Raw genomic sequence first — 72,089 nt, 5'->3', positions numbered from 1 at the left:
GGGGTAGCTTCTTGGGCAGGATCTCGCAACTGCTGGTTCTCAACATCTTGTCATTCCTCTAGCTTTCGTACCCTTGCCTTTAGCTGCCGCAGTTTGCTCTGCTCCACTTTCCTCCTCCCCTCTTGGGTTTTGTAACCGCCTGCGTCGGGAAACCCAACCTTCCACGCAACAAAGCCTGGCATGCCTCGTGTTCGTCCAGGGTGCTAAGGATCCCGAGGGCCCTTGTGAGCTCGTCGTTCTCTCTGTTGGGAACGAACGTCCCTTCTTGCACTTCCTTGATTGCGTTCCAAAGCTTCATGACGGGTGTTGCAAATTGCTCGTCCGTCCAGCAGCACTTCCCTGTTTCAGGGTCCAAAGTTCCACCAACCCCGAAGAGCCAAGTCCTTGAACGGTCTGGCTAGTGCAATGTCTCTGGTTCGACCCCTTTAGCAATCAGGTCCTGCTTAGCCTTGTCCCACAACGGTCGGGCTTTGAGGTAGCCACCTGACCCCGTGCGATGGTGATGCTCCTTCTTTGCAGCATTTATCTTATTAATCGCTGACATCTTGTTACTCCTCTCCAATGTCTTGTTGGCCACAAATGCGGGCCAGTGATCTCTTATATTCTCAAATCGGCCAGTGAATTTTGGAGTCTTCCCTTTGTCGACATACGTTGCTTTCAACTCATTCTTCCACCTCCTGAATAGCTCTGCCATCTTCTTGAGAGCATGAGACTTGATCAATGGCTCTATAACTGGCTTCTCCGGATCCTCCTCTTCCGGTACGGTGAAATTTACCTTCAGCGCGGTCCAAAGATCAGCTTTCTGTCTATCTTCGACAAAAGAAACTTGAAGCTCTTCCTTCTTAGGCTGATTCCATTGCTCGATGCTGATCGGGATCATGTACCTAAAAAGAACCCCGCACTAAGGAGAAAATGCTTCCTTGGTTCGGAGGGGTTTAATCCGTTGGCCATCGCGCGCGATTTCTGTGATCGTGAACTTTTCATCCGGGCGCAACTTTTTCTTCGGGCCCCGTTTCGTTACCGAAGTTTTGCTTGATCCGGAGGGCTATAAAAGAAGAAGGAAGAGTTAATATATGTACATACCAAAACAATGAATGCATCAATTAGCTAGTCAGCACAGGCTTAATATATATATATATAAATATATATATATACCTCGCCGGACTTTGCAACAGCTGATCCTGACTCCGTTCGGTCACCGGAGCTATCATCACGGTCGCCGGAGCCACCATCACGATCATGACTTTCCTCCTCCATTGTTTGATCACCCCCTCCTTCCTCTCCTTCCAGACCTTCTTCGAGGTCGTTGAGAAACAACAAGACATCACCTCCGCCATGGATTATGTCCCCCAATATCTCTTCTTGTTCGAAGTCTCTTTGATGATCCATAGTTTCTGCAAATATTACAACATGGCAATTAATATACAAACATGAGAGATGGATATATTAATAGTGGCAAAGACCCTCGACCCCTCGGTGACCCGACACCCTCTACCCCAGTTTCCGACACCCTAGTTCCCGACACCCTCGTTCCCGATAAAAAATAAGAAGAGGAAGAAGAAGAAAAAATAGAGGAGAAGAAGAAGAAAAAATAGAATAAAAAAAAGAAGAAAAAAAAAGAGGAGAAGAAGAAGGAATAGAGGAGAAGAAGAAAAAAATAGAAATTGTTTTCTATTTCTTCTTCATTTCCTCTATTCCTTCTTCTTCTCCTCTTTTTTTTCTTCTTCTTCCTCTTCTTATTTTTTTCTCCTCTTCTTCCTTTCCTCTTCTTCTCCTTCTTCTTCTCCTCATGTCGAAGTTATCGGGGAGGGGGTATATCGACAACGACGACATATACATAGAAAAAAATGTTATCGGGGAAGGGGTATATTGACCCCCCTCATGTCGAAGTTATCGGGGAGGGGGTATATCGACAACGACGTATACATAGAAAAAAATGTTATCTGGGAGGGGGTATATCGACCCCCCCTCATGTCGAAGTTATCGGGGAGGGGGTATATCGACAAGAACGACATATACATAGAAAAAATGTTATCGGGGAGGGGGTATATCGACCCCCCCTCATGTCTAAGTTATCGGAGAGGGGGTATATCGACAATGACGACATATACATAGAAAAAATTGTTATCAGGGAGGGGGTATATCGACCCCCCTCATGTCAAAGTTATCGGGGAGGGGGTATATCGACCCCCCTCATGTCGAAGTTATCGGGGAGGGGGTATATATATCGACAAAATTACATCATCATATATCATCGAACAAAATTACATCATCATCATCATCATCATATATATATACATCTAAAAAGTTTTCATATATCACGGCGAGCAGCCTGGCGGCGACGACCCTCGACCCAACAACGACCCTCGACCCCTCGACGACCCTCGACTCTCGACGACCCTCGACCCTCGACACTCGACCCCTCAACGACCCTCGACCCTCGATGACCCACGACACTCGACCCCTCGACGACCCTTGACCCTCGACGACCCTCGACACTCGAACCCTCGACGACCCTCGACCCTCGACCCTCGACCCCTCGACGACCCTCAACCCTCTACTCTCGACGACCCTCGACCCTCGACCCTCGATGACCCTCGACCCCTCGATGACCCTCGACCCCTCGATGACCCTAGTTTCCGACACCCTAGTTCCCGACACCCTCGTTCCCGATAAAAGATAAGAAGAGGAAGAAAAAGAAAAAATAGAGGAGAAGAAGAAGACAAAAAAATAGAAGAAAAAAGAGGAGAAGAAGAAGGAATAGAGGAGAAGAAGAAAAATAGAAAATTTCTATTTTTCTTCTTCTCCTCTATTCCTTCTTCTTCTCCTCTTTTTTTCCTTCTTCTTCCTCTTCTTATTTTCTCTCTCCTCTTCTTCCTCTCTTCTTCTTCTTCTTCTTCTTCTTCTTCTTCTTCTTCTTCTTCTTCTTCTCTTCTTCTTCTCCTTCTTCCTCTTCTTATTTTCCTTTTTCCTCTCCTCTCCTTCTTTTTCTTCCTTCTTCCTATTTTCCATACATATAAAAAGTACATACATGCATACAAAAAATACATCTAAAAACCACATATATCTAAAAAAAATACATACATACATATGAAAATACATACATATATGAACATCTAAAAAAGCATATATAACAAAAAAAATCTGCAACGCGACGGCGGCGGGGGCAGGGGCGCGGTGCTCACAGAGGGAGGCGTCGGGGCAGGGGGCGTCGGCGGCAGGCAGGGGTGCGTCGGGGCGGGCTGGGCCGCATCGGGGCAGAGGGCGTCTGCGACGAGGACGGCGGGCGGCGTCGGGGCGGGCAGGGGCGCGTCAGGGCAGAGGGCGTCGGCGGCGGCGAGGGCGCGGCCGAGGGCGCGTCGGCGACGAGGACGGCGGGCTCGAGGTCGGCGACGAGGACGGTTCACGGCGAGGGCGAGGGCGCAGGCGAGGGCGTCGGCGACGGCGAGGGCACGGTCCGGCAGCCTGGCGGCGTCGTGGTGTTCGGCGCGACGTCGGGAGGCAATTGCGAGATGAACTGAAATTTTTCACAAGTCCTTCTTATATACCAAACCCTTTGGTCCCGGTTCGTGGCGCCAACCGGGACCAATGCCCCCCTTTAGTCCCGGTTGGTGCCACCAACCGGGACAAAAGGCGTCTTTTCAGCAGCCCAAAGGGCGGGAAGCAGAGGGCCTTTGGTCCCGGTTGGTGGCGCCAACCGGGACCAATGACCTTGCACAGCGGGGTGGTGGAGGGAGTTTAGTCCCACCTCGCTAGTTGAGAGCGCCCGCACCTGTTTATAAGCCCTGTTGCCTCTTCCCTCTCGAACTCGTCTGAACTGCAGGCCTATGGGCCTAAACTGACACTGTTATGCCTGTGGGCCTGCTGGGCCGTCTGCGGGCCTGAATCCTGGCCCAATTAGCTGGGTTTCTAGTCGTATTCAGGCCGTGGTGGCCCAGTAGGTGGCCTTTTTTTTCCAGTTTTTTGTTTTGTTCTTCGCATTATTTATTTTCTGTTGTTTTTTGCTTTATTTTTTTATTTCTTTTTGCTTTTAGGTAATAAAAATTATAAACTTTCTGTTAGTGCCATTTGTTTTCCAATTTGAATAGTTTAAATTTGAATTTTTTAAAATTTGTGTGAATCACTAGTTTTTGAATAACTTTACTATAAAGATAGATTTTTGAGTGATTCTTTTTCCTGCTATTTAATATCACTGTGGTTTATCATTATATTCAAAAACAGATTTTGTTATTTTAGTTTCTAAGAAAAAAATTCATTATGATAATTATTTTTGCAATTAAAGTTTCTAACAAAAAACTCTCTATGAAAATTCTTTTTGCTTTAATGTTTTGAACAGAAAATACTTTGATAATTTTGGTTGCATAAATTTTATATAATTTTAGCTTCAATAATACTAGAGGTTTATTAAAGTTTTTTGAGTTGATTCCTTTTGCTATTGGAGTTTTATAAAAGTTTTTTAGTTGATTCTTTTTGCTATTGAACGATATTATAGTTTTGTTTTAGTTGATCATAACAAAATATTTTAATTGATTATTTTTAGTTCATTCTTTTTGCTATTAGTTCATTCTTTCAGCTAAATGACCCTTAAATTGAAAAGCACTACAAATGAACTCTGAAAAGGTTGAAAGTTGGCATGGTATCATCATTTCACACACATAACATGTGCTAAAAAGTTGAGAGGGTTATGATAAAAACTTGATGCACTTCGTGTACAAAACAGACAATCTCTTTAGAAGTATCAGGGTTTCGGATGAAAACTCATCTGTTACAAAGGGATTTCATTTTTTCAAATGTAACTACAGTGATATTCTAGATCAAAGGCATCATCATAATAGTTGTTGATAGAAAGTCTTCACTTTTTCTTCGCTTGTGTCCTTTGCTTATTGCGCCGTAACCATGGATAATCTTCATCGTTTAACAGGGTGCTTGGGTCAGCCTTGACTTTGAAGGGAGGAATTTCATAAAACTTTTCATAATCTTCAGACACGTCTATTTTGCCCTCCAATCCCACGATGTCTCTTTTTCTTGAAAGAACTATGTGGCTCTTTGGCTCATCGTATGATGTATCCATTTCCTTATCTTTTATTTTTCTCGGTTTCGTAGACATGTCCTTCACATAGAAAATCTGCGCCACATCATTGGCTAGGACGAATGGCTCGTCTGTGTACCCCAGATTATTCAGATCCACTGTTGTCATTCCGTACTGTGGGTCTACCTGTACCCCGCCTCCTGACAGATTGACCCATTTGCACTTAAAAAAGGACCTTAATATCATATCCATAGTCAAGTTCCCATATGTCCACTATGTAACCATAATATGTGTCCTTTCCCCTCCTGGTTGCTGCATCAAAGCGGTCGCCACTGTTTTGGTTGGTGCTCTTTTGATCTTGGGTGATCGTGTAAAATGTATTCCCATTTATCTCGTACCCTTTGTAAGTCATCACAGTCGAAGATGGTTCCCTCACCAACGAGTACATGTCATCAGAAACAGTGTTGTCACACCTGAGATGTGTTTGGAACCAACTGCCGAAACTCCTGATGTGTTCACATGTAATCCAGTCGTCACACTGGTCCGGGTGTTTGGAGCGCAGAATGTTCTTGTGTTCATCGATATACGGGGTCACCAAGGTAGAATTCTGTAGAACCGTGTAGCGTGCTTGAGACCAAGAATGCCCGTCCCTACATATTAGTGAGTCCCCTCCTAGCGTGCCTTTTCCACCCAGTCTCCCCTCATACCGCGATTGAGGGAGACCTATCTTCCTAAGGTCAGGAATGAAGTCAACACAAAACCCAATGACATCCTCTGTTTGATGGCCCATGGAGATGCTTCCTTCTGGCCTAGCGCGGTTACAGACATATTTCTTTAGAACTCCCATGAACCTCTCAAAAGGGAACATATTGTGTAGAAACACAGGGCCCAGAACGACAATCTTGTCGACTAGATGAACTAGGACGTGCGTCATGATATTGAAGAAGGATGGTGGGAACACCAGCTCGAAACTGACAAGACATTGCGCCACATCACTCCTTAACCTTGGTAGGATTTCTGGATCGATCACCTTCTGAGAGATTGCATTGAGGAATGAACATAGCTTCACAATGGCTAATCGAACATTTTCCGGTAGAAGCCCCCTCAATGCAACCGGAAGCAGTTGCGTCAAAATCACATGGCAGTCATGAGACTTTAGGTTCGGGAACTTTTTCTCTGCCATATTTATTATTCCCTTTATATTCGACGAGTAGCCAGATGGGACCTTCATACTGAGCAGGCATTCAAAGAAGATTTCCTTCTCTTCTTTGGTAAGAGCATAGCTGGCAGGACCTTCATGCTGCTTTGGAGGCATGCCGTCATTTTCGTGCAAACGTTGCAGGTCCTCCCGTGCCTCCGATGTATCTTTTGTCTTCCCATACACGCCCAAGAAGCCTAGCAGGTTCACGCAAAGGTTCTTCGTCACGTGCATCACATCGATTGAAGAGCGGACCTCTAGGTATTTCCAGTAGGGTAGGTCCCAAAATATAGATTTCTTCTTCCACATGGGTGCGCGTCCCTCAGCGTCATTCGGAACAGATAGTCCGCCGGGACCCTTTCCAAAGATTACTTTTAAATCATTGACCATAGCAAGTACGTGATCACTGGTACGCATGGCGGGCTTCTTCCGGTGATCTGCCTCGCCTTTGAAATGCTTGCCTTGCTTTCGACATTGATGGTTGGTCGGAAGGAATCGACGATGCCCCACGTACACATTCTTCCTGCATTTGTCTAGGTATATACTTTCGGTGTCATCTAAATAGTGCATGCATGCGTGGCATCCCTTGTTTGTCTGTCCTGAAAGGTTACTGAGAGCAGGCCAATCATTGATGGTGAAAAACAGCAACGCATGCAGGTCAAATTCCTCCTGTTTGTGCTCATCTGACACACGTACACCGTTTCCAATACACAGTTGTAAAAGTTCTTCAACTAATGGCCTTAGGTACACATCAATGTCGTTGCTGGGTTGCTTAGGGCCTTGGATGAGAACTGACATCATAATGAACTTCCGCTTCATGCACAGCCAAGGAGGAAGGTTATAGATACATAGAGTCACGGGCCAGGTCCTGTGATTGCTGCTTTGCTCCCCAAAAGGATTAATGCCATCCGCGCTTAAACCAAACCATATGTTCCTTGCGTCACCTGCAAACTCCTCCCAATACGTTCTCTCGATTTTTCTCCACTGCGACCCGTCAGCGGGTGCTCTCAACTTCCCTTCTTTCTTACGGTCCTCTCTGTGCCATCGCATCAACTTGGCATGCTCTTTGTTTCTGAACATGCGTTTCAACCGTGGTATTATAGGAGCATACCACATCATCTTGGTAGGGACCCTCTTCCGGGGGCGCTCGCCGTCAACATCACCAGGGTCATCTCGTCTGATCTTATACCACAATGCACTGCATACCGGACATGCGTTCAAATCCTCATACGCACCACGGTACAGGATGCAGTCATTAGAGCATGCATGTATCTTCTGCACCTCCAATCCTAGAGGGCATACAACCTTCTTTGCTGCATACGTACTGTCGGGAAATTCGTTATCCTTTGGAAGCTTCTTCCTCAATATTTTCAGTAGCTTCTCAAATCCTTTGTCAGGCACACCATTCTCTGCCTTCCACTGCAGCAATTCCAGTACGGTACCGAGCTTTGTGTTTCCATCTTAGCAATTGGGGTACAAACCTTTTTTTGTGATCCTCTAACATGCGATTGAACTTGAGCTTCTCCTTTTGACTTTCGCATTGTCTCCTTGCATCAACAATGACCCGGCGGAGATCATCATCGGGCACATCGTCTGGTTCCTCTTGATCTTCAACAGCTTCCCCCGTTGCAGCATCACCGTATTCAGGGGGCACATAGTCATCGTCCTCTTCTTCTTCGCTGTCTTCCATCATAACCCCTATTTCTCCGTGCTTGGTCCAAACATTATAGTGTGGCATGAAACCCTTATAAAGCAGGTGGGTGTGAATGGTTTTCGAGTCAGAGTAAGACTTCGTATTCCCACATATAGGGCATGGACAACACATAAAACCATTCTGCTTGTTTGCCTCAGCCACTTCGAGAAAATTATGCACGCCCTTAATGTACTCGGAGGTGTGTCTGTCACCGTACATCCATTGCCGGTTCATCTGCGTGCATTATATATAATTAAGTGTGTCAAAAACCATTACAGAACATCATGAATAGATAATTAAGTGACCAAATTAATAGAAGTTTATCATCACATTAAAACCAAAGTACATACATAGTTCTCATCTAACAACATAGCTCTCCAGAGCATGTAATTAATTAAACCATACATTGAAACGATGTAAAACATTTCAATGCGAAAACAAATGTGATCATAATCGCAACCAAGGTAACAATTGATCCAACGGCATAATGATACCAAGCCTTGGTATGAATGTCATATTTTCTAATCTTTCTAATCTTCAAGCGCATTGCATCCATCTTGATCTTGTGATCATCGATGACATCTGCAACATGCAACTCCAATATCATCTTCTCCTCCTCATTTTTTTTCCTTCAAGAAATCGTTTTCTTCTTCAACTAAATTTAACCGCTTGACAATAGGGTTGGTTGGAATTTCCGGTTCACATACCTCCTAGATAAATAAAATCTATGTCACATTGGTCGGCATAATGGTCATAAACAATAAATGAACCAAATAATTATAAAGATAATATATACCACATCCGAATCATAGACAGGACGAGGGCCGACGGGGGCGGATACCAAAACCGTCGCACTATATAATAAGAAGCAATAATAAAAGTAAGAAAATTATACAAGTATCTATCTAAACATACAAGTAAGAATTTTTTCCTTTCAGAAAGAAGATAAGAACAAGAGGCTCACCACGGTGGTGCCGGCGACGAGATCGGCGCGGGTGATCGACGGCGGTGAAGACGGGGACGGGACGTGACGGACCACTAAACCTAGACAAATATTGAGGAAAATGAAGCTTGGAGGTCGAGCTTGGAGGGGAGAAAGCTGAAGTAGTGTGGCTCGGGAATTCCATCGAACACCTCATGTGCATAGGAGGTGAGCTAGAGCACCACAAAGCCCTCCCCTCGCCGGCCAGAAAAAACAGAGCAGTGTGCTCTGCTCGCCGGCGAGGGGGTATATATAGGCACATCATTGGTCCCGGTTCATGGCTTGAACCGGTACTAGAGACCACCCTTTGGTCCCGGTTCAAGCCACCAACCGGGACCAACGGTGGTGGGCAGGGAGCAAGGCCCATTGGTCCCGGTTCGTCCCACCAACCGGGACCAAAGGGGACAGACGAACCGGGACCAATGCCCCCACGAGGCTCGGCAGGCCCCCTAGGTCTCGGTTCGTGACTGAATCGGGACTAATGGGCTTATCTGGTGAAAGATCGTGGATGTTGCCTAGAGGGGGGGTGAATAGGCGCTTTAAAATAATTACGGTTTAGGCTTGAACAAATGCGGAATAAACCTAGCGGTTAATTTGACAAGCACAAAACCTACAACAACTAGGCTCACCTATGTGCACCAACAACTTATGCTAAGCAAGATAAACAACTAAGTGATAGCAAGATATACGACAAGAAACAATATGGCTATCACAAAGTAAAGTGCATAAGTAAAGGGCTCGGGTTAGAGATAACCGAGGCACGCGGAGACGACGATGTATCCCGAAGTTCACACCCTTGCGGATGCTAATCTCCGTTTGGAGCGGTGTGGAGGCACAATGCTCCCCAAGAAGCCACTAGGGCCACCGTAATCTCCTCACGCCCTCGCACAATGCAAGATGCCGTGATTCCACTAAGGGACCCTTGAGGGCGGTCACCGAACCCGTACAAATGGCAACCCTTGGGGGCGGTCACCGAACCCGTACACTTTGGCAACCCTTGGGGGCGGTCACCGGTACCCGTCAAATTGCTCGGGGCGATCTCCACAACCTAATTGGAGACCCCGACGCTTGCCCGGAGCTTTACACCACAATGATTGTGCTCCGAACACCACCAACCGTCTAGGGCGCCCAAGCACCCAAGAGGAACAAGCTCAAGGGCACCAAGCACCCAAGAGTAATAAGCTTCTCAACTTGTAACTTCCACGTATCACCGGGGAGAACTCAAACCGATGCACCAAATGCAATGGCAAGGGCACACGGAGTGCCCAAGTCCTTCTCTCTCAAATTCCACCGAAGCAACTAATGCTAGGGAGGAAAAAGAGAGGAAGAACAAGAAGGAGAACACCAAGAACTCCAAGATCTAGATCCAATGGGTTCCCCTCACATAGAGGAGAAAGTGATTGGTGGAAATGTGGATCTAGATCTCCTCTCTCTTTTCCCTCAAAAACTAGCAAGAATCCATGGAGGGATTGAGAGTTAGCAAGCTCGAAGAAGGTCAACAATGGGGGAAGAACACGAGCTCAAAAGATAAGGTTCATTGGGGAAGAAGACCCCCTTTTATAGAAGGGGAAAAGTCCAACCGTTATGTGCTCAGCCCGCACACGAGCGGTATTACCGCTCCACGAGCGGTACTACCGCTCTGGCGGAAGAAGCAGGGAAAAGGAGCAACCAAACATGAACCTTGGGGCGGTAGTACCGCTTATAAGCGGTACTACCGCGCACCCCAGCGGTACTACCGCTGGAGGAGCAGAACACGGGACCAAAAATGCAGTAGCGGTACTACCGCCCGACCGGAGCGGTACTACCGCCCATCGGGGCGGTACTACCGCTTATAGGCGGAACTGCCGTGCCTTACTGCCGTGCAACTACTGCTAAACCCGACACGAAAAATGCAAGACCCAAAATCGAGGTGGTACCAGCGCGGAACCGTAGCCGTACTACTGCTTATGGCCATAGGCGGTACTACCGCTGTGGACAGCGGTACTACCGCTTGGGGCGATAAGCGGTACTGCCGCTCTGGCCACGGTACTACCGCAGGGAGAAAACCAGAACTGCCATAACTTCTTCATATGAGCTCCGAATTGAGCAAACTCAAGCTTGTTGGATACAAGACGATGAGTAGCATCAAAACAGCGACTGTTCTTTCCCTGAAAACACAACCAGCACAACTATCCAAGTGGTCCTTGGAAGCATCGGTTTGTCCATTATAAAAGATATCAAGTATTTCATTTTTCTTGAGAGGATGATCAGGCAAAGCATTAAGTAATCGGAGAAGCCTCCCCCAAGCTTGTGGGAGACTCTCTTCTTCAATTTGCACAAAATTATATATTTCCAGCAAGGCAGCTTGTTTCTTATGAGCAGGGAAATATTTAGCAGAGAAGTAATAAATCATATCCTGGGGACTACGCACACAACCAGGATCAAGAGAATTAAACCAAGTTTTAGCATCACCCTTTAATGAGAGGCAGGGGAGGTATGCCAACAAATAGAGGAGTGAAACCTCCAACCGAGAAGAACCGGCATAACCTCCAACATCGAAAACATCATAGAAGATGCGAGTGAACTCCGTTTTTGATGAACTCGAGCTTGTCATCAAGATGACCATAAGCTCCAAAACTCACAAAGAGAAGAACCAAACAAGAACCAACAAAGATGATGCAAGGATGCAATGGTTTGAGCTCTCTATGAACGATACGATCAAGCTACTCATCGAGAGCCCCCCTTGATAGTACGGCAATCGATCCTATAACCCGGTCTCCCAACTACCATCATGAGACCGGTAAAATAGAAAACCTATCAAGAGCAAACCTTTGCCTTGCACATGGTCCACTTGAGCTAGATGATGACGATCTTGACTCCCTCAAGTTGGACCACCTTTCTTGGTTGTGTTGGCTCGATGAAGACTAGTTGATTGCTCCCCCATACTCCACTATGGGTGAGCCACTCTTCCGCACATCTTCACCAGTCCATTGTCACCACAATGGACGGCAAGCTTCAAGCATTTGATCTCGTCATGATGCTTCACTTGAACTTGCACGCCGCAACATCTTCACAAGTCCATTGTCGCCACAATGGACGGCAAGCTTCAAGCATTTGATCTCTTCATGATGCTTCACTTGAACTTGCACACCGCAACCTAACCCCACAAAGAACTCTCACGAAGATCATGGGTTAGTACACAAAGCGTAATTGACAATGCTTACCACACCATGGGATCGCTTGATCCCTCTCGGTACATCTTGTGCGCTTTGTGTGTTGATCAACTTGATTCACTCTTGACTTAGTCTTGATCAACCTTGACTCTTTCCAACTCTCTTCATTTCGATGATGTCTTGAAGGTAAACATGAATGATCACACAATCTTCTTCTTCAAGACATGCTTGCAATAAGCTCAACTCTCACATGACCAATCTTTGGATAATTCCTTAATAACACCTTGGTCACCACATAAACTCCTTGAAACCAATACATGAACTTCAAGAAATGCCTATGGACAAATCCTTCAAATATAACTTAAGGCAACCATTAGTCCATAGAGATTTTCATCAATTACCAAAACCAAACATGGGGGCACCGCATGTTCTTTCATCTGGCCCGAACGAAAGCCTTGTTTTCTACTAGTGAGTAGGGGCACAAAAGCTCACCAAGCAGGTCACCACTCATTCGCAAAATGAATCTTTTGATCAGTGTTATATTTAACTAGTGCATTATTTTAAAGTGTCAACATTCATCCTGGAAACAAACCGAGATGTTTTTTTTATATGAGCACGCCAAAAAAGTGAGCAAAAGGAGAGTGGGGCGTTTTCGTGACCCGGCTCCATGGAGCCTTTTATTTTTGAAAAATTCAAAACTCAAATTTTCCGGTTTCAAAAGAATATGAAAAAAATATGCAAGTATACAAGGATGAAATGCATAAGTGTACAAAAATCCAGGAGGAAATATCTTGAAGCGCGATCTGTCCAGGAAAAAAAAACAAATTCATAGACTTTGAGGATGAATAGTACTCTATGCTGAAAAGCCCCATATTTGTCTTTTTTGCACATTCCTCATATCAACGTATTACATCCTGAAAATGTACACATATACTATTGTGCCTCTCTGTATATCTGTATTTTTTAGAGTTTTTTACAGCATCTCCAGCAGGCGCCCAAAAACTACTTCGCGCGCTAAAATTCGGTTTTTTTTTGGCGCCGGACAACTCCAGCAGAAGCTGTAAAATAATAAGCGCCCAAAAAAGGTTGGACGCGTGCTGAAAAAGTTATTGCAAGCTGCAAATTTGAGACGCCGGATTGCACGCGCTTCACAATTTACACTGCGTGTTTTTTTGGGCGCGTGTTTTCGAGCATCCGGTAAATCAATGTTGGGTCCGGCGTGCTAAAAGTGCTACAGTGAATTTTGAATTTTACGGACGTGCTAAAACTAATTTAAGGTGCGAAACTTTTTTGCTCCTGTAAAAGATATGAATTTTGAATTTTACGAATGGAGGCCTTGTCTGGAGCTCGGCCTCCAAAGCACTTTTCGGAAGAAAGAACAGTAACTGAGAGTGGTGTGACGAGCATCTTATCATACTTCTTAGGTGCGAGTGGATGATACAATAATGTCAAGTGTTAGGTGTGAGTGGCCATGCCGGTGTTATATCACACTCGCACCTAGTCACACAGCATGACCATTCATGGTGGGAGGTCCCTCTCTCTCTCTCTCACTCCTATAAATATTGAGACACACAATCATTTGCAGGCATGCAGCAGATTAAGAATGGATCAGCATGAGATCCTCGTGCTCCTCGCGCTTCTTTTGTTCGGCCTCCTCGCCGTCTTCCGGCGCGGCCCTGCTCCTCCCCCTCCACCCTCACTCGCCATGCACAAGATCGCCCACCCAGCCATCGCCCACCGCGCGCTCGTCGACAACGCCGACGCCTTCTCGAACCGCCCGCCCGCGCGCCTGCACGTGGCCCTGGCCGCCCGGCGCGGCGGCCAGCGGAACGACAACCTCAACTCCGTGGCGCATGGCCCGCACTGGCGCGCCCTCCGGTGCAACCTCACCGCCGACACCCTCCACCCGTCGCGCCTCGGTGGCCTTGTGCCCCTGCAGCGGGAGGCCGTCCAGGGCCTCGTTGCCGCCTTGTCGTCCGCCCCACGGGGACGCGGGGAGGAGGTAACGGAGGTGCACCAGCACCTCTATGGCGCCGTGTTCTCGGTCGTCGCACGCGTGTGCTTCGGCGACGCCGTCGATGAGGCCCACGTGCACGCAATGCGCCACGTCATACAGCGCTTCCAGATCGCCATTGGGCTGGTCAAGCCATTCACGTCCATGGGCTCCGTGATGGAGAAGCTAGTGGAGTGGAGGCGGCTGCGCAGGCTCTTCGCCATCGATGTCCGGCTCAAGGAGCTGTTCCTCCCGCCCATTGAGTCACGGCGGCGGGGGGTTCAGTCTCCTCGACCACGTGATGACGACGGCCGTCATCCGTACGTTGACTCACTTGTCGACCTCCGCATCCCTGACGAGGACGGCGGCCGGCGCGCTCTTAGGGACGACGAGATGGTGCAGCTGATCTCGGAGTTCCTTGGTGCCGGCACGGGGACGGCGGTGGCAACCCTCGAATGGGCCCTCGCCCACCTTGTCGACAAGCCGGAGGTGCAGGAGAAGCTCCGCGGCGAGGTCGACGGCGGCGAGGTCTCCCGTGCAGGTGCAGGCATGCCTTACCTGCATGCCGTCGTGCTGGAGACCCTCCGCATGCACCCGCCGTTGCCGGTCATCCCACGCCATGTCCATGCCGATTCCGTCGGGGTGCTGGTCGGAGGAATGGCCGGGCCGCCGCCGGCCGGCGACTTTTACGTGAATTTCTCTGCAGGGGACATTGGTAGGGACAGCAAGATATGGAAGGATCCCGACGAGTTTCTTCCGGAGAGGTTCCTGACCGGCGGCGACGGGGAGGGCATCGGCCCGTTGCCGGGGCCCAAGCAGATAAGGATGATGCCATTTGGCGCCGGGCATAGGTTCTGCCCTGGCGTGGGCATGGCGATGGTGAACATGAAGTGCTTCTTGGCGGCGCTCGTGCGCGAGTTCGAGTGGGCGCCGCCGACTGGCACCGTCGCCATTGACCTCACGGAGCTGGATTCCTTCTTCAAGGTGATGAAGAAGCCGCTTTCTGCGTGTGTCACGCGACGCACCAAATCCATCTAAAGATCTCGTGAACCTACATGATATGTGTAGAATAAAATTGTTGTGTTTGTACCATTGTTGCAGCCGAGAGTAAGGGTGGATTAACAAGCTGCTCAGCTCGTTAAACTCGTACTCTTGAAGGCTTGACTTGTTAAACTCATTAAGCTTAACAAGCAGAAAACCCTCCTCGGCTTTGTTCATTTAAAACTCGTTAAGCTCGTGAGCGCTTGCTAACAGACTACAATGTGCTACGGCCTACAGGATAAGAATGTACGTGCTTTTAACGAAGAAGATGGTGACTACATAAGAAGGTGCACTAATTTGCTATCTTCTATGGACTAGGTTGGATCGATTAGATTGAATAGATCAACTTATATGCTACAAAAATGTTGTCATATAAGACAAAAATATGTATTGTGTTGTACTAATGACCTTAACGAGCTGCTCGTGAAACTCGTTATCTCGTTCGTTAAGCTTGTTAAACTTAATGAGCTAAAATTAGTGGTTGGCTCTGTTAATTATGAAGCGAGCTACAAGCTTAACTAGGTGAACTATCGAGCATTCATTAAGCTCGCGAGCTACCAGTTCTTGTCCAGCCCTAGCCGAGATCTATAGCTGCAGAAAGCTTCTCCATCCACTGTTTTCTGTCAGTTTCTCTCGTCTCCGGCAAGGAACCCCAGATCTATACACAGTGCACTCTAGTTTCCTTTAATGTTGGTGTCTTGTGTCATATTTCGAGGTTGGAGATGGTGCCTCAGGCTTCTACCCCCGTCCTGGTGTGATATGACATGGTTGAGACCGAGGAGTCTGTGGGGTTTTGGTCCCGCAAATCGTCGGCTTCCGGTCGGGTGTGGTGTCAAGTTTGGTGTGGTCGTTAGTTCTCAAGTTTCGTTCTTTGGTTCTCACGAACTTGTTCTACGATAGTGTGGCGAGGAGTCAACAGTTCAAAAATTTACCATGGAATGGGTCTGTCCTCAGCCACAATGCTTTTGAATAATATGTATTGAATTATTGGGGTGGACGACTCAAGCTGCTCCTTATAAATACAACTATGTGTGTATTGTTGTATACCGGTGTTGTTCCTTTTGCGCTAACAATGTAGGACTAAAGTCTTTACACATAGAGTGCAAGTATCTTTTTAGTGAACATCCGACTATGTTGATAAACTATTAAGAGTACATTAGCTCAAAAACTAAAACAGGAACGTGGATGACAAAGAGAGCAACAACGCCCGTTCACTCACGCGCCTCTCGCCATGTGTGTCTTTTGATCATGGTGAGCCGAGCTATACCAGGTATTGGTTCACTGGGGGTTGGAATCTTTGCCATTTATGATGATGAGAATTAATTAAGTAACGATCCACAAAGAAGAATTCATACAAAGAAGTTCGATCAGTCCATCTCCTAATGTCGGGTTTGATTTCCCTATCTCTCTCGTAGCCTCTCTCACACATTGCAAAATAATTTTTCTCTGTTTTCTGGTGGTACATTTTGTGTGTTGTTAGAAGGCTATCTCATCCTGACGGTTCTATGCACAACCATCTAGAAGATCATGTATCAAAAACTATGTCCCTTGAAGGCACACAATTTGTGAGTACTGCTAATCTATTTCAGAAGCGTCTTGGTGTGATTGCTTGTCTAACAGTTTGCTTTGATGTCTACCATTTCGTCGATCAACTCCTACGGTTGCAATCTATTCATGGATCGACTAATGCTGCTATGATGACTTATTTGGTCGGACTATTTTGTCTATGACCACTATTTTTAGAATGACGTCATTAGTTGCGTAGCTAGAAATTACCAATGGCCCGGGCCAAACTCAAGCTACAATATTAAACAGTAGCTGCAGCAGCAGCAATCAACAAAGGGAGTTGTTGCCATACCCCAGGCCATGGCATGTGTAGCTTGGGCTTGGCTACGCCCTGAACGTTACCACATTAGTACAAGTAACCAAGACTGTTTCTGCTATCTACACGTGTAGATGCATATCTACACGTATAGAAACATATGCTTGTAACATTAAAGCCACAACAAAATAAAACAATTGAAGGGAGAAATACGAATGTCGTCAGGGTTGTTAGTGTAGACCTTCTAGCGAGCTCCATGTCACCTGTGTGTAGTTCAGAATGGGTCGTGGTCTAGTGACTCCAACCTATATTGTTCGGTCCTCTCAAGGTCTTAAGTTGCATTTCATGCGTCGCCTCATGGAGATGATGTTGCAAAACATCAGAGAAGGATGAGGAAAGATAATTGTCATGTATATCAGGCAAGACAAACGAGGGGAAGATGAGGTGATGTGCGTGTGGAGGTGGGAAGGTGCAAGCGAGGAATAGGATATCAATTGCAAGTCTCTACTACCTAAATAGATGTAAGATTCAATCCTATGTCAAGTTTTCTCATGCCCATCCTTCGTCCGCACTCCATCCATATGTCACCCCCACCCTTTCATTGGTTCTTCATCCCTCCCGATTTTTCTTTGGTGATAGTTTTCATCTAGTCGGCCAAATCAAATCAATATTTAATCACACAATACATTCAAATTCGATAATTAATTTCTTTTTGGGTAATAAATATTGGCAACACAATAAATTCATAAAAAATCAATCATGACCGGTAGTTATTTGGTAACATAATAAATTCACAGGAAGGAATCAATCACAGTCGGGAAGGAATAAATTATCACAAAAGATGCATAGTTATATGTCCTCCTGCTCCCATGAGGGAAGACTGGCATGGAGTAGTGCTCAATGGCGCGCCCGAGCGAAAGGGCACGTGGGGGCGATTGTCTAGTTTTGGTGCTGATTACTCACCATATGATTTCCAGGTTTTGGTTATTAACTGTAGCATGCTAATTCCGCTAATTGTTATGGAGAACAGGTAGATGTGCATCCACTGATTGCAATTGCATTGTGCCGCTAGATCTATATGGTGCCCCTGAAAATGTGTTACTTTTTGTACCGTGTTTCGTATGTTGTACAACATACACAAACGCAAAATTAACATTTGGTTGTTTGTTTCGTGTGTTATTTTTGTATTATGACCATAATTTGATCATACCTCAACCCAATCTGTGCAATACACTCGACATCCAAGTTCGTTCCTTCCGACGAAGACAAGGAGAGAGAGAGAGAGAGAGAGAGAGAGAGAGAGAGAGAGAGAGAGAGAGAGAGAGAGAGAGAGAGCTCTACATGCAATAAAAAATTGCAGACATGCCAAGCCAAGAAAACGAACAATGTTGAAATATAACATAATTGCATGATTACATGTTTGAAAATCAAAGTGTGGATATACCAAGATGGGGTGGATGGCTTGTGAGCTCTGCGCCAGTGGGAGAGGATGGCGGGCTTGTATTTCTATGGCGGAGAGGCAGAGATAGTGGGTGGAGAAAGAAGAAGAAGAGTGAATTATAAAGCTAGAATCATACATTAGTCACAGTTGGCAAATCCACTAAAATATATACATCCATGTTGAACGCACATACACTAATCTAGTTAATCACTAAAAATGGAATGTGTGAGATTGCATTGAGCATATTTTAGTCATCGGAAATAGCGATAAAGGGGAAAAAACCAAAAGAAACGTTTCCTGGCCACATGGCAAAATAGCCAATCACAGATTAGAAAGAAACATATGGTATCATAATCCAACGTCATACCATGTTATGACTATCTCAAACCACGCGGTTGGTGTGGTCAGCTTTTTCAAGTTGATGAGTATGAACCATGCTACATATAGGACACTTCTGGTACGACTTTTGTACAACAGTTATGATCATATCATTCATGAATAAATGAAAGCGCAACATGACCATTAGATTGACTATTGTAAAGAAATCATAGCTAAATATCGTATGCGGAGTAGTTTTGTAATTATTGATGAACCGTGATACACATACAACACTTCTGGTATGATTTTTGTATGACAGTTTTGATCACATCATCCACGAAAGCAGTAGGACCATTGTATTGACGTCGTCCCATATTTTTTTTTTGACCATTTGACTGAATCATAGACGTTCTTCTTCCTTTTTTCGAAAAGAAGGATTGCCTCCGGACTCTGCATCAAGCGATGCATAATAGCCATTTCTTATAAAATGAATAAAGTATCAAAGTGCCAAGACCATCTCAAATAACCAAACAAAGATAAAAAAACAAATAGACACTGCGCGTTGCAGCATGTGCGCTTGCTTGCTTGTATATGATTTGCCAATTGGAGTCCATCGCACGATACAAAGTGAGAAGAAAAATCGAAGGACTCCACATTTCGAAGCAGCTAGCTTGAGCTGAGCTGAGCGCATTTCGACGCGCTCCAGGATGCCTCGGCCGCTCCTGGCAGTCCTCGTCGCCGCCCTCGTGCTCGTCCTCGAGCTCCCCGGTGCCCATGGCTTCCAGATCGAGGAGGCAACCGTGGCCAGCATCCAGATCGGCTTCAACAACGGGAGCCTCACCTCCGTGGAGCTCGTCCGGTTCTACCTGGACCGGATCAGCAACTTCAACCCGCTGCTGCACGCCGTCATTGAGGTCAACCCAGACGCGCTCCGGCAGGCGGCCCGCGCCGACGCCGAGCGCTGCTCCGGCCGCCGCCATCGAGCCATCGGCGCGCTGCACGGCGTGCCCGTCCTGCTCAAGGACAACATCGCCACCTGCGACGCGCTCAACACCACGGCCGGGTCGTTCGCGCTGCTTGGCTCCGTGGTGAGGCGTGACGCCGGCGTGGTGCGCCGGCTGCGGCGCGCCGGCGCCGTGGTGCTCGGCAAGGCGAACATGGACGAGTGGGCCAACTTCCGCAGCTTCTCCGGCGGCGGCTGGAGCGCCCGCGGCGGCAAGGGCAGGGTAACTAAACTAACCTCGTTTGACTCTATCCTTCTAATTAATGAAGAACCGAATGATCTTCTCTTGCTTTCGTTTAGAACCCCTACGTGCTGTCGGCGACGCCGTGTGGGTCGAGCACGGGGTCGGCGATCGCGGCGGCGGCGAGCATGGCGGCGGTGACGCTGGGGACAGAGACCGACGGCTCGATACTCTGCCCGGCGTCGCTGAACTCGGTGGTGGGGATCAAGCCCACGGTGGGGTTGACCAGCCGGGCTGGGGTTATTCCCATCACACCACGCCAAGACACTATCGGGTTAGTGTGATTAAAATATTGTTCAACAATCGTTGAGTTGAAATAGTCACGTGGCCTCTATTCAAACCTTGTGGATCGTATCAAAGCCTTGTGATCTTTTATTCCACCAGCTTCACATTGCCAATATAATATACAGTACTAGCTAGTTGCTCTTTTATTCGTGCAAATGATTGTCATGTCTCTTTATTTTGATTTCCCTGCATATTCACTTTATTATTCCTGATCATCTTAAAGCAATGTATATGTTGGTAGTATACATTCACAAGCAAACCTAAACACCGACATTTTGTTTTTTCATAAGGGTCATGTTGTTTTCTATTGACGTATTACCCTTAAATGCGCTTTAGATTTTTTATTCCTGTAGATACAACATTCTTTTGCTTTATTTTTACGATGCGCAGCTCAAACTCATGGCTGTTGTTTTATTTGCACTGATTTGCCAAAGAAATTTACACCATGTTAAACAAATGGAACTGACATTTTATGAACAACAGGCCGATTTGCCGCACGGTGGCTGATGCAGTCCACGTGCTGGACACCATCGTCGGCTATGATGCTCTCGACGCTATTGCCACGATGCAAGCTTCCAAGTACATCCCTCGTGGTGGATACATGCAGTTCTTGAAAAAAGATGGCCTTAGAGGGAAGAGGATAGGCGTTCCTAATGGTTTCTTCAACTTCCCAAATGGGACGGTGCAACAAATGGTCTACGAGCAACATCTCAGCACAATGAGGTACTTCTTCTGTCTGGGTTAAAAAGGATCATTCGATTTTTGTTGAGTCACGCCTTTTTTAAGTTTCTTTGATTTTATTGAGAAAAATATCAATATTTACAGTATGAAATCAATGTAAATCAATCATGAAATATATGTTCATATTGTATTTTTCCTTAAATCGTATATGCTTCTTTTTATAAATTCAGTCAAACTTAAACAAGTTTAACTGATGACTGAAATCAGCCTTGTCAACCCATATGGATAGAGTACTACTTAGCTAATTTCATTATATTTATTTTTATCATAAAGTGAAATATTTGTCCTCTTCATTTTTAGAGGCACAATGCACCTAATTATTGCTACTTTTGTTTGGGGAAATCGAAACATATGCCATATATGGTGCCATGTCACATCAACTTGTATATTTTTGTTTGGTTTGAAGGAAACAAGGAGCAATCGTGATTGAGAACCTTGACATAGAGAATTTAAGTGTCCTATTGGATTTCCAAAACAATGGCCAACTGATCGCATTACCAGCAGAGTTCAAGTTAAGCCTCAACTCCTATCTGTCAAACTTATTATATTCCCCAGTTCGGTCGCTTGCAGAGATCATAGCTTTCAACAATGCACATCCTGTTGAGGTCAGCTTGATTTAGAGTCAATTATTACTTTTCATGTATTTGTTTCTCATTATGATGCATATTTCCTTTGTAGTGACCTGTTTAGCCTTTTGAGAAACAAGTGCAACTTATCTTGTGATAATTCCATGCCTTGTAGGAAAACATGAAGGAAAATGGTCAAACCGTATTCCTGGTGGCTGAGAACACGACGGGCATCGGTGCCTCGGAGCGAGAGGCGATCAGTCAGTTAAATAAGCTGTCCGCCAACGGGTTGAAGAAGTTGATGAGGGAGCACGAGCTAGACGCCATAGTGACACCTAATAATGCAGCATCCTCGGTGCTCGCCATCGACGGCTTGCCGGCCATCACCGTGCCGGCAGGGTACGGCAAGCTGGGGGTGCCGTTTGGTCTTTGCTTTAGCGGGCTGAGAGGGTATGAACCGAGGCTGATCGAAATGGCGTATGCCTTCGAGCATGTTACCATGGCCAGAAAGATGCCCACATTCTTACCATAGAACTGACAATGAGGAAAGGTTGTGTATGGACTTGTTTATTTTCGTGTCACTATATTTATGCACGTCTATGGTGTAATCATTTTTCACAAACTAGTAGTAGTCGGTAAACATTATAGTTGGGTGTGGGGCCTTCATCTTTGTCTTACCTTCCACGCATTCATCATAGGCCCAAGAAAAGGAAGACGACGCCGAACGCCCAAAACACGGGATACTTCGGGCCCCAATTTTCATAGGATTCCCGCTCAGGGAGCATCTTTCAAACGATGGTCCGACATATGGAAAGTGCTAAGGGCATCTTCAATGGCAACCCACAAAAATCCTCCCGCATCCATCCGCGGACAGGGGGATCAGTCCACGGACACGGATGCGGGAGGCAGCCATCCAACTGTAGCCGCATATATTTTCACAACAACTCGAACCAACCGGACGAAATTCGTTTAGACAAACGGAGTTGACATTTTTATTAACCACCGACCAATTTGCTGCACAGTGGCTGATGCGGTCCACATGCCGAACGCCATCGTCGGCTATGACGCCCTTGACTCTACTGCCACGATGGCAGCTTCCAAGTACATCCCTCAAGGTGGATACATGCAATCGTTGAAAAAAGATGGTCTTAGAGGGAAGAGGATTGGCGTTCCTAATGGCTTCAACTTCCCAAATGGGAATGTGCAACAGATGGTCTACGAGCCACATCTCAACACAACGAGGTACTTCCTCTGTCCGGGTTTACAAGGCTCATTTGATTTGTATTAAGTCATGCCTTTTTAATTTTGTTTTATTTTATTGAGAAAATATCAATATTACAATATGAAATCCAGTAACTAGATCTATCATGAAGTATACTTTCCCGAAATCATAGATGGTAATTTTATTTATCTATACAAGTTTGGTCAAACTTATACAAGTGTAATTCATGGCTTGATAAATGAGCCTTATGACCCCATTTGGATAGAGGGAGTACTAACTAGCTAACTTCAATAATTTTATTTTCATCATAGAAGTGAAATATGTTGGCATATTCATCGTGAGAGGCACAATGCCCCTACTTATGGATCAAAACATTTTCCTTCTGTGGTGTCATATCACACCAACCTGTACATATATTTTTGAAACAAGAACCTCTATATTTTCTGGTTTGAAGGAAACAAGGAGCAATCATGATTGAGAACCTTGACATAGAGAATTTAAGTGTCCTGTTGAATTCTGTGAACAATGGCCAACTGATTGCATTACCAGCAGAGTTCAAGTTAAGCCTCAACTCCTATCTATCAAACTTATTATATTCCCCAGTTCGGTCGCTTGCAGAGATCATAGCTTTCAACAATGCACATCCTATTGAGTTCAACTTGATTTACAGTTAATTATTAGTTTTCATGTATTCGTTTCTCATTGTGATACATATTTTCTTTGTAGTTACAATTTTTTAGCCTTTGGAAAACAAGTGCAATTTAAATTTTGAGAATTGCATGCATGGTAGGAAAAGATGAAGGAAATTGGTCAAACTGTATTCCTGGTGGCTGAGAATACGACCGGCATCGGTGCCTCAGAGCGAGTGGCGATCAGTCAGTTAAACAAGTTGTCCGTCAACGTATTGAAGAAGTTGATGAGGGAGCATGAGCTAGACGCCATCATGACACCTAATAATGCAGCATCTTCGGTGCTCGCCATCGACGGCATGCCGACCATCACCGTACCGGCCGGGTATGGCAAGTAGGGGGTGCCGTTTGGTCTCTGCTTTGGCGGGTTAAGATGGTACGAGGCAAGGCTGATCAAGATGGCGTATGCCTTCGAGCAAGTCACCATGGTCAGGAAGTCGCCTACGTTCTTGCCATAGAAGTGACAATGCGGAAAGGTGGTGTTGGAACTTATATATTTTCATGTCACGGTATTTATGCATGTCTATGATGTAATCATTTTTCTCAAACTAGTAGTTCGTAAACATTACAGTTGGGTGCACGGGCATGACTTCATCTCGCTTCACCTTTTTTTTGAGAGCTCCTCTCGCTTCAGGTGAGGCAGAGCGCAGCCTCGCATCAACAGCTACCAAAATGGGTCGGCCCAGCGGGGTAGAGAGGACTTCAGCGCCTTTTCTATTTTTTCACATTTTGCTTTATTTTTAAGTTTTTCTTATATTTATAAATTTTCTAAATATATCTACTATATAAATAACTTTACATAAAGATTTGATAAAACTTGACCGCCCACATAGAAAAATGTTCCTGATGTATAAAAGAAATGTACGATGTGTATGGAAAAAAGAATACATCAAAACATATATATGAAAAAATGTTAATCATGTATATTCAAAAGTTTAAAAATGTATATAAAACTTTTTTTGATGTGTAAAAAATGTACAATGTGTATGCAAAAATGGACATAAAAAGAATGAATTTTAAAAGATCTATAAATAAAAATTGGATATGTTTTAAAAAAGGAAAAAAGATGAAACTCGGCAAAGAATCGTAAAGAAATCAAAGAAAACCGAAAAAACCTGTGCAAAGAGAAAAAACCAAAATAAACTGAAGAAAAAGGATAAAAAGGTAAACAAGAAACCAGAAACAAAAACAGTGCAAAGAGAAAAAAAACAAAATCACTGAAGAAAAAGGATAAAAAAGTAAAAAAGAAAAAAGAACAAAGAAATCCAAAGAAACCATTAAAGAAACTAAGACGACCGATAAAAAACCCAGAGAAAAAAAATAGTGAAGAAATAGAGAAAACCTGAAAAAAAGAATCATACTAGGGAGCCAAACATAAAGAGTGACGATGTGTCAGAGATGGAGCACACGAAAAAGGGCTGACCCAGTAACATAATATGCAGAGAAAAGTTTCAGACGAGACAATAGGTACTCCGGAATCACTAGTTAAGGGGTACCCCTTGCAAAGGTCACTCCCACCTTCTCTGGCGCTTACAAGAGGCGCATTGTATGTGCGCCACTTGTCGCAACAGGGGAGTTTTCCCATTTGTTGTTGATCTTTGGAATTATATCTCATATTATTAGGTTTCAATGAACTTTCTTTTTCATGAAAAAACCAGAGCGGGAGGCACGACTTTTCTCTGCATTTTTTCACTTTTCAAGTACCACATATCTGTGTATCCTTGAGATGCAAATCTATACTCCTCGTGGAAGCACAAAAATACTCACGATTTTTTCCCTTTCCAAAGAAGTACAGATGTGCTTCGCAGATGCAAATCTGTGCCTCCACGAGAAGCAAATTTGTGCCTCCGTGAGAAAAAGAAATTGATTTTTTTTGCGATTTTTCCCTTCCCGAAAAGTACAGTGCGGAAGAAAATCCATGCCTCCACCAGAAGTACATTTATGCTTCTCGGGGAGGAAAAAAAATTGCACAAAAAGTATCAAGAATTTTTCCGCTTTCGGAGAAGCACCTTGCTTCTTGCGGAACCAAATATGTGCCTCGACGAGTTTTTTTGGAGGCAAAAAGAAATCGTGAAAAAATCATGAGTTTTTTTCCCTACCTGAGAAGCATAAATTTGGTTCTCACGAAAACAAATTCATGCCTTCACAAGAAGCAAATTGTGCTTCTTGAGTAAGCATAAAAGAATTCGGGAGAAAAAAGATATTTTTTGCGATTTTTTTCTCCCCAATCTATGAGAAACCAGGCATAAACCAAAGCCAAAAAAATAGAAAAAGGTACCTTTTATTTAGGTACAAGGCGTACCTTTTAGTTAGGCACTCTCGCTACAAGCGATATATGTTTTTTGGGGGTAATCCGAGATTTATTTACGATCAAAAGCCACAGTTTGTGGGATACATCTTGGATCATGAGAATGGCCTAGCCACACATGTCGTTATGGGCTAAGGAATGAGCAATTTTCGCCAGACTATGTGCCTCAATGTTCGAGTCATGACTCTCATAGGTACAACTACATATAGAATGAGAAGCTCTCTGCCGAATTTCCTTAATCACCGTACCATATCTTCCTCGGTTACCTGTGTTTATATCACCCGCCACTTGCTTGGAGTCAGATGCAATCAGCATCCGCTGAATGTTCAGGTCTTCTGCCAAGGAGAATGCTTCCCTACACGCGATCGCCTCAAAGTGCAGCTGGATCTAGGACGCCTTGTACAACAAGTGCAGAGCTCTCAAGGAAGGCGCCGTGGTCATCCCTGCACACGGCGGCTGCAGCACCTCCTCCGGCCGGTGGCAACAGCCCTGCATCAACATGTATCTTGGCCACATCAACCGGTGGTGCCTTCTGGCGGTTGTTTTTTATAAGCGAGATATGTGCACCACCTTCATCTTTGTATTGCGTTCCGTCTTCATCAAGAGCCCAAGAAGAGGAAGAGCAGGCCAAGAGCCCAAACCAAGTGATACTACCAGCCTCAATTTTCATAGGATTCCAGCGCTTATATCATGGAGAATCTTTTCAAACGATGATGCAACATATGAGGAGTGCTAAAAAGACAAAAAGAACTGAGTGGATCCAACAGACTCGTGGAGCACGCGCAGCTGGCGGCCCCAATTTTCATAGGATTCCCGCCGCTCATGAAGCATCTTTCCAAACGATGATGCAGCATATGGAAAGCGCCAAACAGACAAAAACTGAGTGGAGCACGCGCGGCTGGTCATACTTTACTAATTTATAAAACATCCAGAACTAGCCATAGCCAGGCCACCAACCACACCGACACCGTCTAGTCCAGGGCTCAGCTAAGCAGGCATGGCTTGGCTGCGGCTGCAGGCTGTCGCCGCCGTCCTAGCTCTGCTAGCGGCCGCCGGCGTCACGCACAGCTTCGAGTTCCATGAGGCCACCGTGGACGCCATCCAGCTCGGCTTCCGCAACGGCAGCCTCACCTCGGCCGCCCTCGTCCGGTTCTACCTGGACCAGATCCGCCGCATGAACCCGCTGCTGCACGCCGTCATCGAGGTTAACCCGGACGCGCTCCGGCAGGCAGCACGCGCTGACGCCGAACGCCGTCGCGGCATGGCCACGGGCGCGCTGCATGGGGTCCCCGTCCTGCTCAAGGACAACATCGCCACCTGTGACGCTCTCAACACCACGGCTGGGTCGCTGGCGCTCCTCGGCTCTGTGGTGAAGCGCGACGCCGGCGTGGCGGCCAGGCTGCGGCGCGCTGGCGCCGTGGTGCTCGGCAAGGCCAGCCTCTCCGAGTGGGCCAACTTCCGAAACGTCCACAACGGGTGGAGCGCGCGCGGTGGCCAGACGCGCAACCCGTATGTGTTGTCGTCCGACCCGTGTGGGTCGAGCTCCGGGTCGGGCGTGGCCGCGGCGGCAAACATGGCGGCCGTGACACTGGGTACCGAGACCGACGGCTCCATACTCTGCCCGTCGTCGTTCAACTCCGTGGTCGGCATCAAGCCCACCGTCGGGCTCACCAGCCGCGCCGGCGTCGTCCCCATCACCCCTAGACAAGACAGCGTCGGGTACTTCTCCCCTATATCTTCTTTTTATCCCAATCACCGAGCTTTGAAATTTAGGCAGCATAAAAATCTTGGACCTCACTCACTCAATATAAAATTTCAATTAAGTTTACTCAACTTAAATTTAGTCTGGATTTAACTTGAATCTGACTGGGGATTTTGTGATTTGAAAAAATCATTGGAAATTTGAAATGTTCCGCATGCTATTTGCAATGTTGCAGACCGATGTGTCGGACAGTGTCGGATGCAGTCCACGTGCTGGACGCCATCGTTGGCTACGACAAGCTCGATGCCGCGGCCACTCGAACAGCATCCAAGTACATCCCTCGCGGCGGATATCTTCAGTTCTTGAAGAAGGATGGGCTAAAAGGGAAGAGAATCGGTGTCCCCAATGAATTCTTTCAAGGAGTTGGAGAGAAGCAGATGAGGGTGTACAAACAGCACCTCGCCACAATTAGGTTATCACACTTCAAATCTCCCTGACTAGTGCAAATTATACTTACATGAAACATTGGATTGATTATTAGTTTTCGTTGTAGGAAACACGGAGCCGTGGTGATCGAGAACCTTGACATTGCCACCGGCCGTCAAGATATTGTTTCCAATGAGTGGACTGCCATGCTGACGGAGTTCAAGTTGAGCATAAACGAGTACTTGGCGGACCTGTCCTACTCTCCAGTCCATTCTCTTGCAGGCATCATAGCTTTCAACAAAGCGCATCCTATTGAGGCAAGCATACGGAAAAAAAAAACTCATTCTAGCTTTCATCTCTTCAGTCCTGTTATAGATTCAAACAGTGTAGAATCATGCTGCAGAGGACATCAGGCAATAAAATTCTAACTAGGAGATGGTAGCTAATGGAGTTTATTTTGTATATACTTTCTTAGATATTTTACTTACATTTTGTACAGGAGAGGCTAAAAGATTTCGGGCAACAAAACCTTATCTTAGCCCAAAACACAAATGGCATTGGCCATGTTGAGAGAGCTTGGATCCGCCTGCTGAAGAAGCTCTCCGCGAATGGCCTGGAGAAGATGATGAAGGAGCAACAACTGGACGCGATCGTTGCACCCGAGCATTATGCTTCCAACCATCTCGCCATTGGCGGCCACCCCGGTATCGTTGTGCCAGCTGGGTACAACGAGAAGGGTGTCCCTTTTGGCATATGCTTTGGCGGGCTGCAGGGATATGAGCCGAGGCTGATCGAGATGGCCTATGCTTTCGAGCAGGCTACTGAAGTGAGAAGGCCACCTATGTTCAAGCCTTAGCTAGGTCGCATAACTTTCTTGAGTAGCAACAATGTGACGCACCATGGCCCAAAAAGTCTCCACTTGCACTGTTCTCCCTTAGTGTAAAAGAATAAATCTGAAATGTTACTTTTTGGGCCAACAAGGATTGTATGCAAGTGCTACTCCGAATAAATCGACAATGTGGTTCTAAAGGTGGAGAATTTCTTTTGTACCTATTTTTTGATCTTCTTGTGTATATGTTGTTGACACATATGTTAGTTATGAAACTAAACTTCCATAAGCGAGTACTTTTGCAATACCACTCTGAAATGCTACGGCGGGCTATGGATATCCGCCAAGTTGATCAAACTGGCCTATTCCTTCGAGCATACTACCAAAGTGAGAAGGCCGTCCATGTACAAGCCTTAGCTAGCCAGGTGGCACAATCTAAAAGAACTAGATATAGATTCATGGGTAGCGACAATGTAACACACTACGACACAAAGAGGTTTCACTTATATTTCTGGCCACAAAATCCCAAAACCTAGTATATTACTGCAAAATCGCCACAACAGTTGGAGACACTGCATTTAGTGAGATTTTAGTTTTTTTCTGGTATATTTCGTTGAACATAAATGGCATATAATTAGACTTAAGTAAGCATGTTCATTTAGAGTACCTCAGAATGGATTTAAAATCATCTATTTTAATCATTATAATTTCTCTGTGTAATCTAATCTGATACATAACACCATTCATTACCCCAAAAGGTGTTCACAAAGTAGGATTTCATCCTCTTAACAGGTGAAGCTAAACTGTTTCTAACAAATTAAAGTATATGAGAGGAAAAATAATACAAACAGAGAAAGCAACACAAACAATACATAACCAAATGCAGTATTGAACGCCACCATTTCACAACCGAGCATGAGCACATGAGTAGCCGAACAAGAGCAAGGACGACTCGTGGGCCCAAAGAAGAACCAAACCACGCCTCCTGGAGAAACCACCGAAAAATCCGCAATGCCTTTTCAAATATGTCGTTTCATAGTGCCACGACCGAGGGGTGCCGCAGGACACCGGAAGTCAGCCCATCATGCCGTCCTAGGACCCCAAGCTATTTTACGGCCCCATTTTCAAAGCAGCCTTTGGGCCCTCTAGAAGGAAGGAACCGACATCCCTGCAATGCAAGACAAGGAGGCCAGATCATTATGGGCTCGTGTCAGCCGCCTTAGATACTAGCTAGGATTCTTGTAAACCCTAGCCCCGGGCACCCTTTATAAGATGAGGCATGTCTAGTTGATAAGCACTCGGTCTTCACCCTTCTGTATACCTACGATCATTATGAGCTCCCATTTACTCATTGTACCCCATCCAATAAATACAATAAAAGAAGGAGTAGGGTTTTATCTCCACCGTGAGGGCTTGAACCTGGGTAAATCGATCTCATGTTTTCCCTCTAGACTTTTCAGGTAGTCACGGTACCCTACCGAAAGGTCTGCCGGAATCTACACCGAGAGTAGCGTGCCAGGCACGTGTCGTTCTTGTGGAACTGGCATCCAGATGAGATCTTCCAACAACTTCTGCATCTACACGTCGGGTTAGATTTTCACTTTTGGTTCAATAACTTTTGTTGCTAACTTTGTGGGCTGCCTTGAGTCTGCCGAGACCTTCTTTGCATGCCAAGTTTTCTTCTTTGACAACCTGGAATTCGTCGTCGACTTACGTGGTGAGCCTGTTCTATGCGGCCCAGTTCTCTATCGGCCACATGAAGAAGGAGCGGTCTTCTGCCACCCACCTGCCAGCCACTTCATCACCAATCAATCCACGACTTCCTCGAGGGGCATGACGAGCCTGAGGACGATTGACATGTCTCCAACGTATCTACTTTTTCAAACACTTTTATTATTGTTTTTGGCCTCTAATTTGTAAGATTTGAATGAAACTAATCCGGACTGAAGTTGTTTTAAGTGGAACAACCATGGTGTTGTACTTGTGCAGAAATAAAAGTACTCGAAATTGGTCGGGGATTTTTGGAGAATTATTTTGGAATATTTAAGGAACTTTGGAGCAAAGATGGCTCAGAGGGGGGCCGCCACACGGCCTGATGTGGCCGCGCCACTTGGCCGTGTGGGGCCCTTGGCCACCGCCTGACAATGATTCTACCGTCATAAATTATTATATATGCCGAAAAAAGCAAAAATATTTACCAGAACTTTTCGCGATATGGAGACACCGCCACCTCCCGTTCTTCCCCTAAAGTCCGTTTCTGGCTCCAGAGAAGGGAGTCGTCACCATCTTCATCACAAACCCTTCCTCATCCAATTTCATGATGCTCACATCCATGTGTGAAGAATTCTTCTGTAGGCATATGGAGGTAGATGACATTTGGATGAGATTTCATATGTAATCGATGTCAGATTTGTTACGGCTTGATGCCTAGTATCCACTTTGTTTTGGGATTGATCTTGCTATGACATTCTTATGCTTAATGTTTGTCACTAGGGTCCGAGTGCCATGATTTCAGATATGAAATCTCTATGTTTCCATGAATATATTTGTGTACTTGATCTCATCTGCAAGTTGTACGCACCTATTACTTTCTGAACCCTAGACCTCAAAGTGGAAACAATTGGAATATCAACGTGCATGACTTTAACTTGAGGATTACATGTATTCACAGTACCTGAATGCTTTGTTCCGCTTCTCTATTAAAAGGAGCATTGTAATTACTCTTAGTTTCCATTAGAACCTGCTGTACGGTAGGGTATGGCAAAGAATATTATGCAAGTTCTTATCATAAGCACGTATAACTATATATGAAATGGATGCCTACATATGATTGATAAACTGGAGCTAGTTTGTTGTCGCTCTACATTATGGCCATTGCATATTGAATCTAATCCGAACAACCCACCGCTTACAACATGCCTACGCTTTTACTGCTATTGTTTCCATTACATTCACTACTGTCGCGCTATGGTACTACCCTGCAAACTTGTTACTATTTCAGCTACTGCAACTTTACCACTACTGCTATTGTATTACCGTGTTACTAATAAATTGCTGCAGGCAAGTTATTTCCACGCGTGATTGAATAGGTAACTCAACTCTTAAGGCTTATAAATATATTCTTTGGCACTTCTCGTTCTGTCAGAAATTTGTACTTTGAAAACGAGCTGAGCACCGTTGGCAATTTTCAGAGTCTCGAGTTTGTACCTCTTTTTTTGTACATGGTAAAATAGGATTCCCACTTGTGGAGCATCTTTCTTTTAGATAATGCAGCGTCTGAAAAGTAGTAAAATTAGACAGGCAGCCAGGAAAAAAAGTGAGTGGAATATAGACAAACTCATGGGGGGGCCTCTGAACAAAGGCTAAAGGCGACCACCATGAAAATACACAAACGAGCAGACAAGCTCAGGCCACACCGACTCCACTGCCACCGTTTAGCTAAGCTAACATCATGGCTTCGCTGCAGCTGCAAGCTGCTGCTGCCGTCCTGGCTCTGGTGGCCGGCGCCGGTGCCGCGCACAGCTTCGTGTTCCACGAGGCCACCGTCGACGCCATCCAGCTCGGCTTCAGCAACGACACTCTGACCTCGACGGCGCTCGTCCGATTCTACCTGGACCAGATCGGCCGCCTCAACCCGCTGTTGCACGCCGTCATCGAGGTCAACCCGGACGCGCTCCGGCATGCGAAGCACGCCGATGCAGATCGACGCTCCTCTGGCAATGCCACTGGCTCGCTGCACGGCGTCCCCGTCCTGCTCAAGGACAACATCGCGACCCGCGATGCGCTCAACATGACGGCCAGCTCCTTCGCGCTGCTCGGCTCCGTGGTGAGGCGGGACACCGGCGTGGTGGCCCGGCTGCGCGCGCCGGCGCCGTGGTGCTCGGCAAGGCCAGCCTGTCTGAGTGGGCCAGCTTCCACCAAGTCGACGACGGGTGGAGCGCCCGCGGCGGCCAGGCGCGGAACCCGTACGTGCTGACGTCCACCCCCTGCGGGTCGAGCACCGGGTCGGGCGTTGCCGCGGCGGCGAACATGGCGGCCGTGATGCTGGGTACAGAGATGGACGGCTACAAACTCTGCCCGTCGTCGTTCAACTCCGTGGTCGGCATCAATCCCACCCTCGGTCTCACCAGCCGCGCCGGCGTCGTCCCCATCACCCTGTTGCAGGATACCGTCGGCGTCGGGTAACCCTTCCTGTCCTCCTAATTGGTGACAGGAATGTTTCAGATCCCGATCTATAAAATTCACTTATTTTGCATAATTTAAATTTAGTTTGTGTTTAATTTGAATCTCGTCAGAATTTTGGGATTACAAATATTTTCATTGGAATTTACAAAATGTTCATGCGAGAAAAAAACTTAAAAATTCCGAAAATTCCATTGGAAATTCAAAATGTTCAACGTTCAATTTGCAATGCAGACCGATGTGCCAAACGGTGTTAGACGCCATCGTCGGCTATGACCCGCATGACGCCGCGGCCACCGGAGCAGCATCCAAGTACATCCCTCGCGGCGGGTCCGCACAATTCCTGAAGAAAGACGGGTTGATGGGGAAAAGGATCGGCGTCCTCAATGGCTTCTTCCAAGGATATAGACAGCCACGACTGAATGTGTAGAAGCAGCACCTAGCCACAATGAGGTGCAGACAATTTAGGTTTCACAGTCGATCGATGAATATGACAAACATCAGACTAGCTTAAAGAATAGATCATTAATTGAATCTTGATTATTCCAAATGGAAACTCGGAGCCGTGGTGATCGAGAACCTGGACATCACCGTCGATATTGGATCCAACGAGGGGATCGCGATGCAAGCAGAGTTCAAGCTAAGCCTGAACGCGTATTTGGCAGACTTGGTCTCATCTCCGGTCCGCTCCCTCACCCAAGTTATAGCATTCAACAACGCACATCCCATAGAGGTAACACAGTATATATAGCTTCAGAAGTGTTCAATCTTTACTCTTCCAAAGTGTCATAAAATTGTCTACTCAGTTAACCCATGAATATTTTGGGCACTTACTTATCCCACGAACCTCAGACTGAGAGTCCATGTTTGCTGCTGGAGAGGATGAAAGATTTCGGGCAGAGTAACCTTATTGCAGCCGAGGATACAAATGGAATTGGCCCTGTGGAGGGAGCCGCAATCGGGCGCCTGAAGGAGCTGAACACGGATGGACTGGAGAAACTGATGAAGGAGCACCAACTGGTTGCGATCCTGGCGCCCAACGACGACGCTTCCAGCCTTCTCGCCATCGGCGGCAACCCTTGCATCGTTGTGCCGGTGGGGTATGACGAGCAGGGTGTCCCCTTTGGCATATGCTTTGGCGGGCTGAAAGTGTACGAGCCGAGGCTGATCGAGATGGCATATGCTTTCGAGCAGGCTACCAAAGTGAGGAGGCCACCAATGTTCAAGCCCTAGCTAAATATAACTTCTTGAGTAGAGTAGTGGTAATTTAACACTACGGCTCAAAAAGGCTCCACTTACACTTTTCTTTTTTCGGGCCAAAAATAAACCTGATAGTATTATTCTTGGGCAAGCAATCAACACTGAATAAACAAGCAATGTGGTACTGAAGGTGGAGAGACTACACTCTGTAAGCTTTTGTTTTAAGAGATAAATCATGATAAATTTAAGAGATAAATCATGATAATGAGCTGACATCAAATCGATGCTGGGAGAATCTGATGATGCATAAATATCCCCTAGTTTCTATTAGGACCCCGCTGCCACGGGAGGGTAGGACAAAAGATGTCATGCAAGTTCTTTTTCATAAGCACGTATGACTATATTCGGAATACATGCCTATATTATATTGATGAATTAGAGTTAGTTCTGTGTCACCCTAGGTTATAACTATTGCATGATGAATGCCATTCGACATAATTATCTATCACTAATCCATTGCCTACGAGCTTTTCACAGATTGATCTTTGCTATGTTACTTTTTTGTTGCCATTGTTACAATTGCTACAAAACTGGTGCTGTTACTTTTGTCACTGTTACCGTTACTTCCATACTACTTTGCTACTAAATACTTTGCTGCAGATATTAAGTTTTTCAGGTGTGGTTGAATTGACAACTCAGCTGCTAATACTTAGAATATTCTTTGGCTCCCCTTGTGTCGAATCAATAAATTTGGGTTGAATACTCTACCCTTGAAAACGGTTGCGATCATCTATACTTGTGGGTTATCACTACAACTTTTGTTTCTCTTGAGATTGGTCGTTTTGTTTGTCCTGATGCCACACCCAACATTATTTGTATCCCCAACACCATTTTAGTCTATCTAGTTTAAAAAAGGGAAAAAGAAACAATTCATTATAGCCGCGTCATCGGGTTCCCGTCGCCTTGAGATGTGCATCCTCCAGCACACGCACATTGAACTTGAAGGGGAACTCTACCCCGATAAGAGGAGCATCAGCACCCAGTTTCAATTCATATGAAATTGATAAGACAACCCGATCCAAAATCAGTTCAATGGGAACTCTTCCCCCAGGCTTTCAATCTCAAAAAGTCTGCCCACACTACCTATCCGTATTACATTTTCAGCATACAAAACTGCAACTGAGAGCAAAGAAACTGAAAGGTGACCATACCGCCAAGCCAAGAACATGAATCCATCCGCAAACCGCAGTACATCCTACAACAGACTTGTAAGCTACACGGCGATATAGCTGGACATCGTCATTATATTTTTCCTGAAGAAACTGCTTGCAAGGATAGGAGGAATGGCCTTCAACCATTTTGAAACCTCAGCACCAAGGACGGAATGACTCTTGAAAAATAGGTAGAATCAACATGGCACTTGGTGAAATTTGCTCTTTATGTATGTTCATAGAAAATTTATTTACATGTTGGTATAGGACAAACAGAGTCGATTGACTGGTAGGAATGGGGATAAAAATGAAACTAGATCATGGTTGGGTTCTGATTATGAGAAAATTTCTTCAGATCCAAAAATGATGGGGGCTATTGAGGATAAAAATAGAGAGAATATGAGAGATATTGCCTACAGCAATTCTGCCAGAAAAATTACTCAGAGTGATGGCACTAGTTCCATTAGAGAATCAAGTTGCAAGGTCGATCCAGACCTGGCTAGAAGAAGCATTTATATGGCTGAGAAATGAATAGTGTTAATTTTGCGCATATTCCTAATTTCTGGTCTAGCGAAGAAGTGTATCTAGATGATATGGTCTTTATTGGATGCCATGTTATAATTCCTGATGAGACGATGAGTAAAAATGAGATGTCTCTCCCCGATTGAGGCGAAAATACATCAAAAAAAGACATGGAAAAAGTGGACAAAACAAAAGGGGAAGCGGGTTTTAGCAATACGCTTTCCCGAGCTTTCCTACCTATAAATAGTATGCCTCTCCTCTGCTTTGAGAGAGAGTGTGACCCCCTTGAGGACTTAGGGTTTCCCCTTCCCACGCCGCCGCTTGGTGAGAGGGAAGAAGGAGAGAAGATGAACCGAGGGCCTGGTGGATATCGGGGAGGAGGAAGATTTAATAGAGGGGAAGAGATAGTTTCCAGTATAGAAGGAAGGAAGAGGACCTAGATAGATTCAGAGAGACCTACCCCAACAATGAGAGAGGCGGTGGGAGATTCGGATACAGAGAAGGATCGAGGAAATCTGATCAGCAGGGGGAGGAAGAGAAGAGAAAGATGGCAGATCTGAGGTTGCCTGTGAGCTCCAAGGAAGAAACTGTGAAGAGATTGGAAGAGGAACATATGAAAAGGGAGCTTAAGGGCAAAGATGATGTCGCGGCACTGGCTTCTCCTTTTGATCTGATCCAACAGCAGCAGTGGTTCGGGGCCTTGATGGCCCAGATGGCCCAACAAAAGATAGAAAGCACATCTGGGGGAGGAATCGTTGTCCTCCCTGGAAGCAGTCAAGGCAATTTACCTGATGAGACCAAAAGAGTGCTTGCTGGAGGGAAAGAATACATGGAAAAAGTGAAGTTGACGTAGATATGGGAAATAAACAAGGGCAGAAAGGCTGGAGTCAGAACAACAGGTTTGGGCAGAGAGAGAATATGGATAAAAACAAAGCTGGGGGTAACTTCAGAATGATTTGCAATAAGTGCAAAGACACCAGACATCTGACTAGAGACTGCAAGTTTCCTAATTGCATCATTTGTGGCAAGAACTCCCATGTTACTGAGGAATGTGCATGGCTGAAGCAAATCAAACCTACCCCAAAGTTTCTTGGATATGCTACCAGAGGTCTTGGTGTGCTGCTGGTGCAAAATTCTAAAGAGGTGGTCAGTAGTGAATAGACTAATCCTATGGCCATTGTGCACATTTCTTCAGGGGAGATCAATGAAACACAGTTCCTGGAGGGTTTCAATTACATGTTCAGTTGGAACTGGCAGTGGAGATGCAAAAAACATGGAGATAGAGCTTATTTGATGAGATTCCCTAGCAAGAGAAGCTGACAGAGCTCCACAAATTTGGAAACTTTAACTTGCTGGGAACCAATGCTGTGATCAATGTAGACAGTTGGACCTATGACACTCAGGCCGTTGTCAAACTACACACAGTGTGGGTACAGTTTGGAAAAATCCTTGAGTGCTTTAGGCACTTTTTTGGAATGTGTGAGGTGGCTGCTTCTATTGGTCCTGTCTTAGAAATTGATATGACCACTATCCTGAAAGAAAAAATTAGTGCTAAAGTGGGAGTCAGAGATTATGAAAAAATACCCCACCATACTGAGATAACTGACAAGGACCTGATGATTTACATAATCAGTATGGAGTTAGAAGAGGTGGTTGAACAGGGGTGGTATGAAGAAAAAAGGAAGTTTGAGAACATGGAGACTGAATCATACAAAATAGCAATGGGAGGCCAGAAAAAAATTAAGATTGGAGAAATGGGTTTAAGGAAAATATCTCTCTGGGAAGTGTGGGGCTCAAACAATTTGAAAAAATGCAACAGAAAAATGAGAAAATATTGAAGATACAGAAAGATTACCTGTTGGAAGTGGGTTTGAGAAAGAAAGTTGAGGCTGAGCTAGACAAAGTTTTAAAAAAATTCCAAGAGGTTGAAGAAATCAGATGCAGAAATGATGTCTGGAGAGCTGTGGAGGAAAAGAAGAATACTAATTGGGAAATAGAGAAGAAGAATTTGCTAGAAATGATTCAAGGCCAACAAGAGCTTATTAACAAGTGCATGGAAAAAATTGATGCTTGGGAAGATAAAGATATATATGGAGAAGACTTAGGTGAGAAAAATGAGCTTGAGTCTGAAACTCCACAGGACCACATTGCTGAAGATGCATATGCAGAACCAGTGGATTATTCAGCAAGCCAAGACTCGATGGAATCCCTAGGCTCAAAATTAGGAATTCACAAAAAGGAGGAAAATGACAAGGACAAAGATAAAGATGGACCTACTAGAAGAAGTGACAGAAACATGGACAAGAAAGACTCTAAAATAGAAGATCTGGCCAAGGAAAGGGCTGCTGAAAAAGACAATTATGGTAAGAGCTCTACTCTTTCAAATGAAAAAATTTCTTTATATGATATGGCAAGCAAAGTTGGGATTGATTTGGGGTGTGCTTTAGATTTGGTTGCACATAATCTAGACCTAATCTCTAATATGGAACAGGGTAGAAGATATATATATATATATATATATATATATATATATATATATATATATATATATATCCAAAATTCAATTAATAAAAATAGGGAGGAGAAAAAAGATGACTCTCCAAGTCTCATTGACATTGGAGATGTTGAATTGGAAGATTTGTATTCAGAAGGAGATAACACTGGGGATGATGTAGAACAAGAACACTATGATAAATTAAAAAAGATTTTTTTCTAGTAACAGAAAAATGAGAGGTGTGATGCCGGCCTTTGGAGCTGGAGAAAAATCCATCTTGAGTGGAGGGAACAAGGGGAGGAAAAATAAAAGGAAAAAAATGAGAGGCCTATTTTGGAATATGAGAGGAATTGGGCAAGATATTGAAAAGAATTTTATTAGAGATACCATCCTGGAGAAACAACTGGATTTTGTTGGACTCCAGGAAACTATTAGAAGTGATTTTACAAAAAATGAGTTGCATAACCTTGCTGGAGGGAGAAATTTCCTCTGGGAATGGATTGCCCCTAGAGGGAAATCTTGTGGAATCTTAGTAGGGATCAACAATGACTGTTTTGATGTGATACAGGTAGAAAAGAGAAATTATTTTGTTAAAATTCATTTGTTTGACAAAATAGCTAAATTTAGCTGGAATCTAGTTACAGTTTAGGGTGATGCTCAAAAAGATGGGAAAGCAGCCTTCTTAGCTGAGCTTTCTAGATTTTATCAAGATAATCCACAACCTTGTGTGATTGGAGGTGACTTTAATCTTATCAGAAACAGTTCTGAAAAGAACAAACCTGAAGGACTGGATCATTTTAGCTTTGTCTTTAATGCTATTATTGAACATGCTGGGCTCAGAGACCTCCCTTTGAATGGAAGGAAGTACACCTGGGCAAATAATCTGTCTAAGCCCACATATGAGAAACTTGACAGAATTTTAATCTGCCCTGATTGGGAAGACAAATACCCCCTGGCCATGGTGAATGCCATGGAAAGGGAGATATCTAACCACACCCCTTTGTTGTTAGACACTGGTGACCACAAAAAAAGCCAGTCCATTTTCAGATTTGAAAATGCCTGGATGCTTATGGAAGGGTTTAAAGATTTTGTGGAAAAAAATTGGAATATTAAATGTAAAGGATCTAGCTTAGACAGGTGGCAAATTAAAATGAGAAACATTAGACAGAAAATCAGAGGATGGATTATCAATGCAAATGCTGCTTACAGAAAAAGGAAGAAAGAATTGCTAGAGCTATTAGATGAGATAGACAAAAAAGCTGAAAATAATGGTCTTAGTGCACAAGATAGAGAGATTCAGAAGAATTGGAGGAAAGAACTGAAAGATATCCTTAAGATGGAGGAAATTAAATGGCAGCAAAGATATAAAGATAGAGAGATAAAGGAGGGAGACTCTAACACTAGATACTACCATGCCAAGGTTAATGGCAGAAGAAGGAAAAATAGGATAACAACTCTAGAACATGAGGGGGAGCTCATTGAGGGTGATGCTAAACTCATGGAACACATTACCAATTACTATAAAACCCTATTTGGTCAAGCTGACAAGTCTAGCATTAACTTGGACATCCAAAACCCTGAGGGTATTTCCCCACAGGAAGAATCTGATTTGATCAAACCTTTTAGTGTAGAAGAGATCAGGGATGTGGTTTTCAACATGGAGAAAAACAAAAGTCCAGGCCCTGATGGATTTGCTGTAGATTTCTACCAGCATTTTTGGGAGTTGCTCAAGATAGACTTAAAAGAAATTTTAGATGATTTTCATAGTGGCAAAGTTGACTTGGCCAGATTGAATTATGGGATTATTACCCTAGTACCAAAGGTTAAAGATGCTAGACAAATTCAAAAGTTTACGCCAATTTGTCTCTTGAATGTCAGTTTCAAGATTATCACTAAAGTGGTGATGAACAGACTGAGCAAGGTAGTTAACCCAATTATTTCTCCAATTCAAACTGCCTTTGTGAAAGGTAGATATGTTATGGAGGGTGTTGTGATACTACGTGAGGCTCTTAATTCTATTCACACTAAAAAAACAAAGTGCTATGCTATTCAAAGTTGATTTTGAAAAAGCATATGACAAAATCAAATGGCCCTTTGTCCATAAGATGCTCAAATTAGAAAAATTCCCTGATAAATGGTGTGACTGGGTAATGCACACGATGAGGGGGGGGGGCATGTTTGATTCAAAGTAAACGATGACATAGGTCCTTACTTCAAAACGTTTAAAGGGCTTAGACAGGGTGATTCTTTATCTCCCCTGTTGTTTGATCTTGCAGTTGATGCCCTTGCCATTATTTTAGATAAAGCTAGAATGGAAGGGTTTGTGAAAGGGGTACTTACTGATTACCATGAAAATGGGGTCAATATGTTACAATATGCGGATGACACTATCTTCCCGATTCAAGATGATGAAAATTCTGCTAGGAATCTGAAATTTATTTTAACTGCTTTTGAACAGATGTCTGGCCTAACAATAAATTTTCATCAAAGTGAAATATTGTTGTTTGGGGGAGCTATAGAGAGAAAAGATTTATATCAGGTCATTTTCACCTGCATTCTGGGAGAGACACCCCTGAAATATCTTGGCTTACCTGTGTCCAACAAAAGAATTAGAAATAAAATGCGGAAAAATGTAACTGAGAAAATTGAGAAAAGATGTGCCTGTTGGCAGGGTAGACTACTAAATATTGCAGGTAGAGTCACTTTGGTGTAGTCCTGCTTATCCAATATTCCTATATACATGATGTCCTTTTATCTTTTACCAGCTGGAGTTAGGAAAAAAATAGATTTCTACAGATCCAGGATGGTATGGCAATCAGAAGAGGATAAAAGGAAGTACCACCTGGTGAACTGGAAAACTTGTTGTCTTCCAAAACAGCAAGGGGGGCTGGGGATTACCAACATTGAGATGTTTAACATTGCTTTGATAGCTAAGTGGTTGTGGAAAATAGAGAACGATGAGGGTTTTTGGCAGGTATTATCAAAAAAATGCAGGGGACAATTGTCTCTCTGGAATCAAACATAAAAGTGGGGACTCCCAGTTTTGGTCTAATATCTTGGAAGTTAGAAAATACTTCTACCCACATATTAAGAAAAAATTGGGGGATGAAAAAAATACTAGGTTTTGGAAGATTGGTGGGTAGGGGATAAACCTCTTAAAGAGGCTTACCCTTCTTTATTCTTTATTAGTAATGATCATGGGATAACAGTTAGAGATGCTGTTGATAAAGGTTGGAGTGGTTTTACTTTAAGGAGATCACTTTATGTGACACTGAGCAACTTTGGAATAGCATGAAAGTGAGATGTGAGGAAGTTCTGATGCATGGGGGTAGAGATAAACCTCTGTGGATGCTGACCACTGATAGAAAGTTTTTTGTCAAGTCTTTATACAGACATTTGATTAAGATTGATGTGGGGTTTCCCAGGAAATTCTTGTGGAAAATTAAAGTTCCTGCTAAAATTAGATTCTTCCTATGGCTTATGGCGAGGAAAAGCGTACTTACTAGAGATAACTTGTTAAAAAGAGGGTGGAAAGGAGATAAACATTGCGTGTTCTGCGGTAAAGATGAAACAATTGATCACTTGTTTTACTCTTGCTCGGTAGCCAAATTATCTGGGCATTAGTAAGATGCGCGTTTGATTTAAAATGTACTCCTAGAGACCTTGATGATTGTCCTGGAAACTGGCTTAAAAATTTCTAGAAAGATAGTAAGAAGCTTGTACTGGTTGGCATCTTAGCGCTGTTATGGGCGATTTGGAGATGCAAAAATGATATTATATTTGATAGAAAAAAAATTCTGACCCAATGGGAATTGTGAAAATGCTATGTGGATGGATTTCTGACTGGGCTATTTTGCAGAAAAGGGACCCAGAGGTAAAAATGTTGATGCTGGGGGCAAAACTCATCGTGCAAGTAGCAAATGATGTCTACAAGGCTGCGCAAGGTTGGCGTTTTGGAGTTCTTCGAATTCAGCAGTGACAAGAATGAAAATCCCTCTTCTTTTGGTGCTCCAACGAAGTGAAGCGGGGGGACTACGTATGCGGCTCATCCTCTGGGGCCTGGCTCCCGGCTTCTTTTCTTTCGGTAGCTCCTTCTTGGCTTTGTTTTACTTTGAGACTCTTTATGGCTTTTAATAGGACTAGCTTAAGTTGTGCGGGTTTAAAAACATATCAGATGCTGTTTCGCTGGTTTCTTTAATGGAAATCGGAGGGGAAACCCTCTGTTGCTCAAAAAAAAATGTTGGTATAGGAGAGGTCGAAAGATTTTGGGCAGCCCGACCTTATCGCGGGCCAAAACACAAACGGCATTGGCACCGTGGAGAGAGCCACGATCCGGTGTCTGAAGGAGCTGAACGCGAATGGGCTGGAGAATCTGATGAAGTAACGCCAACTGGACGCCATTGTGGCACCTAACAGCGATATATATTTCTAGCCTTCTCGCCATCGGTGGTCACCCTGGCATCGTTGTGTCGGCGGGTTACAATGAGAAAGGGGTCCCCTTCGGGATATGCTTGGGTGGGTTGCAGGGGTACGAGCCGAGGCTGATCGAGATGGCCTATGGTTTCGAGCAGGCTACCAAAGTTAGGAGGCAACCCATGTTGAAGCCCTAGCTGAATATAACTTCTTGAGCAGCGACAATGGGATAATTTCTTGAGTAGCGACAGTGTAACACGAGGGCTAAAAAAAGGCTCCACTTACAGTTAGGAGGCCACCCATGTTCAAACCCTGGAAGTATTACTTATTGGGTCAGGAAGTAACTCTGAACAAACTAGCAATGTGGCACTAAAGGTGAAACAACAGGCACCATCTACAGGTAACCAACAGAGTACTCCAGCCAACGTCGCCGCAAAAGAAAGCACGTCCATCTCCCCATTACGCTTCACTGGGACAAGAAAGCAATTGAGGGACACGTTGGACTTGTCGCACAAGAACTGATTTGATTTATTTGTTCTAATAATTTCGATAAAAGGACCATCAGCCCCCAAATTTCATTTCATTTCATTTGAAATTGATAAGACAACCAGATCCAAGATCAGCTGAAGGGGACGACACTACCTTATTACAGTTTCTGAGTTTCTGCATACAAGACTGCAACTCTTCTACAAAGAAGCAGAAAGCAGTGCATCCTACATCAGGCTTCTAAACTACGGCGACGACACTACCTTACATCTATAACGACATCCGCAGCATCGGAATATATAGTAGCCTGCCGATGACACGCTCCTGGCATGTGGCGAGTCCGGTCGGAGGTAAACTTTTTCAAAGAAGGGCCACAAACCTGACTCGCCAACTGAACCTGGCCCATCTCTACAGATCAATTCATGCACCCTCTCGAGGTTGACTAGGATGCCTGATATGGCCGGCCGGTCCTCCCAGGCCAACTTGACGCAACATCGTGCAATCTGTGCCACACGCTTCAGTGCCTGCAACTGCCATGGCGTTGGCTCCGGTAAAAGTCGCCTATCCAGCAACTCCTCAATATTACCAGCCTCAATGATGGGGAGTGCAAAGGATGCCAGTTCTACATACATCTCCTCTTCTAGGGAAACCGACCTTTTTCCCTGTCAGAACCTCAAGCATCACCATGCCCAGGCTGCACACGTCGCTCGCCGGCTTCAAAAGACCCGTGTGGACGTACTCAGGGGCGGCGTACCCATATGTGCCTACAATGGGGAGCTCCAACCCCTCCTCACTCGCCATGTCCCAGGTTATCGACAAGCCGAATTTCCGATACACGCGGCACCCAGCTCGCGTAAAAAAGGATGTTACTCGGCTTGATGTCCCGATGGATGATCAGAGGGCTGGCATGACAGTGCAGGTGCTCGATGGCGCGCGACACGCCGAGGAGCACATCAATGCGCATCTTCCAGGACACCCTCACCGGCGACAGCATGGAGGAGCCCTGATTAGCGTACAGTTGGTCGAAGAGATTGCCGTTCTCCATGTACTCGTAGACGATAAGCCTCTCTGGCTCTTCTGGCTCCTTTCTCCTCCTTGTTAGTAGGCCCTTTTTCTTTTCTTTTGCGGGGTGGTTAACAGGCGCTTGTCCTTGCTCACACTCACACACGATCCAAGGAGATGGATGATGTGTTTGTGTTGGAGCCGTGGTAGGGTATGAATGCCATTATGGAGAACTCATTGTTATTGATGCGCTTGATGGCCATCTCTCGCCCATTGTAATTTGTAAAGCCTGCCCCTCTACACCTTTCCGGAGGCGCCTTCACCGATCAGGGTGCCCCGCCAGCCGCCGCCAAAAGTCGCGCGCGAGAGAGGGGAGGGCTTCAACGATGGGTGAAGGCAGTGAAGCCGTGGTCTGCGGGGCGAGGGCGGCTTCGAGGAAGCTCTCTGGAAGACCGCTGCTGCTCCCACACGGTTGTCCATGGCGACGGTACGGTGACGCCGTCTCGCTTTCTCTCTACGGTGCTCAGCTACGGCGGTCTCTCTCAGGCGATCCCAACGCTTATCTCTTCTTGGACCTCGGTGTAATTTCTGGTTTCTTTGGGGTGCTAGTACTCCTGTTTGATCCTTCAATATAGTGTCTCTACGGGGATGAGTATTTGTGGCTCTCCGGTGCCCCACACCCCTATATGAAAATAGCATGTCCAAGACCCACTACATGCAGAGGCAATGGCTTGTCTCGAGAGCTTGCAGGCTGCCCAGGCATGGGGTATATCAGAAGTCCACGTTGAAACATATGCATCCTAGCTTGTGCAAGCGCTTAAGTCGGATGACCAAGATATGGCGATAAATGGTGTTATCTTCGAGAATATTTTTTTTACTCAGCTAAATTTTAATTTTTTTTCCGTATTAATTTTTTTACTGGTATTTCCACGGGCACCCATTCTCCACAAAAATAAACACGGGTGTATAACGGGCGCTCAGGTTTCATATCCAAAATTTTCAGATTAAAAAAAATTCTGATACTTGTTTAATGCTATTCTCATACAGGGGTGTGTGGCATCCAAGAGCTGCATTGCATTTTCCCTCTATGGGTCCATGTTCAGTGAGTTTCGTTTGTGATGGCGTGCCGCCATGCCGGATGGTGGTACTCTATGATCACCAGAATCAGCTCTCAGTGATCGGCAATATCCATCATTCTGCTATAGCCTCTATGGATCCACCGAAGTGATGGGAACATTTGTTGTACTCTAATGCTATTCACCGATCTGATTCTGTCGAGGAACTGTAGTTCATCAGATTCTCATTGAGGAGCATTTAGGAATGCAGAAACTAGTGGCAGTGGGTGGTTATTTATATATTATGGGACGGAGGGAGTATTTTATTTGTATATAGCGATGTAAGCTGTTTGCAATTGCATACTGTTAGGGTTTCCCCGCTTTAGATTATAAAGCAACATCCAACTGATACAACCAGCTTGCTGGGCAGCAGCACAAACAAGCCCAGAAAAAAGGAGAGAAAGAAAAAAGAAACAAATGCCGACGCCGGCAGCTCAACTAAATAAAGATGGCCGACAACCGCTGCACCCTCCGGAGAAGTACCACCGCCCGCCAAGCACTCCGAAGCCTCGCGTACCAAGCAATATCTTCATGAAGAAATGCGACGACGACGACGCTGCTGCCCGGACAAGTCCTAGGGTTTCCCCCGGTACGCGGATGGTAGTGAGGAAGGGGTATCACCGACGCCTGTGCCACCACGGATACCGCACCATCTTCACTGTCTCACTGAGGCCACCAACACGAGACCTGGAGGAAGGACGATTAGACACCGGGCTCGGCGGCAACCGCAACGCAGCCGACAGGAGGGAACAACCTCCACCGCCGCGCGGAGCCGACCGGACATAGCGACAGGGACTTGCCAGGCGACCACTGGCCCGGCCGGATCCCAACGGGTCCGGACAGTCCCCGCAGCCACGTTGCAGCACGCCGGCCGCCGAAGCCATCACCATCGCAACCACGGCCGCCTCGCCTCATCACCAGGGAGCTACGCCGTCGCGCCCCGGACCACAGGTCCGACCCAGCCCAGATGGGGCCCAAAAGGGCCCAGATCTGGGCCGAGCAGGCGCCGCCGGCCAGCCGCCCCGCAGCCAACGGCCACGTCGTCGCGTCGAGAGCACCGGAGGCCCGCAGAACTCCGCCGCCAGGCCCCACCATCGCCAGCCGAACAGCACCGCCTCTGGGCAGGGGAGCCCCGACTCCTCCACCAGGCGCGCGGGGAAGGGACGTCCGCCGTCGCCGGCGCCACCCGGGCACGCCGGAGGCCACTGCCGGCGGCGGCGAAGGGGGGCGCTCCGCCGCCTCAGGGGGCGACGGGAGCGCCGAGGGAGGGGGAAGAGGAGGGAGGAGAGGGAGGAAGGCCGGGGGGCGCGCGCGCCGGCGGCCGGTGCCGGCGGGAGGAGGCGAGGGAGGCCGGCGGCGGCGGGGGGAGCAGGGGAGGAACCCTAGCTCGGGGTCGCTATACAATTTTTTTGGGAAAAGAAACCCCATCACTTCGTTTTAGCCGCACAGTCCATCAACATCGACACAATCTATGTAGCCCCAATTCTGAAGCGCTGGAAACAGAGTATGAACTCGGTGAAGACAGGGCAGCAACCTAACTATGAAATAGTAACCGTTTCCCTACAGACTATGCTTATGAAAAAGGTTGGTACGCAGTGAAAACTTACGGGAGGCAAAATTATAAAATTACTAGATTATTGCAGTGCCAATACAGGGAGCAACTCGAGATCTAAAGAAGTACTCCTCTGTCCCACAATATAAGACGTTTTTGCGAGCTATGTTAGCTTAAAAACATCTTACGTTATGAGACGGAGGGAGTAGAATAGATCTGGTACGTAGTACTTCTGCTAATCTGAAGTAAAGAATGTTTGCAGAAGTCAGCCCGGATCATCTGACACAGTTTGCAAAGCTGAAAACGTACAACACCAGCCCTTCATTTTTGTGCGCAACAGCAGGAACCGCAAAAGGCAGTCAAATAAATGTTTCCCAGTGTGCGCCCTTGTCAAGTAATTTGTGGTTCCTACGACCAGTACCGCAGTTAACATTTGGCGGTAAACTTATACAAACTCCCATAGGCATTGATGTCTCTCATCTTTTCGTCAAAACCACGTCCCTGGTGCTGAATATTTCTCTTCGAGCGAAGGACACACTTTCAGATATGTGACATGTAGTGGCTACAACTAGGACTGGAAACCAAAAAAGTTAAATGCTTGCTGTAGCGGTTGTCAAAGATAAATGACTCTCGCGAGGAGAAAGTACTTATGGGAGATCCAAATCCCTGTAGTCAAATCAAAGCTAACTTCAATTATACAAGAATTGATCAGGTTATGGAACTGTTAATCAGTTAAACACTCCTTGAAGATTTATAAAGGGCAATACCAGGAACATAGAAGCAATGTATATTGTTGTGACAACCTCTTTGGGTTGTAATCTACGGCTCCTCCTGGATATCATCGATTGATAGCTGGAATGCACCAGATTGCTGGTTAGATTTTCCTTGATTTATAATCTCTCGGGTGTTTTAATGCTGTTACTTTCAACATAGACATGATCTCGAAAAAATAAGTTGATTAGCATTTTAATTCCGAATAGACTTGTACATTTCAACCCAACCACTACATACAAAGTATATAATCTAAACGTTTTATAAGAGTGATCAAACTTTCGAAGTTTAACTTCAGAACAACTACTTTTTCAGAACCATTGTAAGCTTGTACTAAAGGATTTTTTTTACTTCAGTAGTGATGCAACACAGATTTGATTCACTTTATTCAAAAGTTGTTCATTCTTGCACATAAAAGGTGAATGCTACAAAATCATTTAGACTGCGGCTGTGCGTCTAAATGATGCAGAGGCCAGAGGTTTTAACCTCAACCTCCATTTCTAATAAAATTAATTAGACCTTTTTACTGATGAGTTCTAGCCAAAACGCCCTATCATTACATACAAGGGTCAGATGCAGACTAGGAATTCTAGTAACACTATTTAGCAGTACCCTAATTACAGTATACTGAAGAAAGTTTTGTTCAGAAGGAATTTAAGTTACAAAATGTCATACAAGGTAGGCATTGAGCACATAGCTTAGTCCTAGCTTCTAGGTTGCTACTTCCAATACGGACCAGTATTTGCGACAAATTATATCATTATTAACTTAGCGTAGGACATAAGCACACTAAATACATTATATGCTACACAATACAGTGGTGTTATCATAGGCTACAAGTGATGTTACCTTGTTGCGAATATACCAATTCATACTTACCACCCCTTGAAGCATATCTATGATTTTCTTCATTGTAGGCCTTTTTGACCACTCAGGATTCACACAGATTAGACCTATTTGAATGTATCTTTCTATTTGTTGGCAGTCTATTTCTAGTGTTGTATATCCTGGTTCCTTTTGCAGCTTATTTCTCCATTTTTGCATTTCCTGTGAAATTGAACACAAATTTGGATGTTACTATACAATGGTAATATCATATAGCCTTATGACGATGGACCTTCGTCTCAGAAGTTCAAACTGATTTTTCTTACTTCTTTGATGAAGTCCTTCGAAGACCTTCTAATATCATATGGGTAGTCCCTGTGCCCTGTTATTACCTCCATGATTATCACACCCAAACTGAATATGTCGGCCATTGGTGTGATTGTACATCGTAGCTGGTATTCTAGTGACATGTAACCTCTGTAGCAGAAAAATGAGCTGTTATAAGAGAAAAGTAGAGAGAACATATTCTGTCAATTACTAAAATGTGGTAAATAAGAAGAATGTTCTTCACTTACAATGTTCCAGTAGCAGCTGCCGTGTTAATAGTTTGTTTTGGATGTACCCATAGTGGATGTTTCCTTGCTATCTTCCCCTGTGCGGCACTACTGTTCTAGTGTAGGCTGGGTTCGATGGTCTCCTAGTCAGGGTCGTTTAGGTTCTCTAGATTGCGAGCCCATGCGTGCCTTGTGTATGTCAAGCTCGATCATGTGCCGAAGCTCGTGTGATGTGCGGCCAGGCCTAGACATTTTCGGCAGGGTAAATGAGCGCCGGCCGGGTCAGGTAGTTGGACAGAAGAGCAGAAAGATATGGAGTGTGTATCTGAATGCACCCTTGTGTTGCATGCGTGTTAGAGTGTGCGTAAAGGTGCATTTGCTGCATGGTGTGCATATATGCCTGTGCCTGTGCCTGTGCACCAACAACCCAAACTAAGCCCAAACCGCCACCATCCAACCTACCACGCACCAAGCCCTCGTACACGATGGTACTGGGGTTTGTACATCCGTAGATATAAACGGCCTTTAATACGTTCATTTGTTAGATCTCTCATTTTCACCACAGATGAGGAATCGATGACCAGATGTTACGGGGAACACTGCCCCCATATAGCACAAAATCCTAACTCGACATGAAACATAGAGAAACCTGAAATTGTTCAAAAAGAATATCTATATGTAATACCTGAAATGTAATCGTGAAGACTTCCACGAGGCATATATTCCAAGCAAAGAAAAAGTTCAGTTTTTTCAGCTGAAACGAATTTTCCTTCATAAGGCATAAGTGAAATTTCCGTTTCATAGCAGTAGCCCACTAGTTGCACTATATTCGGGTGCTTCAGTGCCATAAGAAGATCACCCTCGTTCTCAAATTGCTTATGGGAAACCAGATTTTTTTTTTTATGGCAAATAAGTTCTCTTACTTCTACAAATTCGTGTGACCCCATACTGCCAGACAACGAGTCTGCTCATAGGAAAAAAAAGACGAAACTGTCATTCACTACATCAGGACCTGAGTTTTTTTTTTTGAAGGAGAGGGCATGGGCTAGCTGACGCAGCCATGACACACTACTGCCAAAAACATGGCTCTGGCAGTCAGCCGTACCCTAAGCGACCAATAGCAGGCAGGGACGTTCATCTACTTCTGGCTATTATCATGAGCTAGTGTAATACTAGCATATGATGAAGAACAGTACAAAGTAAGGTAATACTACTAATTACTACAGGTTACTATATATGCTATGTATACGTACCTGCAGAATTAAGTCTTTTGCCTCTTTAGGAGGCAGTGATATTATTCTCTTAATTTTAGCTTCTAGCTCCTCCAGCTCACCGACAATATCCTCTATGCAGGGTCTCTTTTCTTGGTCGACATTCACACATCCTACTGCTATCTCAGCACATGTACACACTCGTAGAATGTCTATGTCGTGTGATGGGTACCCCAACGTTCCGTGCAACCTTCTCTTCCAGTTTTGGCGTACCTGCATGCGAAAATGGATAAACTAAACTTCCCTAGGAAGATAGTGCACCTAGATTGTGTGCAAACGTATGGACGTATGATGTGGAGAAGTCCTATGTATCTCCATGCATGTATGTTCGTGCTATAGAGAAAACATAATTTTCCTTACCAGCTCGATAAATTGTATGCGAGAGAATCCAGGATGAGCACGGTAGTTGTCCTTATTTCCGGCCATCATTCTTAATATTATGATGCCCAAACTAAACACGTCAAACTTGTTTGATATAATACGATTGTTTATGTATTCCGGTGGCATTTACCCGCTGCATGATATCATAAGCATAAGATATTGACATGGTTAGTGCAAATACAAATAAAATTTGGTTTAAAAACAATACATCAACACACAGCCCACTTAAACTAGCTTCTTTTTTAAATAATACATTTTTCTATTAATTGTCATAAATATTACGCTGGATAAAAAAATTTCAAAAATAATACACCGTCGGCCCGCTGCAGGCCGACTAGGCCTAGTCGGCCCACAGCAGGCCGATTGGATTCCAGTCGTCCTACAGCTGGCCGACTGGCCCCTGTCGGCCCACTGTGGGCTGATTGCGTCCTGTCGGCCCACTGTGGGCCGACTGAAGCTAATTGGCTCGCTGTGGGCTAATTTTTTTTGCAAAAAAGTAGGCATAAAAATATATGTTTAAAAAAATTTTAATCATGTAATTAAAAAATGTTAAACATGTATAAAAAAATGTTCCTGATGTATATAAAAAATGTACAATATATATGCAAAAAAGTTGACATAAAAATATGTTTAAAAAATGTTAAGCATGTATTTAAAAATTGTTAAATGTGTGTATAAAAAATGTTCCTTATTTATACAAAAAATATAGAATGTGTATGAAAAAAATATGTTTGAAAAATATATTTGAAAAGTTGACATTTTTTCAAATACATGATTAAAAATTGTTAAATGTGTGTATAAAAAGGCAAATTTGACAATTTTGAGCTGGAAACGAAATAAATTCACAGAATGAACTGGGTGCGAAACTATTTCACACCCCTGACCCTTTTGTGTAGCGCCCGCCACGCCGGCGCCACACCCTACGGTGCAGCGCCTAGCTCCGGGGCGTTGCACCTCTGTCCACCGTGGCAGCCCACGGGCCCGCACCCAGCAGTGCAACGCCTCCGAGCTAGGCGCTGCACCTGTAATGTGCAGCGCCTAGCCGCTAGGCGCTACACGTGTAATGTGCAGCGCCTAGCCGCTAGGCGCTGCACTGTGACTTATCCAGCCACTTGGCTGGGCCCCCCTCCCCCACCCCCCCCCCCCAACCACACACTCTCTCACTCTCTCCCCGAGCTTTGCCCCCTCTCCCACTCTCCCCCCTCTCAAATCTTCTTCCAAATCTTGCAAATTGAAGAATTTGTCCGTGGATTTCGAAGTCAAACCCTCCCTCAAGGTAATAATCTCCGATCCCCTTTTTTGATCGAAGTAAAATTCTCCCATTGCTCATTTGTTGGTAGTTTGGGGAAACCCTAGTTTTGTTTGGATCTAGAGATTTGCATGGAGATGTGAGATGTTTGTTTGCCAATATCTATGATTAGGCTTTGTTAGTATGCTAGGGTTATTCTTATGGGTGTTCTTATGTTGGTGCTAGGGTTAGGTTTAGGGCTAGGGTTATGGTTAGGGTTATGGTTAGGTTAGGGTTAGGGTTGTTGTTTCATATATATATTAGGGTTTGTATTCGGTGTTAATCCATGGATTAGTACTCATGGAAGCAATGTTACCTTGTGTTCATTGCTTATAGGGATGGGAAGAACATGTGTGTTTGTTCATCATGGGGACAAAGACGCCTTTTTGAAAGGCAATAAAGAACCGGACCCGGATGAGTTTGACATGGTGTTTGATAGTAGTCCTAGCTATGCGGAGCTTTTGCAACAAGTTAGGAAAGATTTGAATTGGATGGACCCTAGTGATATCATTGAGTTGGAGGGAAGGCATAATGTTGGTTTTGGAATGCACATCCGTTGGAAGACAATGCGTGTAAACTCGGAGCAACGTTGGGTTGCATACAAGGAGATGGTGGCCGAATCACTAGACAAGGCTCTTGAGTTATTTGCAACGAAGAAGGTTGATTCAAGTTTGCATTTGGACTTGAACCGGAACCCCTCCCCTTTGGTTGCTAGTAGCCCCCCATCCTTGAAGCGAGATGAAATTGTTGAACCTCTTTTGACCCAAGAAGTGAGGCCAACATTGAGCCCGCATAGAAACAACCAAGATGAATCTTTGCAAAGGACAATGATGAGTATGCGGACGATGACAATGAAGTTGATCTCCATGACAACAATGTGGGTGATCTCGACAAATATCATTTGCAAGAGACAATGGACCATTCCATCCCTTTTTCCCGTGCATATGCATCGGACTCGGATGACGATGGTCCCGATGAACAAGTTGATGCGGAGGGGTTCACGGTGAAGGAGGCCGAAGCTTTCGAGAAGGTATTTGGTCGGGATCATCGGACTACATTGTTCAAGGATGTTAGTCTCGCGGATGAAGCCATGGTAGATGGTGGCCAATGTGTACCTCTTGGGGTTAGGCCAAGCTCTCACCGTGATTTGGTAGACGACAAGAACCGGATTGCTAAAGGTTCTAAGTTCGACAGCTTGTTGGATTTGAAGATGTGGCTCGACAACTACTCGGTTACGCATTATCGTCCACACAAGGTGGTGCACTCGGACGTCAATGTGCGCTACACGGTTGCATGTGCATGTGAAGATGAAAAGGAGGTCCAACTTGGACTTACAAGAGGCCGTGGTGGTGGTAGAGGCCGTGGAAAGGAGGTCCAACAAGGAGTGGCAAGACGCCGTGGCGGTTGTCCGTGGATTGTGCATGCAAGACCATGGAAAGGAGGTCCTACTTGGCATGTAGTGAGTTGTGTGCCAACTCACATGTGCCAAGGCAAAAGGGTGGATGGCAAGATTGTGTCCGAAGACCACAAACAACTCACGTCCGAGTTCATCGCTTACAGGCTCTCCAACTCAATATCCACACTTCCAACAATGAGCGTCCAACATGTCATTGACCTTGTGAAAGCCATCTTTCATTACAAGGTGAAATACGACAAGGCATGGAAGGCGAAGCAAGCCGCATTTAAGATGTTGTATGGTACATGGGAGGAAGCATACAACCGAATCCCTAGGTTGTTGTTAGCCATGGCCGCGACAAACCCGGGCATGGTTCATGTGGTCGAGCCTCATGGGCACCAAACAACGGTTCATGAAGGAAGGAAAGTCAGAGTATTTGGCCGTGCTTTTTGGGCGTTCGAGCAATGTGTGAGGGCTTTCGAACATTGTAGGCCGGTCATCGCAATTGATGGCACGTTCTTGACCGGACAATACAAGGGCACCTTGTTGGTTGCGATAGCAAGTGATGCCAATAACCGGGTGTTGCCATTGGCATTTGCTTTGGTTGAGGTGGAAAACAATGACAACTGGGAGTGGTTTCTGCATCTTTTGAGGACGAAGGTGTTACCCGCTCAAAGGGAAATTTGTGTCATATCGGATCGGAATCAAGGAATTCTTAACGCCGTGGAGATTGACATTCCCGGGCATGCTCCGTTGCAGCATCGCTGGTGCATGAGGCACTTTTGTTCGAACTTCTATAGGGCATGTGGCCTTAAGGAGTTGGCCGATGATCTTCAAGATTGTTGTCTCGCATTCTCCGATAAGCGCTTCGCCACTTTGTACAACAAATTGCTCGCACACAAAAAACTTGATCCCGGGGGTCAAGAGTTTCTCAATAGGCACATTCAATACCGGAACAAGTGGGCATGTGCTTTTGATGAAGATGGCCGGAGATACGGTCAAATGACAAGCAATATGGCCGAATGCTTCAATAGGGTGCTCAAAGGTGCACGTGGATTACCCGTGACGGCAATAGTTCAATACACATTTGACAAGATGAATGCGTACTTTGTAAAGTACTCGATGGAAACCGATGCACAGATAGCGGGTGAGAACCCACGGAAGTACAAGTACAAGTTCCCACCCAAAGTTGATGAATGGTTGCTATTTCAATCACGGAAGGCGGACTCAAAAGAAGCTATATTATATGACAATGAAGAGTGGAAGTACGAAGTGAAAGAGCCAGGAGAACCACAAATGATGGCCGGCAACATGGAGGTCGGGCTTTCAAGGTGTCGTTAACACAATGTGATTGCTCTTGCGGGAGGCCATTGTTGCTTCATCTCCCATGCTCACATTTGTATGCCGCCGGCCGCGTTAGGAATGTGGACATCAATCACCCACGCACCGTGAGGGAGTCGGAGTTCTCAATCATGACGGTCAAGAAAACATGGGCTCCCCGCAAGAGAGGAGGATGCAGCCAAGCTAAAGAAGAAGAAGGAAGAGGAGCTTGAGAAGGAGAGGAAGCGAAAACAGAGTGTGGCAAATGCGATGCGCGCTAGGGAGCAAGCGTTGATGAGGAAAGTTGAGGAGGCACAGAAGAAGCGTCAACAGGATTTTGAAGAAAGAACCATGAAGCTTTGGGCAATTGCAGCTGAAAAAGAAAAGAGGGACAATCAGATATTCATGGAGAGGGTGGTTAAGGAGGCTCACCTCATAAGAAAAAGGGAGGAGGAAGAGGAAGAAGAGAGGAAGAAGAAGAAGGGAAAGGGGCCTTGCTCTACGCAATAGAGCTATGTCTCCTCTTCGATTTGGTTGTGAACTACTATGTCTCCAATGTGATTTGGTTGTGAACTACTATGTGCCGTGAACTACTATGTCTCCTCCTCGATTTGGTTGTGTGAACTACTATGTGCGGTGAACTACTATGTCTCCTCCTTGATTTGGTTGTAAGAACTACTATGTGTCGTGAAGTACAATGTGTTATGAACTACTATGTGTCGTGAAGTACTTGGGCGCTGCAATCTACCATGTGGCGCCTAGCTGCTGTGGCTCTCTGGATAGCTAAAATATTCGCTAAGTCCAAGTCCAAGTGCCTCAAACTGTAAAGTACCTTCTGTTCTGGCTGCATAGCTACAGACCAGTGCAGCGCCTAGCTAGAAGGCGCCACACTGTACAGTGCAGCGCCTGGGGGCTAGGCGCTGCACTGTATAGTGTGGCGCCTCCGTGCTAAGCGCTGCACAAACACTTAGCGAAATTTTTGCCTGAAACTGGAGGCATACCTTCTGTTGCTTGCTGGATACCTACAGACATGTGCAGCGCCTAGCACGGAGGCGCCACACTGTACAGTGCAGCGCCTGGGGCTGCGGCCCCCAGGCGCTGCACTGTACAGTGTGGCGCCTCCGTGCTAGGCGCTGCACATGTCTGTAGCTATCCAGAAAAGCAACAGAAGTTTGGCTAGTTACAGACATATGCAGCGCCTAGCACGGAGGCGCCACACTCTATAGTGCAGCGCCTGCGCGCTAGGCGTTGCACTGTAGAGTGCGGCGCCTCCAAGCTAGGCGCTGCATATGTCTGTAGCTATCCATAAAGCAACAGAAGTTTGGCTAGTTACAGACATATGCAGCGCCTAGCACGGAGGCGCCACACTCTTTAGTGCAACGCTTGCGAGCTAGGCGTTGCACTGTAGAGTGCGGCGCCTCCGAGCTAGGCGCTGCATATGTCTGTAGCTATCCAGAAAGCAACAGAAGTTTGGCTAGTTACAGACATATGCAGCGCCTAGCACGGAGGCGCCACACTCTATAGTGCAGCGCCTGCGTGCTAGGCGTTGCACTGTAGAGTGCGGCGCCTCCAAGCTAGGCGCTGCATATGTCTGTAGCTATCCAGAAAGCAACAGAAGTTTGGCTAGTTACAGACATATGCAGCGCCTAGCACGGAGGCGCCACACTCTACAGTGCAACGCCTAGCTCGCAGGCGTTGCACTGTAGAGTGTGGCGCCTCCGTGCTGGGCGCTGCACAAACATTTAGCAATTTTTTTGCCTGAAACTTGAGGCCTACCTACTGTGCCTCCTCCCCCCCTCTACTGGGTCTTTTTCAGCCACAGTTCAACAACTAGTATAACAAACATTCAGGTACGACATCATTTCTCCAAGTATAACAATTAGTATAACAAACAAAGGGTTCACAAAAGACATCAGTTCATAGAAAGGACCATCACAATAAGTTCCAGTTTACCATAGAGCTACCACCACTCCAAGTTCAACGACATAAAAGGTACGACCACTCCAAGTTCAACGACATAACAAATCGCACTCGAAGTTCAAGATTATAAAAAAACTAAGATAACTAGTGCTTTCCACGCTTGCTGGGTCCTCTCCCCCTCTTGACGCTTATCTTCTTCACCTTCCTAGGAAGAGGAACCCGCTCCGGCTCCGGCTCCGCCTCCGGTTCGACATCGTCATCCAAATAGTCATCCAAAGCCGCCATCCGCGAGGTGCCGACCGTCCTTTTGCCTCTTTGGGTGAAGTCTTCAGGTGTGTACTTGTTGATTCCCCTCCTAGGCTTCAACTCGTATGCAGACCGAGCCCGGTACGTCCCCAAGGTCATATCATCAGCAACCTATGCATCAACAAAAGATATGAAAAGACCGTGTGTGAGGATATAGTTAGCAATGCATCAACAAATGGATATATATCGTCATGACATACCTCTTGGGTGACCACACCCACATCCTCATCCTGGAAAGGTTCACCATGGCTCTGCCCCGAAGCGGGATCTGATGGTGTCGCCGGCCTAGACCGTTCTGGTGATACATACTCGGGGTCACGACAACCGAAAAGGTTTGATAGCCGCCTTAACTTTTGGCCCTGGCGCTGCAACATGTACAAGTGAATGAGACATGGAACGTACCAACAAATGTTAAGTGCTAGTTTGAAGGAGATGTGAACCTTAATGAATTCTCGAAGTGTACCTTCCCCGTCTCTTTTGCCAGCCGGGGTTGTTTCCAGAATAGTCTCAGTCTCGTCAGCTGCTTTCTTGATCTGGGCACGCTATGAACAGAAACGGTATCAAAGTGTTAGGCAAGCGAAGATGTGAAAAGTGCGAATGGAAAAGCAAAAAGGGCTAACCACAAAGTTCATCATTGGAGCTGAAGGGATCACCGAGTTGCCTTTCCTGACTAATGCGTTGTACTGGTGCTGGGCTACCTCATCAAAAACGGTGGGTTCTTCCAGAATCTCCTCAGCATACGCCGACTGGCATACCTCCACGCGGGTACTTGCAAGAAACCATGCGAGATAGTTGTTGAACGCGATCGGGCAGTGCTCACGAAGCTGGGCTCGTTTTCCGGCCCTTGCTTGCTCCACACTAAGAGCGAACTGCACGACATACTTCCTGCGATGGCTGGCCCAATCCTTGATCTTCCGCTGCTTTTTCCTATCCAACCTGCAAGTTAGAAACAGAATATTAGCATCATCGAAACCGTCGAGAAGCTGCTAAGTGCTCAAGGTTAATTATATCTTACGCGTGTAGCAACTTGTCCGTGTCCTCCCACTCCAGCGGGTGTGGCTGGAACAAACCAAACTGGCGGAACACCCGATGTGGCAGGTGAAGCTCAACCGCCCAGTTGCATATCAGTGGGCACCGCATATGCCAGAGATCCCTATCCCTAATGCACATCGGATTAAGCCTGAACTCTATAGGGTTACCAAAACTCTCTCCTTTTCCATACGGCTCCCATTCCACCTGCAAAATGGGATTGAATGCAAAATTGATATCGAGTGAAGATACAAGCATGATAATCACTTATGCAAGGTCGGTTCACCTGCTCAGGCGTGATCGCGTCCAGCTCGCTCTTGTACAACTTGTACATTACAGAGGGATCATCCGTCGTCTCATTTAACACATCCCACTTGTAAGCCCAAGTGGGGAGCCGTAGTGGGTCGTCTTTATCGTCCCAATCCTCGTACTTCACGGTCTTAGGTCGTCCAACCGGCAAACGCTCCCAGCTCCATATGGAAAGTGCGAGCAGACAACCACCAATACCTCCAGTGTGCCTACAACTGGCATCGTCCAACTGCACATAAAAAAGAACATGGTCAAATTTGCCGCAAGAGCGCATTGATAATGTATCAATGAAGTGAAAAGGAAACAACTTCATACCTGTCGATACAAGTAAGCTAGTGTCGCCGAACCCCAACTCCATTTGCTATCGAAGACGGTCAACGCCTTCAGCCACATCCATGGAGCATTCTTGCCTGTGCCATCAGCAAACATTGTCCTCGATATCACGTACCACATGTAGACACGAGCATAAGTCTTCACCATGTCCTCATTAGCATCATCGGGGCAATGAGCGAAGTTCGATGATATCCACGTGAAAGTAGCGCCCGCTGCGACTCTTTCCTTCTTCTTATCTTCCCTTTCTGGCTCCCGAGGCTCCGGAGGAACCATACCGATAAGGGCATGCATCTGCGCGCGCCACCCTTCAGAATCGGTGTTCATACATAAAGGATTGCCATCGAAAGGAAGACCGGTGATCATAGCGATATCCTGCAGCGTCACGGTCATCTCCCCGGTCCGAAGATGGAAAGTGTGTGTCTCCGGCCTCCAATGATCAATAAGCGCGGTGAGTGCTGCAGCATTGTTGGGTGGCGTCGACCGGCGGACCAACTCAATGAAAGGGAGAAGTCCTGCCTCCCTAACATAAGGTGTGTACCGCTCATCATAGCTCATCCCTCCAAGGCTGATCCCGTGAGACCGAAGCTTCAGAGGTGCAAGCTCCTACAAACAAACAAATCATAACATTACATATGGGGCATATGTGTTTGAAAAAACATACGAAATTCGTAACACCGGCCACATTCAGTATTATCCGCTGCTCCACCGACATAGCGTACGACCGGTGTTGTTTGTCCCAATGATCATCGAGAAGCCAAACCATCCTAACAATTTCAACAAAGCATTCTTGTCAACACGATTATCTTTTCAATTCAATAAAACTAAAGTAGGCCTACTACATGCAAGATCCAAAGCATATGGTGCTTCCCCCTATTTGGGCCTACTTCATACAAATAACATGTCAATCTATGTATCCAAACTATAACATGTCAATCTACTTCTCCATAGAAATAACATGTCAATCTATGTATCCAAACTATAACATGTCAATCTACTTCTCCATACAAATAACATGTCAATCTACTTCTCCATACAAATAACATGTCAATCTACTTCTCCATAGAAATAACATGTCAATCTATGTATCCAAACTATATAAATAACATGTCAACCTATCTATCCAAACCACATTCTAATCTAACAAGGGTTCCCCAAATCTAATATATGCAAGATTCAAACAAAAGTTGCCCAAATCTAATACATGCAAGATTCAAACAAAGGTTCCCCAAATCTTCAAAATATAATATTTTCTATGGATAGAAAGAAGGGGATCGGAGGAGAGTACCTTCTACGATGGATTGGTGAACAAATGCACGGACCAAATCGTCGGATCGGAAGGATTTGGGAGAGGGGATTGAGAGGGGGAGTGCAGATGGCCGCCGCCCTGTTTTCTGTAACTGCCAATGGGGAGGGTGGGGGAGGAGAGGGCTGGCGCGTTTGCATATAAGTCACAGTGCAGCGCCTAGCGGCTAGGCGCTGCACATTACACGTGTAGCGCCTAGCGGCTAGGCGCTGCACATTACAGGTGCAGCGCCTAGCTCGGAGGCGTTGCACTGCTGGGTGCGGGCCCGTGGGCTGCCACGGTGGACAGAGGTGCAACGCCCCGGAGCTAGGCGCTGCACCGTAGGGTGTGGCGCCGGCGTGGCGGGCGCTACACAAAAGGGTTAGGGGTGTGAAATAGTTTCGCACCCAGTTCATTCTGTGAATTTATTTCGTTTCCAGGTCAAAATTGTCAAATTTGCCGTATAAAAAATGTTTCTTATCAATAAAAAAAATAGAATGTGTATGAAAAAAAGTTGACACCAAAAAAATATGTTTGAAAAAATGTTCCAGTTCCATAGAAAAAGAGCAACCAATCATACTTAGGTCCGTGATGCTCCCATACCGGATCCGGAGCTGGAACATTTTTTTTATACACGTTTAACCTTTCATTCCAATACATGAAACATTTTTGTGTACTCGTTGAACATTTTTTCAAATACATGGTTAACATTTTTTTTCAAACATATTTTTTTGGTGTCAACTTTTTTTCATACACATTCTATATTTTTTGTATAGATAAGGAACATTTTTTCAAATACATGATTAACATTTTTTTCAAACATATTTTTTTGGTGTCAACTTTTTTTCATACACATTCTATATTTTTTGTATTGATAAGGAACATTTTTTATACACATTTAACAATTTTTAAATACATGATTAAGACTTTTTAAAACATATTTTTAGTCAACTTTTTGCATATATATTGTACTTTTTTGTATACATCAGAAACATTTTTTTAATACACGTTTAACATTTTTTAATTGCATGATTAACATTTTTTAAACATATATTTTTTATGCCTACTTTTTTTGCAAAAAAAATTAGCCCACAGCGAGCCAATTGGCTCCAGTCGGCCCACAGTGGGCCGATAGGACCCAATCAGCCCACAGTGGGCCGACAGGGGCCAGTCGGCCAATCGGCCTGCTGTGGACTGACTAGGCCTAGTCGGCCTGCAACGGGCCGACGGTGTATTACTTTTGAAAAAAATTACCCAGCGTAATATTTATGAAAATTAATAAAAAAATGTATTATTTAAAAAAATAGCCTTAAACTATGCATGATAAATGTCAACTCACGGTGTTCCTATCATCCTATCTGATTGATACTCTTCTTCTGTTGAAGCAACAAGTGTTGACAAAGAAAAATCTGTAATTTTCGGCGTCATGTCCTTATCGAGCAATATATTAGAAGGCTTTAAGTCCATATGGAAAATTGGTTTTGGCTGCGCACTGTGAGGTGATTTAAGCCGTCGCAGGTCCCTTGAATGATTTTATAACATGTGGGCGAATCAAGTACACAAGATTCATCTGCCATTACAAGGAAAAAGAAAGACAAAGGAGAAAAATGGATGCACTCCTCATAAGCATTCATTGTTGTCATTCAAACTAGTGGTAATACATACCACAAACTGTTGGTCATAATATAATTATCTCCAATATGTTTATCGAGGCTTCCAGACTGCATATACTCGAAGCAAAGAAGTTGGTCTCTTATCTCCGCGAAAACAATATCCCCATGGTGTTCAAAGCATCTATACTGCTTTTCATAGCAGTAGCCAATTAACCGTATGATATTTTTGTGACGAGGCTTGTTAAGATTACCGAATTCATTTTGAAACGTTTCATCACCAAGTCCAGGCATATGATAAAACTTCTTCACAACAATCTCTTCCCCATTATGCACCGCCTGTTAAAATAACTTGTTAGCGCGACTGAGCTAGCGATCGGTGCTATTATTATTTGGTCTCTGCTTCAGTACACACCCCTCGAAAAAATTTAAAAAGGCAATATTGTCTTTTAACACTAATTAAATGCTAATTAATCTGAAACTGTGTTGGCCCGCTTCTAAACTAACTCCATACCCGACCCAAAGCGGCTGTTTATATATATATATATATATATATATATATATATATATATATATATATATATATATATATATATATATATATATACAAGGAAAAATAATGGAAAATAGATTGCTCGTCCCGCTGACGACTGCCGCCGCTCAATGGAACCACTGGCCGTCACCACATGGTTGTAGCGCCCCCACTGCATGGCCCCTTTTCTCTCATTTTCTCTCTTCCTCAAGCTTCACAGCCGCCGGCCACCGTCCCCCAACCCCTCCTCGGTCTGCTCCTTGTCTTCTCGTCGTGCGTGCTATCCTCCTTGGATTCTGGTGGTGGGCATGCGATGTCTGAGATCTGTCCAGCAACACCGCTCCCAAGGCCAGTGATTGATTTGCTAATGCTGGTCTCTGTTATGCCAACTCCAACAGTCGACCACAAACAAACATCCGTTTTGTCCGGATTTTGCCCGTTTGACATGGTAAAATGAATGCCCGTGCCTGGTTTGGTCCCTCCAGATGGCAAAATGGATGCATGTGCCTGGTTTGGTCCCTCTGCTGGTCGGTGCACCCAATGCGCGGCCAAATTGCATTTTGTCCGTCTCGAGATAAAAAAAGTGACCGGCCACACATTTAAAAACATAGAAATAAACTTAATTAAACAGTTTTAAAATATTTAAACCGTTTAAACAAGTCCTAGCCCACACATTAAACTTAACTTAAAACTTAAAAAACATTAAAAAAACTAGACGCCGCAGCCGCCATGGCCATCCTCGATGCCATCACCGTTCTCCTCGTCATCGCCCTCTGCGAGGTTGATGTACGGCGGTGGTTGTCAGAGGTGGGCAGGCGGCCCCTACGGCGGTTGCATGGCCGGAGGCGCCTGCTTGACCTCTTCGTGTGGCGAGGACGGCGACCGCACCTCGGCACCCACCCACGAGGGCGGCACGGAGACGAACTCCAGTGTGCATGGCGTCGGTTCGCAAGTATTTACTACTTGCGAACTAGAGATAGAAAAAAAATAGGTTGTGTACCTTGTAAACATCTGCATACCCGCTGCTGCCTACTTTTTGATCCTTTGAGAAGTTGTTTGTAATGGCTTCAAGCTGATGTAGTCTAAAACACGTACTGTCCATCTCCCCCATCAGGCTTAACTGATACGATGATCTTAAATCTTCCTGAGAAAGAAAAACAACGTGAGCTGATAGAACAGGCGTGACATTTAAAAATAGTAGCCATCCTCTCCAATCTTCACTCCTCTGCTCTCCAGATCAAGGAGCAGCGTGGAATCTGGCTAGTACGCACCAATGGCTACCTAAACTTTGCAGACGGGCAGCTATTAACTACTAGCAAAGGCTGAAACTATGCCCACCTAAAGAACTATATTGGAAAACTTGTTTGATCCTCACATAGAAGACGGCCAACTATTTCCCATTCCTCCCTAGCTTATTTCATTTGGGTTGCATTTCAATGAAATGGAACCCGGGGAGACCATTTCTATCTTAAAAACGCTTGCAACATTGGGGATGGAAATGGGGGAGCCACTCCGTGGTCGACGATCTAAACCAAATTAAGCATTAAGGGAGATGACTAACCTGGCGAAAGGTTGAAGGAGATCAATCGACTTGTTGTTTGCTCTTTGGAGATGTGGATCACACCCCGCAGCAGCAACCAAGCTTTAATTTAGATCCGGCTGGTGGGAAGATAAGGTAAACTCCTCGTTGGTTGCACGAAAGAAACTTATAATAGTATATACTGCTAAGCAAACAAGGTTGACTTGGGCCCAATCATATAGAGATGAGGCAGGCTGTATTGGAGTGGAAGCATAGTTTGAAATAGCCGGCTATAGCGGATCCGCTATAGCCTTTTCAGCAGGGTGTCGTTAAATGGTCGCCTTCATAAATAGCCTGCTATAGCCCGCTTTAACCCGCCCCGCCGCTATTTTCCATAGCCGACTATTTAAAACATTGAGTGGAAGGTGCATGTGAGGCCTGCACGTTTAGTCAATAAGATTATCTCCGATAGAATACGGTTCAAAACTTCCCAGCAGGAAAACTACACCATGTTGAGGATGGAGGTAAGACAACTGTCGCATCAGAAAAAACGAGAACAAGTTTACTCCTTTCATTCAAACAAATTAGAACTACTATAATGATGATGCTTATCTGATTATTGCTGGTTCCTTACTACTATTGAAGCATTATAGATTATAGGAACTCTTTACAAGTTTAATCTTAGTCCTATCTTCAAGTTCGTTGAATTGGTAAGGCATGACAACATCAATTCTCAAACAAAGGCAACATGTTTAGCCACTTGCAAAATACAATGATTTACCTTCCATCAGACCCGGACGCATTAACTTGAATGAATTGCAAAAAACATCGACATTGAAGTCTAGGGTTGCAGAAATCATGATTCTACATTTTTGTGCCAAAAATCACTAATTCTGAGACTAATTTCTTGAAAAAAACACGGTTTGACCATTTTGATGATGATTATGACAGGTGGGTCCCACTCGCCAGGAGCCAGCTTGGCAGAAAAATGCCAACTAGGCATGTTGAGTAGTCACTTTCTTCGACTCTCTCCTCTCTCCCTCTCTCTCTCTCTCTCTCTCTCTCTCTCTCTCTCTAAAAATCACGCCGTCGGCATCCACTCCCTCCATCCACTGTCTTTCCCAGCCGGCAAGGGCCTATGGCCGCCCACCTCGCCCTACCACCTCCCTACCCATAGCTGCACGGGCGCGAGCAGCGGCGGCGGCTGGCCGCTCACCGGAGCAAACAACAGCCACGCCGCCCACGCACGCACCGGTCGCGAGCAGGAGCAAGCCCCAGCCACGCCGACCGTGCATGGGCGCTAGCAGCAGCCGTGCCGGGCGCGCACCGGAGCAAGCAAAGCCACGCCGGTCGCGCACAGGCGCGAGCAGCGGTGCACTTGCGCGAGCAGCAACCAGCACCGAAGTACCGCTGCCATGCTACCCTTCCGCCGTAGTCGACTGGAGCCAGGAGCCTGCGCCGCAAATCCTGTACCATTCACGCCAAGCAGCCGCCCATGAACCTCCTCGCGTCGACCCGCACCGGATCCGAGGGGATCCGGCCAGGAATCGAACCGCCGTCGCTGGTCGCTGTAGCCGGTGATGGGGAGCGCTGGTGAGGCGGCGCGACGGCGCACCACCCCTATCCCCTTCCCCGCCCCCAACCACTTCCCTGCCTCCGCCGGGCTCGGGGGTTCCTCGACATGAATGCGGCGGCCAGGAGGAGTAGGCGTCGGAGGAAGCAGGGGATGACGGGCGCCCACTATAGAGAGAGATAGAGGAGGGGGAGAAGGGATTGAACAGTCAGCACCCATGTGGCAAATATTTCTGCCACATCACTCTGTCCAGCGTGACCCACCTATCATAATCGTCATCGAAGCGGTCAGATCGGGCGACTAGTGTTTTTTGCAAAAAAAAATTAGCCCTGGAATTAATGATTTTTGACACAAAACTGTAGACTTGTGATTTCTGCAACTCTAGCCTTCAATATCGATGTTTTTTGCAATACACTCCATTAATTTCTAACCATGTGACCAACTTGTCGGCGTGGTGGTCGGGGCACACGAATCCGGCACCCCTGTGTGTACTGGATGCAGCAGCGGGGGGTGGACATGTCGAATCATGATGATCTGGGGCGCTGCACCGGACGATGACTAAATCTCCACAGTTGATTCACAAGTCACATTTGCATAATGAATAGAAATATTTTAGTATTATTCGTTCATTTTTCAAAGCTGCAACTTGTTCAAATACAATATAGCTTGGGAGTACGAGTGAGCAGCACATACTCAAATTTCACTTCTCACAACCGGACACCTCAATTAGCACACCTTAAACCACACAAACTCATGCAACTATGTAACGATGCATTACACGTTTCGTCTGGCTACTACATCAGGACATGTCATCAGACTACCAAAAATTAGCATGTTTAACCCACATACTGGGTATGAAGAAGATCATCCACGGCCGCCCTTGCCTTTCCAGGCGCCTTTGCCGTCCTTCTCACGGAAGTAGTGGTCGAAGACGCGGTATGGATCGAGCCGGATCTGCTCATTGTCGGAGTTGTCTGACTCGCTGTTGTACTCCTTCTTCTCCTGGAGGGGCAGTCCGGCTATGGCCCAACCCGCCCGATTCTGCTCTCGGAAGAGGGCGCACGTGTTCCTCCGCTGCAGCTTCATCCCGATGCGGGCGCGGATGGCTTTCTCCTCTGCGGCTGCGCGCACCACCGCATCAGCCACCGCCATGTCGGCAGCGAGTCGGGCCTCGGCGGGATTCATCCTCTCCTTCCACGACGGGCACACCGGGCCCGGTAGGGCTCGTACTTCGATGTACCGGTGATGAGAAAAGTGAGATTGAAGGCTCCCGGGAGGACCGCGATGATCCAGCCTCGGAGGATCCGAGCACAATGGACTCGCACTCCGGCATACCATTAATGGGCTCGCGCTGGAAAGATCCAGCTGTCGGTCGGGCTCTGTCCTCGCGGGAGCGGCGGAGTGCAATGAGGACAACCATTTCCTCCTCCAAACCGCACGGGAAGACACCCCAGTTGATGAATCTGTACCGGTCGTCATCGGATCCACTGCCCGCCATGCCGGAGAAGGACGGAGATTCGTCGGACGGGAGCTTGGGTAGGAGAGAGGAGTGAAGTGGCTATCGTTTGGCCTGGCGAGCAGATGTGGAGGAATATAAGTGGGGTCGTTGATCCAGCGTGGGCCGGGTCCGACTTTGCGGTCGCCCCCAGGCGCCCCCATATGAACCCTACATTTGGGCTGAATATGGGTGGTGTCAGTTAGCCCGAAGGTTTTAGGCGCCCATCTAGACTGCTTTTTGTGATTTTCGTGCTGAACATTTTGATATATTATATGTTTTTTTTCCGACATCGTATGCAAAAGTTATAGCCGTTTCACTTTTTCATAACTTTTTTTGCAAAACATGTCCAAATTTATGTTTTTTAATTTTCCTAACTAGTAGATGTAGTAATATAACTACATCTCGAAGGATTTTATTTTTCGAAGATTTCATCGTTTTCTTTCTTTTTTTCAAAACTGAAATGGCGATAAGGGGGGGGGGGGGGGCGTGTAGACTTTGAGACACGAACCTCTTTAGTCCCGGTTTGAGACACGAACCGGGACTAAAGGGCATCGCACCCTTTAGTCCCGGTTTGGTCTCAAACCGGGACTAAAGGTCTAATCTTTAGTCCCGATTTAAGATACGAACCGGGACTAAAGGGCATTGCACCCTTTAGTCCCGGTTCGTGTCTCAAACCGGGACTAAAAGTTCCATTTGAACCGAGACTAATGCCTTTAGCCGCTCGAACATGACTAATGCTCACATTAGTCCCGACTCGTATTACAACCAGGACTAATGGATATATTAAGTTGTGACCAAAGCCCTGTTTTCTACTAGTGATGGGCTGGCCCGGCCTGGCCCAAATCCCTGTTTTCTACTAGTGCTTGCAGCTCCCATGGCGTTGGCTCCAGCGATGGTCGCCTGTCCAACAACTCCCCAAGATTACCAGGCTTTATGCGGGGAGTGCGAAGATTGTCAAACTAGTAATTCCCTTCTCCCCATAGTAAACTACCTTTTTCCCAGTCAGAATCTCAAGCATCAGCATGCCCAAGCTGTACACGTCGCTTGCCAGTTTCAGAAGGAATGTAACGTGGCACTCAGGGTCAAGGTACCCAAGTGTTCCAGCAGCAATGCATTCCATCCCCTCCTCATCACGCGTCATGTTCCAAGCGACCGACAAGCCAAAGTCTCCCACACGCGGCACCCAACTAGCGTCGAAAACGATGTTAGCCGACTTTATGTCTCGATGGATAATTGGTGGGATGGCATGACAGTGCATGTGCTCGATGGCGCGCGACACGCCAAGGAGCACATCCATGCACATCTTCCAGGACATCGTCACTGGTGACAGCGTGGAGGAGCCATGATCAGAATGGAGGTGGTCAAAGAGCGTGCCATTCTCCATGTATTCATAGACGATCAACCTCTCCCGCTCTTCCGGCTCCTTTCTCCACCTGGTTAGCAGGCCCATTTTTTTTCCTTTGTAGGGTGGTTTGTAGACGCTTGTCCTTGGTCACAGTCACACACGATCCAAGAAGGCAGATGATGTGTTTGTGTCGGAGCCGTGATAGGTTGTCGAGCTCTGTGCTAAAGTCCTTTACAGAGTACTCATGGTAATTGAAGTGCTTGATGGCCACCTCTCGCCCATCGTGAAGCCTGCCCCTGTACACCGTTCCAGAACTACCACAATGGATCTTGGTGTCAAGGGCGAAATTATTGGTGGCGGCCATGATCTCCGCCAATGTAAATTCCTGGGTTCCATGCGGTGGTACCTCCTGAGCAACTTCTGTAGGCTCCTGCAAAAGAGACCATAAATGAACGAGTGAATTGCAAAAAACCACCACATTGAAGTCTAGGTTTGTAGAAAACACTCTTCTATGAATTTCTGCCAGAAAGAACTGATTCTGAGCTTAATCTTTTGTAGAAAACACTAATCGGCCGCTTAGGCTGTTTTAAGCACAATTATGAAAGGTGGGTCCCATATTTGCTGATATGGCGTAACGGTTCAACACAAATGGTGTTAGAAAGTGGTTAGTTTTGAATTTACAAAATAGTCCCTGATATTTTGCATACACACCCTTCATTCATAATAGAAAAAAGCAATCAGCCCCCCAGCTTGCCCATCTCGCCGGGGAAGCACCCGAGCGCCGGCCAACCCCGCACGTGCGGAAGCGATGGCGGCTAGGGTTTAGGATCGACTTGCGATAGATACCATGTTAGAAGAAAGAGAGAGGGATTGGTGGAATTGTTCATTGTATTGCTTGAGCCTCGTGGACATATATATAGGAGTACATGATCTACTTGGAGTACAAGGCAAGCCAGAATATTTCCTAGTCTAAACTATGTTTTCTAATACAATCACATTACTCAACAAACACGAGGCCCAGCTCAAAAAGATGAAATGGAAGCTCAAGTGACTGACTGGTTCATCCAAGGCATTATCCAGCACAGCCGAAGTCCTGAAGTCCTTTTGCCTCCCCGGTCCTTCTGGTGCTAAAAAGGGACGAAGAATGGGGCTTCTGTGTCGATTACCATCATCTCAACGATATCACAATGAAGAACCGCCACCCATTACCTATCAGAGATGAACTTCTTGATGAACCAATTGGGCGGCGTGGTTTACAAGCCTGCATTTGAGGGTGGGATACCACCAGATTTCTTTCCATGTTGGTGCAGGCGAAACAAGGCAAAAGCAGGCCCAACTGCCGATCGACATCAATCCATAGTCACACAACAGACTTCTAAACTACAACAACATATAGCTGGACATCATTATTATTATTTTCTGAAGAAATTGCTTGAACGGAGAGGAAAGAAAGACCCTCAGCCATTCTCCAATCTCAGCACCATGGAACGTTTCACATCTGAAACCATGCTGCATCAATCACTGCTACTCCGTTAACAGCATAATAATCCTTCTTTTCCAGGCTCGTTCGGTATCAAAAGTGCCAACCTTATAATAGACCTAACTCAAGATTAATCTAACATTCTAGCTTTAAAAAAAAACGAGATAACACAAATGTTGGATCGGGCCTCCTACCCTATGAATGGCTTTGAAAGAGAAGCTAAACATAGAAAGTGGACCTGTTGTTGCGCAACTCCAGGCTAAAAACCAAAGTAATTGCGAAAAAAAAGGCTAAAAAGTATGTACAGTGGTGACCATCAGCCGCATATTACGTTCCTTTCCTAAGAAACCGCTTATAGAAGAACATAGCAGGGTGGGTGGTGAAGAAGCAAAATGAAACTACAGTTGGGGTCCATCCCAAGCTCTGTCCCAAACCACCCGTTCAAACAAGCACCTGCAGATTACCGAAAGCGACCATTGCATACGTGCCGTAACAGGATCCTCATCGGGTTACTGAAGCGCTTCACAGCCACCCGCCGCCCGTCGTGGAGCCTGGCGCTTGCCCCGGTCAGTGTAATGCGCCGTTGGAGAGGACGCCTTCAAAGATGGGTGTCGACGCCCTCCTCCAACACCTCAGATTCCTAATCAAGGAAGAGACCATAAAATGAGTAGTGAGCCCTCTTCATCAGTGTATGAACACAGGATTGAATATATTGATGTAAAGAGAGTTCAGTGAGTTTGTAGTGTACCAGATCGGAATAGTAGCTTGCCGATGAGACACCGCTTACACGTGGTGAGTTTGGTAACTCGTCAACTGAACCTGGCTCGTCTCTGCAGATCAACTCGTGCGCCATCTCGAGGTGTGCCACGATATCTGATATGGCTGGTCGGTCCTTCCTGTCCAACTACACACAACATCGTGCAGTCTGCGCTACCTGCTCCAGCGCCTTGAGGTGCCCTGCCGTTGGCTCCGGCACCGGTCGCCTGTCTAGCAACGCCTCAAAATTACCTTCCTCGATTATGGGGACTGCGAAGGAAACCAATCCTGCACTCATCCTCTCATCATCTTGGGAAAATGCCTTTTCCCCTGTTAGAACCTCGAGCATCACCACACCCAGGCTGTACACATCGCACGCCGGTGTCAGACAACCATAGAGGGCGTACTCATTGGCGACGTACCCCATTGTGCCTGCAACGGCGAGAACCAATCCCTCCTCCTCACTCGCCATGTCCCAGACAACCGACAAGCCAAAGTCCATCACACGTGGCGCCCAACCAGCATCGAAACTGATGTTACTCGGCTTGATGTCCCGGTGTATGATCGATGGGTTGGCATGACAGTGCGGGTGCTCAATAGCGCGTGACACGCCGAGGAGCACATTGGCGCGCACCTTCCAGGACATTGTCACCGGCGACAGCGAAGAGGAGCCGGCCTTATAAGGGTGCAGGTGGTCAAAGAGTGTGCCATTCTCCATGTACTCATAGACAATCAACCTCTCTGGCACTTCCGGCTCTTTTCTCCACCTGGTTAGCAGGCCTTTTTTTTTTTCTTTTGCGTTGCGGTTAGCAGGTGCTTGTCCATACTCAGAGTCACACACGATCCAAGGAGGCGGATGATGTGTTTGTGTCTGAGCCGTGATAGGATGGCGACCTCTGTGTTGAAATCTTCTACGGCTCCCCGATAGTTACTGATGGTGTGCTTGATGGCCACCTCTCGCCCATCCTGAAGACTGCCCTTGTACACTGTTCCAAAGCCGCCGCAACCAATCTTATTATCAAGGGCGAAGTTATTGGTGGCAGCCATGATCTCCACCAACGTGAATTCCTGGGTTTCATGCAGCAGTACCTCTTGTGCCACCTCTGTAGACCCCTGAAAAAGAGACCACAAATAAACAGTGACAAATACCGTTCATGACCAACATACATATCAATTTCTGTAATTAGTATTGAGGTTGTACATACCTGCCGATGTGGAAGTGGAGACGGTTCAATACTGGTGGAGTCATTTGGGACAAGGACATTGTAGATCCGTTCGAGTCGGCGCGTGATGCCGCTGTGGCTGATCACGGGAAACACGATGAGGTAGGAGTCGATCTTGCTCTGGACCTCCCTGAATCTTTCGGCCCTCCTGCCGGCCATGACAAACTGGTACGCCGCGCTCCTTCCCTGGCAGGACACGACGAGCTCGTGGGCGTCCCGGAGTGTGTCACCTAGCCCCGCCAGCGGTTGCATTGCCTCCGGCTCCTGCACGTGCGCGCGGAAGCAGCTGGGCGATCATGAGGAGCCGACGCGCGAGCTGCTCGCACTCCGATCTGTTCTGCCGAGCAGTCAGAGCGGCCTGCACGATCATGGAGATTAGCCCGCCGACGTCCGCGCCGACCAGCTGCGCCACCGTCGCCGCCTGACCCAGCCCAGTCCACAGCGCCATGGCAGCCGGATCTCTCTGCACACAAGGTCGAGCCTCGAAAGGATGGCTCCTGTTTGCTGCTCCTTGGTTGCCGTGAAACTTCTGCAGCGGAGATTCAGCAGATGAGTACAGAGACGCAAGGACAGAGGAGAGGAGGCATGCCGGCACACAGCAGCTCACACAGCAAGTGCAAAGCATGCACGCCGGCCGGCAGCACAAACTCAAGCACACAGCAAGCACGCCCGCACACACTCAAACATCCCTCAACTCTTCCCGCCTTCTT

General features: G+C 46.0%; 2 protein-coding genes and 5 pseudogenes across 2 annotated transcripts; 4 read left to right on the top strand and 3 right to left on the bottom strand.

Moving 5' to 3' along the window:
* The first annotated feature begins 13,646 nt into the window (after window positions 1-13,646).
* LOC123051063 (cytochrome P450 89A2) lies at window positions 13,647-15,271 on the top strand. The gene has a single exon (XM_044473820.1). The coding sequence runs from the start codon at window positions 13,658-13,660 to the stop codon at window positions 15,083-15,085; it is 1,428 nt and encodes a 475-aa protein (XP_044329755.1). The 5' UTR covers window positions 13,647-13,657; the 3' UTR covers window positions 15,086-15,271.
* Window positions 15,272-19,314: 4,043 nt separating this feature from the next.
* On the top strand, window positions 19,315-23,874 carry LOC123048245 (probable amidase At4g34880; annotated as a pseudogene).
* A 2,770-nt stretch (window positions 23,875-26,644) lies between these two features.
* On the top strand, window positions 26,645-28,890 carry LOC123051057 (probable amidase At4g34880). Its single transcript, XM_044473813.1, has 4 exons — window positions 26,645-27,443; window positions 27,662-27,898; window positions 27,980-28,169; window positions 28,352-28,890. The coding sequence occupies exons 1-4, from the start codon at window positions 26,722-26,724 to the stop codon at window positions 28,706-28,708; spliced, it is 1,506 nt and encodes a 501-aa protein (XP_044329748.1). The 5' UTR covers window positions 26,645-26,721; the 3' UTR covers window positions 28,709-28,890.
* Window positions 28,891-32,060: 3,170 nt separating this feature from the next.
* LOC123051062 (probable amidase At4g34880) lies at window positions 32,061-34,228 on the top strand (annotated as a pseudogene).
* A 9,206-nt stretch (window positions 34,229-43,434) lies between these two features.
* On the bottom strand, window positions 43,435-44,234 carry LOC123055479 (putative serine/threonine-protein kinase-like protein CCR3; annotated as a pseudogene).
* A 5,396-nt stretch (window positions 44,235-49,630) lies between these two features.
* Window positions 49,631-63,262, bottom strand: LOC123055478 (cysteine-rich receptor-like protein kinase 37; annotated as a pseudogene).
* A 4,244-nt stretch (window positions 63,263-67,506) lies between these two features.
* On the bottom strand, window positions 67,507-71,827 carry LOC123051055 (uncharacterized; annotated as a pseudogene).
* Between the last annotated feature and the right edge of the window lie 262 nt (window positions 71,828-72,089).

Source organism: Triticum aestivum, chromosome 2D (genome assembly GCF_018294505.1).
Source record: "Triticum aestivum cultivar Chinese Spring chromosome 2D, IWGSC CS RefSeq v2.1, whole genome shotgun sequence".
Taxonomy (NCBI): Eukaryota; Viridiplantae; Streptophyta; class Magnoliopsida; order Poales; family Poaceae; genus Triticum; species Triticum aestivum.
The sequence above is the reverse complement of the archived record's forward strand: the minus strand, read 5'-3'. Positions and strand labels throughout refer to the sequence as shown.

What these genes read in the sequence shown, in the direction of transcription:
- LOC123051063 (XM_044473820.1), top strand. Translation starts at nt 13,658, where the DNA reads ATGGATCAGCATGAGATCCTCGTGCTCCTCGCGCTTCTTTTGTTCGGC.
- LOC123051057 (XM_044473813.1), top strand. Translation starts at nt 26,722, where the DNA reads ATGGCTTGGCTGCGGCTGCAGGCTGTCGCCGCCGTCCTAGCTCTGCTA. An exon ending in CCTAGACAAGACAGCGTCGG is followed by an intron (nt 27,444 to 27,661) that starts GTACTTCTCCCC and finishes GCAATGTTGCAG; the next exon opens with ACCGATGTGTCGGACAGTGT. An exon ending in ACAAAGCGCATCCTATTGAG is followed by an intron (nt 28,170 to 28,351) that starts GCAAGCATACGG and finishes CATTTTGTACAG; the next exon opens with GAGAGGCTAAAAGATTTCGG.